This window comes from Trachemys scripta, chromosome 4 (assembly GCF_013100865.1).
Source record: "Trachemys scripta elegans isolate TJP31775 chromosome 4, CAS_Tse_1.0, whole genome shotgun sequence".
Lineage (NCBI taxonomy): Eukaryota > Metazoa > Chordata > Testudines > Emydidae > Trachemys > Trachemys scripta.
In genome coordinates, this window is record NC_048301.1 from 114,945,127 (window position 1) to 114,999,289 (window position 54,163).

At 43.7% G+C, this 54,163-nt stretch overlaps 1 protein-coding gene across 2 annotated transcripts; it reads right to left on the reverse strand.

Annotated features, from left to right (window-relative positions):
- Positions 1-18,761: 18,761 nt before the first annotated feature.
- On the reverse strand, positions 18,762-42,559 carry LOC117877395 (NACHT, LRR and PYD domains-containing protein 3-like). 2 transcript variants are annotated; one of them, XM_034770489.1, is made up of 8 exons: positions 42,280-42,559; positions 39,850-39,950; positions 39,144-39,445; positions 35,250-35,387; positions 32,253-33,990; positions 26,725-26,814; positions 23,828-23,998; positions 18,762-18,969 (listed from the first exon to the last, which is right to left on the reverse strand). In XM_034770489.1, the coding sequence occupies exons 3-8, from the start codon at positions 39,421-39,423 to the stop codon at positions 18,795-18,797; spliced, it is 2,592 nt and encodes an 863-aa protein (XP_034626380.1). In that variant the 5' UTR covers positions 39,424-39,445; positions 39,850-39,950; positions 42,280-42,559; the 3' UTR covers positions 18,762-18,794. The 2 variants fall into 2 exon arrangements, with proteins under 2 accessions (XP_034626380.1, XP_034626381.1); XM_034770490.1 differs by lacking the exons at positions 39,144-39,445; positions 39,850-39,950 and having other exon boundaries at positions 18,765-18,969; positions 42,280-42,556.
- Positions 42,560-54,163: the final 11,604 nt, after the last annotated feature.

Genomic DNA, 54,163 nt, shown 5'->3' on the forward strand with positions numbered 1-54,163 from the left:
TACCAGCCACGCGGTGGGGGGGAGGGGTACAGCGATCATCCCAGAGAATTCATGGCGAGAGGGGGGGGTGGTTAGTTTGTTTTCTGGTGCTGCTGAATGTTAACAGAAAAACCGCAGCACTCTACTTGCCTGAAGGGGCCCAGACAAGCCCCCCCACACTGTCCCCCCCCCCCCAACTGGCTGAGATTGGACACAGCTCGTGTGGAGTGCTGCCACTTCATTTCCCAATTCTGCAGCACTCTACAAGCTATGCTTGGTATGTGGGAAAGGAGGGCGCAGAAGCTTACCATGGCCGCATGCAAGCCGAATTCTGTTGCCCAGACCTGTGATCTCTAGCAGCAAAGCCACAGGCACTCAGCATTAAGAGGCAAAATGCGACCTTGCACAGAAATCACATGTGCTATGTAATGTGAACAGTGTTGGTCACCGTGAAAGAGTATAAGCATTGTTCTGCAAAATGTAGCTTTTAAAACAATTCTCTCTTTTTCCCCTCCCTACAGCAGCTGCAAATTCCTCAAGCCTCCCTCCTCCATCCCGAAGGTTATCACAGATAAGGCGTCGTAAGAAGAGAACGCGAGAGGACATGTTTTCTGAAATTATGGAATCCAGCCGCAGTGACAGAGCTCATGTGAATGAGTGGAAGGAAACAGTTTCAAAGTATAGGAAAGAAGTCAGTGAACGTGAGGAGAGGAGGGACCAACGTGAGGAGAGGAGGGACCAATGTGAGGAGAGGAGAGACGCTCGAGATGAGAGGTGGCGGCAGGAAGACCAGAGGATGAAGGATGCAACGCTGGGGCTGCTCCGGCGTCTGGTGGAGGTTCAGGAACGGCTGCTGGAAAACAGACTGCCGCTTCAGCCCCTGTTCCACCCTCCCCCCTCCCCATGTTCCGTATCCTCCTCACCCGGACGTGTAAGAACTTGGGGGGGGAGGCTCTGTACACCTTCCCATTCCACCCCAGTAGACAGCCCAAGCAAAAGGCTGTCATTTTTTTAACGTTTTCTTTGTGGCTTTTTCCTTCCCAGCAATCCTCCTCCCAAATACCACCCGGGTTCCCTCCCTCTTTTTCTAATCTATTAATAAAGAATAAATGATTTTTAAATGATAGTGACTTTATTTGGTTTGAAAGAAAGCTGGGGGAAGGGGCAGGGTGGGTTCCTTACAGAAAATCAGTCAGTAAAGGGGGAGGGTTTTCATGAAGGAGAAACAAACAGATATTTCACACGGTAGCCTGGCCAGCCATGAAACTGGTTTTCAAAGCTTCTCTGATGCACAGCGCTTCATGGTGTGATCTTCTAATCGCCCTGGTGTCTGGCTGCGCGTAATCAGCAGCCAGGCGATTTGCCTCAGCCTCCCACCCCACCATAAAGGTCTCCCCCTTACTTTCACAGAGATTGTGGAGCACACAGCAAGCAGAAATAACAATGGGGAGATTTCTTTGGCTGAGGTCAGAGCGAGTCAATAATGATCTCCAGCGACCTTTTAAACGGCCAAATGCACATTCTACCACCATTCTGCACTTGCTTAGCCTGTAGTTAAACAGCTCCTGACTCCTGTCCAGGCTGCCTGTGTATGGCTTCATGAGCCATGGCATTAAGGGGTAGGCTGGGTCCCCAAGAATAACTATGGGCATTTCAACATCCCCAACGGTTATTTTCTGGTCCGGAAAGTAAGTCCCTTGCTGCAGCCCTTTAAACAGAGTAGTGTTCCTGAAGACGCGAGCGTCATGAACCCTTCCCGCCCAGCCCGCGTTGATGTTGGTGAAACGTCCCTTGTGATCCACAAGTGCTTGCAGCACCATTGAAAAGTACCCCTTGCGGTTTATGTACTCGGTGGCTTGGTGCTCCGGTGCCAAGATAGGGATATGGGTTCCGTCTATTGCCCCACCACAGTTAGGGAATCCCATTGCAGCAAAACCATCCACTATAGCCTGCACATTTCCCAGAGTCACTAACTTTCGTAGCAGCACCTGAGTGATTGCTTTGGCTACTTGCATCACAGCAGCCCCCACAGTAGATTTGCCCACTCCAAATTGATTCCCGACTGACCGGTAGCTGTCTGGCGTTGCAAGCTTCCACAGGGCTATCGCCACGTGCTTCTCAACTGTGAGGGCTGCTCTCATCTTGGTATTCTGGCGTTTCAGGGCAGGGGACAGCAAGTCACAAAGTTCCATGAAAGTGCCCTTACGCATGCGAAAGTTCCGCAGCCACTGGGAATCGTCCCAGACCTGCAACACTATGCGGTCCCACCAGTCTGTGCTTGTTTCCCTTGCCCAGAATCGGCGTTCCATGGATAGAATCTGCCCCATTAACAACATGATCTCCAAAGCACCGGGGCCTGTGGTTTCACTGAATTCTGTATCCGTGTCTGTGTCCATGTCCTCATCATGCTTGTCGCTGAGCTGCCGCCGCCGCTGCCTCCTCGCCTCGTTTCTCTGGTCCTGGCTGAGCATAAACTCCACGAGAACGCGCGAGGTGTTTACAATATTCATGACTGCTGTCTTGAGCTCAGCGGGCTCCATGCTTGCCATGGTATGGAGTCTGCAGTGTTCACCCACCCAGGAAAAAAGGCGCGAAAATGGTTGTCTGCCGTCCGTTGCTTTCATGCAGGGAGGGAGGGAGGGAGGAGGTGAGGCTGTACCCAGAACCACCTGCGACGATGTTTTTTGTCCCATCAGGCACTGGGATCTTAACCCACAATCCCAATGGGCGCGGGAGACTGCGGGAACTATGGGATAGCTATGGAATTGCTACCCACAGTGCAACGGTGCAGAAATCGACGCTAGCCCCGGTACTTGGACGCACACCACCGAAGTAATGTGCTTAGTGTGGCCGCATCCATTTCGACTTTATACAACCTGTTTTTCAAATCCGAATTATCTAAATTCGGATTAATCCCGTAGTGTAGACATACCCTTAGTTAAGGCTGTAGCAGACTCATTCATCTCTAAGTGATCTTGGTGCCACTCGAGGGGCAAAAACACCATACCCAGGAGGTGTGTGGGTACACAGTCATGAGCACTCAGCACTTCTGCACGTCTGGCCGCAAGTGTCTCACACATCGGGCACCCAGAAAATGAGGAACACTCAATTAGTGGCCAGTTGTGAACACTTTGGTTTAAGTGATTGTCCAGCATCACATGGATATTCTGTGGCAGAGGCAGGGATAGAATCCAGTACTCTGGGGCAGCATTCACCTGTCTTTACTGTGAAACCATCCTTTTCTCTTCCTGCAGTCCCCTGTCTCATCCACTACATACCTTTCAGCTTCTGCCACAAACGAGGCAGGGGTTCTATAGGCAACAGCCTCCTTCACTACACAGACCTGATTTGTTCCCAGAGGAGGTCCATGCTATGCACTGAATGAAGTATGGTCTTGTGACAAAACACAGTATGTAATCATATAATTAACTACAGCATAATAATGCATATTCACAAGGAGGCTGAATTAAGATTGCACAGACAACCTTCATCTTGGCATTTAACTTTTGAGTGCTTGATTTTACAACCTTAATGTTCTTTTAAAATAATTTTTTTTTGGATGAATTATATTTATAGGTGTGACAGTTCAGGACCCCTGGGTCGTCACCACTGAGCCCGGCTTCTCTGCCAGCCTGGGCCCCCTTTTACCGGGTCTTGCTGAGCCAGGCACTAAAGCCTCGTCTAGCAAAGCTTACAGACAGGGCCGCCGCCAGCTGCAGATACAGACACTGAGAACAGCCCTGGGAACACTCAGCTTAAGGGACTTGCTACAGCAGCCAGATGATCACCCGCCACCCCTTGGGGTACAAACCTAAAGTTATATGAAGTTCGCCTCCTTCCGCAATGTGAAGAAAGGTATGCACAGCCTCTTTCCCCACCCCCCATCCCAAGTTAGAAATTACATAAACTGGGTTATATTATAAACCAGAAATAAGTTTATTAACTAGAAAAAAGGTGTAATGTAAGTGGTCAAAGAAGTAGCAAACAGAACAAAGCAGATTACTAAGAAAATAATACAAAACATGCAATCTAAGCGAGATGCACTAAAGAAACTTGTTACATATAAGTTCTCACCCTAAATGTGGTTCTAATAATCTTCTTCCCAGGCCAGATGCCCTTCCAGCCCGGGCCCAGTTCCTTCCCCCAGTTTCGTTGTTTCCAGCAGTCATCTTGGGTGGGGTAGCTGGGGAGAACGGACGACCTGGATTACCTCACTCCCCACCCTTAAATAGGATTTGCATAAGGCAGGAGTCCTTTGTTTCCAGTTTGACACACACACCCCAGCTTCTCGTGGAAAAGTTCAGAATTCAAGATGGGTTCCAGTATCAGGTGGCATGGTCACATGTCTCCGTAGGGCCCCTGTAGCCATTCTTCACAAGCTGACCTACACGTTCACAGGAAGACTAAGTTCCTTTACACCCCATTGTCTCTTGCTGATGGGCCATCAGCACTGTAAGGCTTTTTTCATTGTTTTACCTGAAGGACCAGTAGTAGGCTTCACCCAGCATGAGCACATTGGTAATATAAATCTACAGTCCATATGCCTAACTCTAGATAAAGAAATGATACATGCATACAAATAGGATAATCATATTCAGTAAATCATAACCTTTCCAATGATACCTTACATGAAGCATCTTGTATAAAGTATATCTCAATTATGTCCTATCCATATTATAAGCATATTTCCATAAAGCATATGGAATGCCACATCACAATAGGTTCAGTTCAAATGGGAAGCAATTAACCCCCCAGAAAAGAGTGTATCTACATTTCTGGGAATGAAAGAGTAATAAGCAACTATCTAGACAGCAATGTTAAATGTCTTAGATTTGGATGTCATGATGCACGAGCAGTAAGATTTTTGTCAGACTTGTGTGACTACAACCAAATTGTTGTACACATTCGGGGCCATATTCTGCCATCTCTTCTCATGTTGATTTCAGTGGGATTACTTGTGGGTAAGGTGACTCCAGGTGAGTAAGGAGTCAGGGGACAGGGGTTGTGGACTCCAGTCCTAACAAATTAAACAATGTTTTGGTGAACAATGATTCATCCTCAAACCTCTAAAAACTTCCACTACATGTATAGACAAATGAGAGTAAATAAATTGGACAGGTTCCTGAAAAGCCTCTTACAGAAAATGACAAATGCTCAGCTAAATAAAAAAGATCCCCATGCACCTAATTACATCCATCTACTAGCTACAGACTTAGGGTACAGGGTCAGAAACAGAATCCATTTTTCTACCTGTAATCAGCTGCAGGTGCAATTTTGTGTGGGCAAATCATTGTAGGCACAACAGGTGTCAGGCCTGGAGCCTGCAAAGGGACAGATGGACCCACACTTACTCATGCAGAGAGATTCCTTTGCAGGATTGTGGCCTTAGATGACTGACTAACTGATGGTGCCCCATATCTGAACGACATCTAAATGCCATCACTGGAGCCCAGGATTATTTGCACACCCAAAACTCAGCCCCCTCTGCCTGACATGAAGGGATTTGCACTTGCGTCTCCCACACAGCAGGAGAACACCCTAGTCTATGGGATATTCTGATGTGGGCCTCAGGCTGTGTCTACACTGCCACTTTCAGCGCTAAACTTCAGTCATTCAGGGGTGTGAAAAAACAGCCACTGGAGCAACAAAAGCTTTAACGCTGAAAAGCGCCAGTATAGACAGCGTTCCTGGTGATAAAACTACCATCGCTCATTCGGGGTGAGTTTTTTATCGCTTGGAGAGCTCTCCCCCGGCGATAAAGCGTGACTACACTGCCTGTGGCCATGCTGTAATGTGGGCAGTGTAGACAGACCCTCAGTCTCTCCTGTTGAAGCTGTTCTACTTTGTATAAATAGTCCCTGGGCCAGAGAGTGTAAGTGAGAATGACTTGATAGACTGGTATTTAGGGCACTCACCCGGCAGGACTGGGAAGGGAGAGGATTTATACACAGCACAGAGCAGGCTATGCCCCATGGATGAAAACACATTTGGAGACACTGCACTTAGTTACATGCTGATGTCCATGTATTGATAACACTCTTTGCTTAAACAAAAAGCAGCCAAACCTGAAGAACAGGCCTGTATTTCCTGTAGGAGAGTAAGAAGAGACTATTTAGGCAACACCATTAACTGAATCACAACAGACTTGAGTATCAGGGATATAGACAAACCAGCAGTAAAAATCAGACCACGGCCTAATTCTTCTACACATGAGGGGCCATGTACTGCCTACCCATAATCATGTTGAGTTTAATCAGCTTAAGTGGGACTACTTGCAGACTAAGGAGAACTGACTGACCATGAGTAAAGAATGCAGAATGCAGCCCTGACAAGTTCTGGTGTACAGTGAAATCCCAAAAGACCTGCTGCTACATGTACAGTCAAAGGAAAGGAAAGCACGACTGAGCACTAAATTATGTCCCATGCCTTTCAGAATAAGAATTATCTCCATACACCTGATGACATAAACCAGCTAGATACTCAGGGCCACACTTTTAAAACCAGACCCCAATTTAGTAACTGCAGTCAGTTGCAGATGTAAGTTTGTGACTACACATCACTGCAGGCAAATCTGATGTAATTTGGAGCCCAAGCCTGCACAGGGATCCTTGTGGACCGAACTTTGAGGAATCTGCATAAACAGACAATGTGGGGATGATGCCTCCTAGACCTTTCCCCATTCGGTTTATCCAGAACAGCTTGTCCAGTTCTGGGAGAACACATCATCCAGGTCTCTGGGATCCTGAACATGCAGTTTGACTCTGGATTTTCATCACTCAGGTTCCTTTATTTGGCATGCAACGAGGGCCGGCTCTAGGCACCAGCACGCCAAGCTGGGGCGGCACTTCTCAAGAGGCAGCACTCAGTGCAGCACCTTTGATTCGGCGGTGGCACTCTGGCATTTTTTTGTTTTTGTTTTGCTTTGGCAGCAGCACTCCGGCTCTTTTTTGCTTGGGGCAGCAAAAAAACAAGAGCCGGCCCTGCATGCAACAAAACTACACTGAGTTGATCAGACTCAAGCAGAGGGGGTAGGGATAGGGCATCCCACACATCCAAACTTACACAGACATCCTCTTCCTTACTATACATTTACACATTGCACTGCATTCGCTATACATTACACCACACATTTTGGATTGGATTGGCTACTTTGCAGGAACCAATCCCTATAAGCATGCTCTGTCCATGTGCTATTCATGTGGAACTTGATCTATACATTCCAGGTTTATCTTGTCCATAGTCCCTAGCATCTAGTTGTTGCTTCTTATCTTAGGCGATGTCTACACTTGCAGAGTTTTCGCACTGTCGGTTTCAAGGGTGATAGTGAACCAGTGAAAGCAAAGCGCTGGTTTGTGTATTCACTTACTTCCACAGGCATCAGAGAGTGGTTACATTTGCAGCACTTCCATCGTCGATGAGAGCAGCACACCGAAGGCAGCTATCCCATAGTGCATCTCTCTCCATTTTAACAATAGATCTTGTGGGAAGGGCGGGGAGGGTGATCGTGGGGCATCCTGGGTCCCTGCACAGCCTCCTCTCCCCAAACACTGATCAGCTCCAGTAGCTCAGCATTGCTCCAAGCAGGGGATCCTTTGCTCCATGGACAGGGCCGGCTCTGGCTTTTTTGCCACCCTAGGCAAAAAAGCCACTCGCCGCCCCGCCCCACCGCCAGCGCGGCAGGGGAGGGCGCCGAGCAATCCCCCACCGGCCGGAGCGCCAGGGGGAGGGCGGTGAGCCCGCCGTGGCTCTGCTCTCCCCGGTGGCCAGAGTGCCGGGAGGAGGGCGGGGAGCCCGGCCAGGGATCTCCGCTCTCCCCGGTGGCCAGAGTGCCGGGAGGAGGGCGGGGAGCCCGGCCAGGGATCTCCGCTCTCCCCGGCGGCCAGAGCGCCGGGAGGAGGGCGGGGAGCCCGGCCGGGGCTCTCCGCTCTCCCCGGCGGCCAGAGCGCCGTGAGGAGGGCGGAGAGCCCCCGGCGGCAGGAGCACTGCGGGGAGGGTGGCGAGCCCAGTCGCGGCCCAGCTCTCGGGCCGGAGCGCCCAGCCGCGCCGCCCCCCTCCAGGCGCCGCCCCAAGCACATGCTTGGTGGGCTGGTGCCTGGAGCCGGCCCTGTCCATGGAGCAGGCATTGTCACCTGACCAGATGATAAGTGAGCACTTGCCAAGAAAACAGGAAGGCAGGGTTTCAAAGTTCACGGGGCTTTACAGGGGGAAGGGTGGATGTCTGTTTATCCAGCGTCAGAGCAGCCAAGCTGCTGGTCAGAGTGGTCACCTAGGCACTGTGGGATATCCTGCAGAGGCTAAAAGCTCTGTAAACAGGAAGAATGTTTCACTTTCTAAGTGTAATCCCTGCCCATCTCTCGGCACTGAATTTACCTCATTTCCCCTCCCTTTGTCCAGTTAAAGAAAATACTGACACACACAAGAAAGAAAGTTTTCTTAAACTTAAGAAAAGAAATGCCTAGTAAATGGCCAGGAATACACAGTTTCAGTAGCAATATTGATGAACACACTTTACAGAGATCAACAAGTTCTGTAGTGAGCTATAAAATACTCTGGTCTCGTTTATTTACCATCCTCACATATTTCGACCAAAATGTTCAAACACGGATGCTAAAAAGTTAGGATTTGTCCTATACCCCCTTCTGTAACAAGCCATGAGCACCCAGAGAAAAACAAACACCCTCCTTCAGCTGGCCAACCTGTCATTTTCTCTGCACAAGCTTCTGGAATTGTTGACTAATAGATAAGAAACTGGGAATATGAAAAAATGTCCAGGAAATATCCATCAGGACTCCCCTAGCCCTAGAGAACAGGAAGATTCTTGTGCATTAGCGCAAACCATGGCAAGAAATACAATCTTTAAAATGCAACATTATTTCTTGATTCTGATCTTTATTGGACTCCAGCAAAACTGATGCAAACGTACATCTAGGATAAACAAATCTTGGAAATAGTTACACAAAATGCAAATGTAACAGCTGTGGATTTGTACAAAACCCTTGTAAATATACAAATGATAGCGACAGCTACTGGAACAGAATGAAAATTCTCTTCTGGATCCAAGGATGGCCTCTTGAGTCTCCCTCCTACACTGACAATGAGGTGACCAGGCCCCTCCCTCCAATCCACATCTCTCCCTCCCTTAGGCCCCAGCCCCCTCCCCCGCCCACAAACTAACGACATCCTCCAAAGTCAGAACAAGAATGGAGCAAATCCCCCTCCTGCTCCTGAGTCTCTCACTCAAAGTTCACGTCAGGTTATTGAATTGAATGAGCCCTTCTGTCAGTTCAGGCTCACACTCGTACATGATTTTAGGGCTTTTGTTTCCCAGGCCTCCTGAAACAGGTAAAACCAGTCACTGACCCTTTCCCCAGCGAGAGAAGCTTCAAAGTCTGGGCACCTGCATAACCAGCCTTGAGATTTTGCTTTAGTCACTCCCAGCGACTCCAGATTCCCCAGGAAATCCAGCCAGTGAGCCTGGAACCCACAAATACCCACAAATATAACACGTATTGATACAACAGCCTATGAATAAGCCCATCTCCCCTGGCCCATCTCAGTGTAAATCTTTCAAGTTTTCCAGCTTTCAAGGTCTGGCTCATAAACATGTAGATAATATAAAGTCTCAAAGACATGCCTGTGTTCATCTGTCACAAGGCTCACCAGCCTATAACTCCCAGGATCACCTCAACACTTAGAGATGGATTCAGTGTTTGCTATGTCCCAGGTCTCAGCTACAGGAGCTGATTTCAATGGTTAGCAGCTTTACTTCATTATTAAATTTCTCCAGCACTCTTCGGTGTAACCATCTGGTCCAGGTGACTGGTTGCTATTTTTTTTAACTGGTTTATTCCAGCAATTCTACTTTTGACACATCAATCTTCGACAGTGACTCATTTCCATTACCTGAAAAAGCGTAGGCATCGCTCCAACATCCTCTGTGGTGGTGATGGATACAAATAAATTATTTGTGTCCCAGTCCCGCAAACATTTAGGCTTGGGGCCTTAATCCCTCTGCAGTGTCTCTATATTCTTTAAATTATTTCTTTTTCCCCGGCAAGGTCAGAGGGCTCACCAGTTCCAGTGCGGGCTCCTTGTCTTCAATATACAGAAAGAAAGAATGTGTGTCCTTGGCTAACCCCCTGTCAAGGCTGCTTCCCCACTTTGAACTTTAGGGTACAAATGTGGGGCCCTGCATGAAGAATTCTAAGCTTAACTACCAGCTTAGATCTGGTCCGCTGCCACCATTCCCAAAGCTAATTCCCTTCCCTGGGTAGCCTTGAGAAACTCTTCACCAATTCCCTGGTGAATACAGATCCAAACCCCTTGGATCTTAAAGCAGGGAGAAATGAACCATTCCCCCTCCTTCCTTCCACCAACTCCTGGTGAATACAGATCCAACCCCCTTGGATCTAAAAACAAGGAAAAATCAATCAGGTTCTTAAAAAGAAGGCTTTTAATTACAGAAAAAGGTAAAAATCATCTCTGTAAAATCCAGATGGAAAATAACTTTACAGGGTAATCAAACTTAAAGAGCTCAGAGGACCTCCCTCTAGCCTCAGGTTCAAAGTATAGCAAACAAAGATAAACACTCTAATAAAAGGTACATTTACAAGTTGAGAAAACAAAGGAAAACTAACACTCCTTGCCTGGCTATTTACTTACAAGTTTGAAATAGGAGAGACTTGCTTAGAAAGATGTGGAGAACCTGGATTGATGTCTGGTCCCTCTCAGTCCCAAGAGCGAACAACAACCAAAACAAAGAGCACAAACAAAAGCCCCCTCCCCCCCCCCCCCCCCCGATTTGAAAGTATCTTGTCCCCTTATTGGTCCTTTGGGTCAGGTGCCAGCCAGGTTACCCGAGCTTCTTAACCCTTTACAGGGAAAAGGATTTTGGAGTCTCTGGCCAGGAGGGATTTTATGGTACTGTACACAGGAGAGCTGTTACCCTTCCCTTTATAGTTATGACACCCCCTTCAAAGTCTCACCAAACCCTCCAAATTTCCATTTTTACATGTCACTGCCATATTTTATGCTCTTTCTGTTGCATTCTCTGGGGTTGGAACTTGACCTGTTTGGCTTAAATAACCTCTTGAATCTTTCCATTTAACACTTCCTGCTTTCCTTTTTTCTTTAGGGGAAGGCACACTTTCTAAGACTCAACTGACGTTAGGTTAAGTCATTTCCATGCTAAATCTAAGGATTTTAATAGCCTCACTTTTGACTTTAGGTTTTTACTGTGAGCTTCCCCATTTTTAAAAATCCCCATCTCTGAATTTTAGTGACATCATGATGATTTTTGCTAGAATCTCTCCCATGAAGATGTTGCACTTAAAAAAAAAGTCACTATTACTAGTTATACCAACAACACTGTGTCACTTAGGACTAAGCTGAGAACAGCCTCCCTGCTATGTCTCCTACAACAGGCATTTAAGGTTACAGAAATGTCCAGTCCCCATGTGTTGTTGTTATTACATTACAATAGCACCTAGAGGCCTCAAGCAGACTGAAGACTCGTCATTCTGCCTGGGACTCTTTAGGCAATGACATGCAATAATAAGTGTTGTATTTCTCTGGACATCTTAAATTTTGTTGGGCAAAAGAGAAACTTTCAGCAAGGGTTGCTTTAAATGTACAGAGCAGAGATTCCATTTCAAAATTAATAGATTTACATCAGCATACACCCCCAATGGCTTTGGGGAATTAACCCTTCGTACTCTGTCTCTCATTGACACCTATGGTGTATCTCAAACTTACTCTTTAGAAGGGGCTGAATTTCCTTGTTATATTATGGTCCTTGGGTCAGGAAATAAATGTCAGACTCCACACTCCCCTCCATCCACAGCAGAGCTCCCACTGATGGCAACGGGAGGTTGGCACAGAGCTCCAGGGTAGAACATGGCCTTTAAGTAGCAATGATACCAACCAATCAAAAGTTCTGATGTTGAACCAACTAGGGGCAAAGCTTTTCTTGACCTGCTGCTCACAAACAGGGAAGAACTAGTAGGGGAAGCAAAAGTGGATGGGAACCTGGGAGGCAGTGACCATGAGATGGTCGAGTTCAGGATCCTGACACAAGGAAGAAAGGAGAGCAGCAGAATATGGACCCTGGACTTCAGAAAAGCAGACTTTGACTCCCTCAGGGAACAGATGGGCAGGATCCCCTGGGAGAATAACATGAAGGGCAAAGGGGTCCAGGAGAGCTGGCTGTATTTTAAAGAATCCTTATTGAGGTTGCAGGAACAAACCATCCCGATGAGTAGAAAGAATAGTAAATATGGCAGGCGACCAGCTTGGCTAAACAGTGAAATCCTTGCTGATCTTAAATGCAAAAAAGAGGCTTATAAGAAGTGGAAGATTGGACAAATGACCAGGGAGGAGTATAAAAATATTGCTCAGGCGTGCAGGAGTGAAATCAGGAAGGCCAAATCACACTTGGAGTTGCAGTTAGCAAGAGATGTTAAGAGTAACAAGAAAGGTTTCTTCAGGTATGTTAGCAACAAGAAGAAAATCAAGGAAAGTGTGGGCCCCTTACTGAATGAGGGAGGCAACCTAGTGACCGAGGATGTGGAAAAAGCTAATGTACTCAATGATTTTTTTGCCTCTGTCTTCACGCACAAGGTCAGCTCCCAGATTGCTGCACTGGGCAGTACAGCATGGGGAGAAGGTGACCAGCCCTCTGTGGAGAAAGAAGTGGTTCAGGACTATTTAGAAAAACTGGACGTGCACAAGTCCATGGGGCCGGATGCGCTGCATCCGAGGGTGCTAAAGGAGTTGGCGGGTGAGATTGCAGAGCCATTAGCCATTATTTTTGAAAACTCATGGCGATCGGAGGAGGTCCCAGATGACTGGAAAAAGGCTAATGTAGTGCCCATCTTTAAAAAAGGGAAGAAGGAGGATCCGGGGAACTACAGGCCAGTCAGCCTCACCTCAGTCCCTGGAAAAATTATGGAGCAGGTCCTCAAGGAATCAATTATGAAACATTTAGAGGAGAGGAAAGTGATCAGGAACAGTCAGCATGGATTCACGAAGGGGAAGTCGTGCCTGACTAACCTAATTGCCTTCTATGATGAGATAACTGGCTCTGTGGATGAGGGGAAAGCAGTGGATGTGTTATTTCTTGACTTTAGCAAAGCTTTTGATACGGTCTCCCACAGTATTCTTGCCACCAAGTTAAAGAAGTATGGGCTGGATGAATGGACTGTAAGGTGGATAGAAAGCTGGCTAGATCGTCGGGCTCAACGGGTAGTGATCAATGGCTCCATGTCTAGTTGGCAGCCGGTTTCAAGTGGAGTGCCCCAAGGGTCGGTCCTGGGGCCGGTTTTGTTTAATATCTTTATTAATGATCTGGAGGATGGTGTGGACTGCACTCTCAGCAAGTTTGCAGATGACACTAAACTAGGAGGCGTGGTAGATACACTAGAGGGTAGGGATCGGATACAGAGGGACCTAGACAAATTAGAGGATTGGGCAGAAAAAAACCTGATGAGGTTCAACAAGGACAAGTGCAGAGTCCTGCACTTAGGACGGAAGAATCCCATGCACTGCTACAGACTAGGGACCGAATGGCTAGGTAGCAGTTCTGCTGAAAAGGACCTAGGGGTCACAGTGGACGAGAAGCTGGATATGAGTCAACAGTGTGCTCTTGTTGCCAAGAAGGCTAACGGCATTTTGGGCTGTATAAGTAGGGGCATTGCCAGCAGATCGAGGAACGTGATCGTTCCCCTTTATTCGACATTGGTGAGGCCTCATCTGGAATACTGTGTCCAGTTTTGGGCCCCACACTACAAGAAGGATGTGGAAAAATTGGAAAGAGTCCAGCGGAGGGCAACAAAAATGATTAGGGGTCTGGAGCACATGACTTATGAGGAGAGGCTGAGAGAACTGGGATTGTTTAGTCTCCAGAAGAGAAGAATGAGGGGGGATTTGATAGCAGCCTTCAACTACCTGAAGGGGGGTTCCAAAGAGGATGGAGCTCGGCTGTTCTCAGTGGTGGCAGATGACAGAACAAGGAGCAATGGTCTCAAGTTGCAGTGGGGGAGGTCCAGGTTGGATATCAGGAAAAACTATTTCACTAGGAGGGTGGTGAAACACTGGAATGCGTTACCTAGGGAGGTGGTGGAGTCTCCTTCCTTGGAGGTTTTTAAGGCCCGGCTTGACAAAGCCCTGGCTGGGATGATTTAGCTGGGAATTGGTCCTGCTTTGAGCAGGGGGTTGGACTAGATGACCTCTTGAGGTCCCTTCCAACTCTGATATTCTATGATTCTATGATAATAAGGGGGAGAGGGGCCAGAGAGGAGCGGCGCACATCCCTGGGGTTGAAGGGATGCAAGGGGAGAGGGAGAGAGCAAGGAGGGGCCTTTGAGGAAAGTCTCTTCACCAGGGGGCTGCTGGAGGGACAAGCAACACTGCAGTGAAGTAACTCATATAGCAGCCCCATGGCTTTAACGAGATGATGGAAATTGAGGGAGGGAAGGGGAAGTAGAACACAGGACCTGGGCAGATCAAACAGTGGTTCTAAATCCAGGACCACAAGACGTTGCTGGGGAATGCAGCTGGGAGCACCATGGGGTGCTGTCTCTGGTCCTGTGCCCAGACATGGGCCCTGGAGGGTTGCAGACACTGGGGGCAGACAAAGAAGCAGAGGAGGCCCCTGAAGCATCCCACCATGCTGCCAGAAGTGACAGGAGCAGGACCAGGGGGTTCCAGCAGCAGTAGTATCAGAGATGGAGAGTTGCAGGGGAGAGGTGCAGTGGCAGACACAAGTCAAAGTTTGCTCACAGTAGCAGCAGCAAAGTGGTGCCACATGTTACCAGTGGCTGGGGCAAGCTCACAACATTGCTCTTGAGTGACTTATCTCCAACAGCAGAAGCATGATCTGCTGAGTGTCCATCAGGAGGTCCTGGAAGCCCATCAGCAAGTGGAGGCAGATCGGGAGGTGCTGATCAAGGACTTCCAGAAACGAGCTGAGGGCCAGCACCTATTTCAGGACCATTCCCCATAATCAGTATTATAGATAGAAATGTAATTGTATGTACCACAGAGATAGCCCTGGGCACAAGCCAAAGCCTTCAAATGGCAGCTGGGAACCAACATGCCCTCATGTGTTTCTACACAAAATCATTAAGATATCTGGGAAGCTGAGGAAATTCCTCAGGACTTCAAAGGTGTTATACTTACACTATGCAAAAATGAAGGGAACAAATCTGACAGTGGTAATTATCAGGGTATCTCCCTGCCATCTGTAGGTGGCAAAATCCTAGTCCACGTTTTGCTCAAATGGGTTTTCAGAACAGTGTCAGAGAAGTTTCTACCAGAGACCCAATGTGAAGTTAGACCAGGTCGGAGCACCACAAACATGATTTACTTTTGTGAGACAGATTCCAGAAAAATGCATTCAACAAAACATGGGACTGTATGCTGTCGTCATTGATCTTAAAATAAGTTTGAAACTGATCAGTAATGGACTCTGGAAAATTTAAGAAAAAAGTTTGACTGCCCCACCAAATTAATTATCTTCATACGTCAATTCCATGAAGACATGACTGGTCAAGTACCCTCAGATGGTGGCTTCTCTAAATCACTCCCCATATCTAATGGGGTGAAACAAGGCTGCAAACTGGCACCAGCCCTTTTTAGTCTCTTTTTTGCAGCTATTCTGATTTATGCAACCGACAACCGTCAAGAGGGCGTCTACATAAGGTACAGTCTCCAAAGGCTTACTGCAAAGACAAACGTTCTTGAGAAACTCATACATGAAGCCTTTTTTCCAAATGAATGCTCTATTTAATTACAAGCTCACTGTCCAGTACATGAACTTGGCAAAGTTCCTGCTAGCATTGTTAAAAGTACCAGGCACTAGATATTTATATAAATACATTCCAGAAGGCCAGTATAAATACACCCCAATCTAGCACAAAATAAGATGCTTTGATAGAATAATGAAGAGGGACGTTTTGTCCAAGATATCAGAAATAAGAACATAAGAACAGCCATACTGGGTCAGACCAAAGGTCCATCTAGCCCAGTATCCTGTCTTCCGACAGTGGCCAATGCCAGGTGCCCCAGAGGGAACGAACAGAACAAGTAATCATCAAGTAATCAATCCCCTGTTACCCATTCCCAGCTTCTGGCAAACAGAGGCTAGGGACACCATCCCTGAATAAGGCACAAGAGGAGGTAACAAACAGATGTCATGAAACATATAAGGTGGTATGTAAGTTGTGTATCCCAGTTGTTTGTCTCAGTCTATAAATGTTGGGGTACCTCACCGTAACCCTTTGTGTGGCCAAGGGGACAGCAGAGACTCCCACTCCTGAATGAGCTGCTCCTTGCCGCAGGACACCTATGTGTTAATGTACTTGTGTAAGTTGTCCGAGTTATTAGGACTGTGCCTTGAGGGCAATAAATCTGGCCAAGTGCCTTTGTCATTCAACCATGCCTGTGGTCCTTCTCTCTCAGTAACATTGAGGTCTGCTGAATTAGCAGGCTGCACTCTCTGCTAGTGCTGATAACATCAGAGCTCCAAGGACAGAAGCACTAAGTAGCTGTAACAGCTTAGCAGCCTTGACAGCATCAAAGCAATAACATTTCACCCTTCAGCAATTAAACAATTTAGACTCACCATCATCCTGGAAAAAGCTGAAGTCCTCTTCCACTCAGCTCTGTCAACTACAACTATTGAGCAAAACATCACCATTGATGGTACAGAACTAACAAGCATCAATCACTTTACATGCTTGAGTAGCACCATCTCAAATTATGGTTCCCTGGATGAAGAAATACCAGATAGAATACAAAAGGCAAGCCATGCCCTCAGAAGACTTTGCCATTGGATACTCAACCAGCACACCATCAGACAATGGAACTGATTATGGATAATGCAGCAGTGACAGTGTCCCTTTCATATAGATGTGAAACATGGACAGGTTACCACAGATACATTAAGCAACTTTAAACATTTCACTTGATGTCTCCACTCCATTCAGAAAGTCAACTGGCAAGACAAACACTAATGTCCTTGAAAGAGCAAAAAGCACCAGCACTGAGGCAATGATCATCCAAGCTCAGTTTAGATGGACAGGTCGTGTTATCAGAATGGGCAACAACAGACTCCCAAAGAAAATTCCCTATGGCGGGAGCTGAAACTCAGAAAGCTCCAGAGGGAGAGTCAAAGAAAATGTTTCAAAAACACCCTTAAGCAGAATCTGACCTTATGTGACATAAATATTGATAACTTTGAAGACATAGCCAAGGATAGACATGAAGGGAGAGCTACTGTCAATAAATGTTGTGAACAGTTTGAGGAAGACAGACAAGAAAAACTGATTGAAAAAAAGGGCCAAGCATCATGCAAAGTCTTCCATGGGAGCCTGCATGTTTGTGTGTGACATGTTTGTGGTCTTGCTCCTCATAGGTCAGGCTATACAGTCACATAAGTACACGTGTAATGCTGTGACTTCATCATCAGATATGATGTCTAGCCATGCATGTGTTCCTAAAAGATTTAGCAATGATTGATTGGTTTGGTGTTAGGAAGGAAATAACATTGCTACTATGTGCAGTTCACAATGGGGGACTGGGGGAGGATAACCAAATTGTGCCCTTCTATTATTTGGTGAATAGTTCAAAAATCTGAGGTCTCTTCCAACCCTAATAGTCTATGATTCTATGAAAAAACAGCATTTCCACCTTTTGGGAAATTCCACTATTTTGACATTTTTTTAGATCCTAAATTGTAGAGGTTGAAATATTGAAACTTTTCTCAAACAAAATGCTCAGAAAAAAACTTGGATTGGGAATGTTTAAAAGTTGTGGTCCTACTTTTTCCATCTAAATGAAACATACCAACATTACTGCATCAAAACATTCTGTATCGGCTCAGGTTGACATTACTGAATGTGCCTGCCAGAGCTGCTGCTGAGTCTCTTGGGAACCCTCCTGCCTCCCTTCACCCCACTGGTGTGGGCACCATGGCCTGACTGTCTCCCATGATGCATCACAGTCTCTTCCTGTGACTGAGCTCTGCAGTGCAGGCCCATCATGGGGGACATATACCGGAAGGAGAACCAAGCCAATAAGTGACAATGGGGGGCATATGGGACCCAAACTACAATTCCCACGATGCACTGTGGCAGGTCAGGCAGACACAATGAATAATGTCGACCTGCCCTGAAATGAAATGTTTTAATTTGATTTTCCTATTTAAAAAAAAAAAAAGTCAAAAGAGCTTCACAAAAATCAACATTTTTCCATAGAAAATTTCAGTTGTGAAGAAACTGTAATTTTCTATCTGAAAGTATATCAGTGGGAAATTCCAGACCAGCTCTACTAATCGCTGAACAAACACTTGGGGAGACACTATCCCTGCCCTGAAAATCATGCGCACATGGAGGAGAATTCTCCCTCCTTTTACAGCCCCTGCACACTGCAGCAGCATTCAGGGCAGTAACAGCTCCTTAGCTGGCAGGGGGGAAATTCCCCCAGTACTAGCATTGTGCCGGACAGTCACAGGCTGCTCTGTGCAAGCCCCGGTGTAGGAAATGGGAGGAGGAGGTGGGTTGCCTAAGTTACACTGTTGGCTGTTTCAGACCCTGACCAGCCTGGAGTCAGAATGGCACAAAGGCGGCTTAAAGCTACTTTGGCCCCTGCCCTGTGTGTGCAGCGCCTCCTAGAGACACAGAACACACTCCTGCCCTCATCCCGCACAGATCAGCCCAATTCACCTCATTGGTTCATGCAGGGCACGCCTGTCTCTAGGTGACTGAAGCCCAGCACACACTGTAATGGATTCTTTTGATACAGAAACCAGAAGTCACTTACTCGAGCTTCTGTAACTTGCAGTTTGGATGTTTCAGTCCTTCACACAGAAGCTTCACTCCTGAATAACTCAGGTTATTACTTCTCAGGTTCAACTCTCTCAGGGACTGGTTTGTGCTGAGCAGAGAGGAGAGATCTCCACAGCAAGCATCAGTCAGCTGGCAATCCCAAACCCTGCAGAGATGGAGATGGGCACAGTGAACAGAGAGGAACTGACCACTTTACTCCATTTACTTCATTCATCAGTGTACTGAAGCACTAGCTTCAGAGAGGTAGTCGTGTTAGTCTGTATCAGCAAAAACAACAAGGAATCTTTGTGGCACCTTAGAGACTAACAAATGTATTTGGGCGTAAGCTTTCGTGGATTATAACCCACTTCATCAGATACACGGAGTGAAAAATACAGTAGGCAGGTATAAATATACAGCACATGAAAAGATGGGAGTTGCCTTACCAAGTGGGGGGTCAGTGCTAACAAGGCCAATTCAATCAAGGTGTATGTGGCCTATTCCCAACAGTTGACAAGAAGGGGTGAATATCAACAGAGGAAAAATAACTTTTTGTAGTTACCCAGCCACCCCCAGTCTTTATCAGGCCTAATTTGATGGTGTCAAGTTTGCAAATTAATTTCAGTTCTGCAGTTTCTCATTGAAGTCTATTTTTGATGTTTTTTATTGAAGAATGGCCACTTTTAAGTCTGTTATTGAGGGTCCGGGGAGATTGAAGTGCTCTCCTAATAGTTTTTAAATGTTACAATTCTTGATGTCTGTTTTGTGTCCTTTTATTCTTTTGCGTACTATGGAAGAAAACCCAGTCCTCACTCTGCGTTTATAGCAAGAAGCCAGAGACAGTTTATTTCGAGCCATTGCAAGAGTAGACTGCTTTTAGGCAGGGGGGTTCCCCCCGTTAGGCAGATCTACACTCTACAAGCAGCATAAGACAAGTATTTATACCTTAATGTTACATACATAAACGGCTAGCGGTTATCCTTTGTTTATACAAACTTCCTCCAGACACTACCTTATCTCAAGGTTTCTGCTTAAATCAGCATTCCATCCTTATCAGCTAAAAGCAAGGCAAGTACAGCTAAAAGTGAGGCGAAGCAGCATCTCTTAACTCTCGCATTGTTAGGGTTAGAGGACTCTTTTTCTAATTCTGCTTCCACAGTGGAGACTGTCTGGTTTGGCCAATGTACATGGCAGACGGGCATTGCTGACACATGATGGCATATATCACATTGGTAGATGTGCAGGTAAACAAGTCCCTGATGGTGTGGCTGATGTGGTTAGATCCTATGATGGTATTCCTTGAATAGATATGTTGACAGAGTTGGCAACGGGTTTTGTTGCAGGTATTGGTTGCTGGGTTAATGTTTTTGTTGTGTGTTGTGTAGTTGCTGGTGAGTATTTGCTTCAGGTTGGGGGGCTGTCTGTAAGCGAGGACTGGCCTGTCTCCCAAGGTCTGTGAGAGTGAGGGATCATCTTTCAGGATAGGTTGTAGATCCTTCATGATGCGCTGGAGAGGTTTTAGTTGGGGGCTGTAGGTGATGGCTAGTGGTGTTCTGTTACTTTCTTTGTTGGGCCTGTCCTGTAGTAGGTGACTTCTGGGTACTCTTCTGGCTCTGTCAATCTGTTTCTTCACTTCCCCAGGTAGGTATTGTAGTTTTCAGAATGCTTGATAGAGATCCTGTAGGCGTTTGTCTCTGTCTGAGTGATTGGAACAAATGCGGTGGTATCTTAGGGCTTGGCTGTAGACAATGGATCATGTGATGTGGTCTGGATGAAAGCTGGATGCATGTAGGTAAGTATAGCGGTCAGTAGGTTTCTGGTATAGGGTGGTGTTTATGTGACCATTGCTTATTTCCACTGAACAGTCCAGGAAGTGGATCTCTCATGTGGACTGGTCCAGGCTGAGGTTGATGGTGGGGTGGAAATTGTTGAAATCCTGGTGGAATTCCTCAAGGGCCTCCTTCCCATGGGTCCAGATGATGAAGATGTCATCAATGTAGCGCAAGTAGATTAGGGACACTAGGGGACAAGGGCTGAGGAAGCGTTGTTCTAAGTCAGCCATAAAAATGTTGTCATACTATGGGGCCATGCAGGTACCAATAGCAGTGCCGCTGACTTCAAGGTATAAATCATCCCCAAATCTGAAATAGTTGTGGGTGAGGACAAAGTCACGAAGTTCAGCCACCAGGTTTGCTCTGACATTATCGGGGATACTGTTCCTGATGGCTTGTAGTCCATCTTTGCGTGGAATGTTGGTGTAGAGAGCTTCTACATCCATAGTGGCTGGGATGGTGTTTTCTGGAAGATTATCAGTGGATTGTAGTTTCCTCAGGAAGTCATTGGTGTCTCAAAGAAAGCTGGGAGTGCTGGTAGCGTAGGGCTTGAGGAGAGAGTCCACATAGCCATTCAATCCTGCTGTCAGGGTGCCAATGCTTGAGATGATGGGGCATCCAGGATTCCCAGGTTTATGGATCTTGGGTAGCAGATAGAAAACCCCTGGTCAGGGCTCTATGGGTGTGTCTGTGTAGATTTGTTCCTGTGCTTCTTCAGGGAGTTTCTTGAGCAGATGGTGCAGTTTCTTTTTGTAAACCTCAGTGGGATCAGAGAGTACTGACCTGTAGAATGTGGTGTCAGAGAGTTGCCTAGCAGCCTCTCGTTCATACTCCAACGTATTCATGATGACAACAGCACTTCCTTTGTCAACCTTTTTGATTATAATGTCAGAGTTGTTTCTGAAGGTGTGGATGGCATTGTGTTCTCCATGGCTGAGGTTATGAGGCAAGTGATGCTGTTTTTCCACAATTTCAGCCCGTGCACATTGGCGGAAGCACTCTATGTAAAAGTCCAGTCTGTTGTTTCAATCTTTAGGAGGAATCCATGCAGAATCCTTCTTCTTGTAGCATTGGTAGGAAGGTCTCTGTGGGTTAGTATGCTGTTCAGTGGTGTGGTGGAAACATTCCTTGAGTCGGAGATGGCGAAAGAAGGATTCCAGGTCACCGCAGAACTATATCATGTTTGTGGGGGTGGTGGGGCAGAAGGAGAGGTCACGAGATAGGACAGACTCTTCTGCCGGGCTAAGAGTATAGCTGGATAGATTAACAATATTGTTGAGTGAGTTAAGGGTACCACTGTTGTGGCCCCTTGTGGCATGTGTTCAGGCTGCTTCAGCATTTCCCCTTTGGTACCATGATTTAGTCACTCAGGACTTTCTAAAACTTACCTTTGGGTGAAACATTCCAGTTCTGCTCACTATTGCCCAAATGTGAATGTCTTCTGGAAGTTTGGGATAAAACAAACGAACAGTCCCGCTATTTTTGTGAATGAGGCAAGTCAGGGGGGAGGGGGAACACACTTTTCTTCATTATCAAAATAAAGTTAACATTTTAAAAGAAAACCAACAACTCCTGCTCCGGTGCTTGTGAGTATGTGTGCGCTATTTCTTTACATTTGTAGAAGGAAGCCAGGCATGAGGGATGAGAGAAGGCTCCGGGCAGAAACTTGAGAGTGAAAGGGAGAGAATAACTTTAGGGATAACGGTCTTTTCTTTATTCTAATAAGGTTCCTTGGTTCACTGTCAGAGGAAAGCGACTCTTTCTGTGACTTTTGACTATTGTCACACAAGAGCACAGAAGTACTTGAGGAGATAAAGTTAATACTTGTGGGAGAAATGGCCCTTAGGCTGGGGAAGAGCTGTACTGTGTTGTGCAGAAAATGGATTTTCTCTTAGCTGTTATGAATGTTTGTGTACAATCATGAGACTGAATGTACAAAACCCACATTTACCTGCCCAAATGTCTGTGCACACAGTTTAGTAATTGCATATCCAGTTGCTCCTGCAAATGCAGGTGATTTCATAAGTGAAAATAGGACCTCAAAATATTCTCAGTACAAAATTAGCACTTTTGAAAAGGCTGGTCTAACAAGGAAAGTACAGTAACTCCTCACTTAAAGTCATCTTGCTTAATGTTGTTTCCTTGTTATGTTGCTGATCAATTAGGGAACATGCTCATTTAAAGTTGTGCAATGCTCCCTTATAATGTTGTTTGGCAGCCACCTGCTTTGCCCACTGCTTGCAGAAAGAGCAGCCCATTGGAGCTAGCTGGTGGGGGCTTGGAACCATGGTGGACCAGCAGGCCCCCTATCAGCACCCCGCTTCCCTAAGTTCCCTGTGCAGTTCAGCTGTCCCTCCCCCCACTGCCATGCTCCTGCCCTCTGCCTTGGATCTGCTCCCGGGAGCCTCCTGCTTGCTTTCTGGGGGGGAGGGAAACAGGGGCTAATATCAGGGTGCCCCCCTGCTCCTGCCACCCACTTACCCTATCTCCATAGAGCGGGGGGTGGGGGAGACCTCAGGACAGAGGGAGCTTGCAGGTGCTACTGCTGTCTCAACAGGGGCAGCTCTACGTTTTTTGCCGCCCTAAGCACGGACGGTCCGCTGGTGCCGCGGTTTCAGCTTGGCGTGCTAGTGCCTGGAGCTGCCCCTGTGTCTCAACTTCCAGATCTAAAAAGGCAGTGTACTTAGAGAGGGGTCAGCGTACTTAAAGGGGCAATGCACATCTCTCTCTCTCACACACACACACAGGGTGTGTGTCTCTGTCTGCCATGCTGTCTTCTCTCCCTCTATTTGTGCTCCCTTGTAGAGTATGAGGCTTATTAACAACAATGTGTTAACCCTTGATGGCTCAGCTGAGTTCTAGTTCCTCATTTAGCAGTAAGCCATCCCCTGGGAAATATCCCACCCTCTTCCACCCTCTGATTCCACCACCTCAGCCAAGCTTCACAATCATCATTGCTGTGTACAGTATTAAATTGTTTGTTTAAAACTTATACTGTGTATACATATATATAATATAGTCTTTTGTCTGGTGAAAAAATTTCCCTGGAACCTAAGCCCCCCTATTTACATTAATTCTCATGGGGAAATTGGATTCGCTTAACATCGTTTCCCTTAAAGTCGCATTTTTCAGGAACATAACTACAATGTTAAGTGAGGAGTTACCCTGTCAAGGAACCCAGCAATGACTTACACTAATTTCTGCAGTTTACAGCTGGGATGTTTCAGTCCTTGACACAGAAGTTTAATTCCTGAATCTCCCAGTTTATTCCCACTCAGCTCCAGTTCAGTCAGGGACTGGTTTGTAGTGAGGGCAGCAGAGAGATCCACACAGCAAGCAGCTGTGAGACTGCACTGCCGCAACCTGCAAAGTGAACAGAGAGAACAATAACCATCTCCTTCCATAAAGGGGTAAGTATTTGTTTTACTTAGTTCAGTGACACTTTCTTCATTCTGGTAACTTGGTAGTTTCAGTGTCTATAAAGCCTGTATACATGTCACCCAATGTATTTTAATTATTAAAATTCAGTATGTGATGAGTTATTGATTCAGATTGTATTTGTACACAGTGCAAGAATAGTTTCAGAATATTTCACATAGCATCCCACAAAAATACAGAAATTGGATAATCGTCTGATATGATATGCACATTCTGTGCACATATTCTCACCTGCCAAGCCCTGGGTTTAACAAGCTAAGTTCCTGTAGAGGATGAGAGCTTTGGTCATCTCATTAGACTAGTGGAGTGCACTACCAGTTCCCCGCAAGCTTTCTTGCCTGCACCATGATCCCTGATTCACTCTCTTATTTTTAAATGAAAATATTTTCAATTATTTTTTTTAAATTGACAAGCACAACACCATCACATTTCAGAAACTAGCAAAGTTTAAATGATTCTGAAATTTTCACAATGTTTCTTTCAGGTTTTTCAACCAGTTCCACTGCCAGCCCTGCACCTGCCGCCTGGGTCAAAGAGGGAAGTGGGCTCTACCCTGCTTAGCAGCATCATTAGCAACCCTGAACCAGCTGAGGGCTATGACAAGGTTAGGTAAGATATAAGTGTAGACCTCAGCTGTAAAACACCTCAGCTGAGTCAAAGTTACTACAGATGATGAGTAAACAGAAGAGAACAGATAATAAAAACCTGTCAGTCCTCTTCTTTCTCCACTAACAAATCTCGTTGTCACGTAGAATCCCTCACACAACAGGCCAAAAATTAGCACCATTTTCATGCTATATAAAATTGGATGTGAATTTTTAGTAAAACTTTTCCCCAAATGGTATCTCCCTCTGCGACATTCTATACCTTGGGAGAGTGTACTGTAACCCCCATATTCTTCATTTTCATATAATAGTGATCTTACATATAAAGCATGCCTTGTAAGGTATCAGGGAAAGATTATGATCTGCTGAAAGTCATTTCTCTATCTATATATGGTGCATCATTAATGCATAGGAAGTTATGAGAATTGTGTTGTATGGTGGTCACCAAAATATGCTGTAAGTTGGGGAATCAGCCAGACATTAGCCCCCCAGAGGCAACAGCAAGGACAGTAACCAACACCGGGGCGGGGTGTCAAACAACCCATCAACAACCATTATCCAGTGAGGGAGCTACAATGCCATGATTCACCTGCATGAGGCCACATCAGGGGAATTGCTCAACCTTGCTTAGAGAAACTCAGCAATGCCCCCCCATTCAAGCCTGGACTTGTGCTCCCCAAGCACATCGACTGAGGGTATAAAACAGACAGAGTGGACACATACTGGGTCCTTCTCCTGCCCCCTCACCCATGCTGCAAGAAACCAAGACACTGAGAAGAAGACAAGACTCCAGGAGATTGGACCAGGTTTAAGGAACAAACCTGTATATTAAGGACTGCAATATCCAGTGGGGTGAGAAAAACTGCTTAATCTACTTGTTGCCCAGTCTAATAGGGTTAAGAGTTTAGACTGTGTGCTTATATTTTATTTTATTTTGGTAACCACTCTGACTTTTTGCCTATCACTTATAATCACTTAAAATCTATCTTTCATAGTTAATAAATGTTTGTTTATTTTACCTGAAGCAGAGTGTTTGGTTTGAAGAGTGTCAGAGACTCCCCTTGGGATAACAAGCCTGGTACATATCAATTTCTTTGTTAAACTGATGAACTCATGTAAGCTTGCAGCATCCAGCGGGCATAACTGGACACTGCAAGATGGAAGTTCCTAGGGCTGTGTCTGGGACTGGAGATATTGTCTAATCTCATTTGGTTGCACAATCCAAGGAGCAGCTTAAATGCCAGAGGCTGTGCGTGAACAGCCCATGAGTGGGGGTTCTCACAGCAGAGCAGGGTAAAGCTGGCTCCCAGAGTCAAGGATTGGAGTGACCTAGCAGCCTCACACAAATGGTCCTTATTACTAAATAATTAATTAGTAAGTAAAGCAGTGTCGCCTTCACTTCCCTGAAACTAATCACATGGATAAGGTTTTACAGGATCAGGCTCTAGTAGCATTCTCACACCAAAACACATAAATGAATACGCTTGAGGATTTACAGTTTTTTGCCTAGAAAACAATATATCCTTCCTACAAAACACGTAACCTCTCCCTTACCTTCAGAAACATGAAAGACATGGAAATGATTTATTCAGATAATTGTGACTGTAATTTCTACTTGTCCTCTGCTCAACCCCCTACCCATGCCCGCTTGTAGTGCCTGGTATTCACCTAGGCTGGATGTGTGAAGATGCTGTGCAGAGGGTGGGTCTCTCTCACACCATTAGCATTAGGCTGGATTAGTCTCTGTGAAGAAACTCCACAGCCGCTTCATGCCCTGGGTGAGGATGAGTCCTCCACCTTGTGCATCAGCCCAGCACCTGGCCTACCTACTGGGTGGGGGCAGAGAAGAGGGTTTGCCACACAGTTAGTTTAGTGGTTTCATGTCAAATGGAATTTGATTCTTAAGGGGTTTACTATGATTTCCAGCTCAGAGATACATTTCAAATGGAATACAGAGTAATACCTGACAATGGGCAGAAATGCATTGCTGCCGAACTCCTGGCATAGCAGCAGTAACAAAAGAGCTAAAGAAAGGAGTTTGCTTACACTATTGTTTTTAATTTACAGTTTGGATCCTTCAGTCCTTGACACAATGAGTCTGCAGTTGAAGTTCTCAGATCTTTAATCCCTGGGTTCCTAGAAGAGAGAACGGAAGTTGAAAATATCATTTCCTAAAGGCAGATTTCCCATCTCCTTTTCTGATGATGGTGGGGTAGGTTTTATTCCACAGAAGACATTTATTATCCTCTTTAAAAAGAAAACAAAGTGAAGCCTCTGAAGACACCACAGTCCATTCTTCTGATGTCACGTTAGCTATTCATTCCTAAAAGCAGTGTAACCTACAAAAACCCTGTGCAGTATTTGTCCCCCTCTAGTGGCTGGGCCATGTAAAAGAGGATTATGGGTGAGTTGCTGCTTTCAGCGAAAATCCTGCTTTGCCTTTTCAATTTGGTATAGGAGAAGAAATATATCTCAGAAGAATGGAAATGAGGATACTTAATCAAAATCCCTTAAAAATATGATTTGAGTGATTGTGACAACTGGCACAAGATTACACTGCTTTCAGGCCCAGGGAAAGTTTTCTGTGCAATCATCATAAATCATAATTAACTAAAGTATGAATCTGAAGTGGATTAGTTAAACTGCATTAAATCCCTGTGTGGACGCCGTTATTCAGAATTAAAATGGCCTTTGCAAAACTAATTAAACTAAACCTAATTAAGGCCACTTTAATTCTGAATAACAGCATCCACACAGAGATTTAATATAGTTTAACAAATCTACTTCAAATTTATATGCTTAGTTAATTATGATTAACTTTCCTGCATGTCTCCATGTAGGCAAGCCTTTAAAGGCCATAGATAGCAGACAACAAGCTGTTTTTTGGCCACGTAGAACTTGTGTAAACAGCAGAACAAAGTAATGGCTGCTGCCAGTAGTCTTGAATTTTGTGGGTTTCCAAAGGCATTTGACAACGTAGATCGGAAATCATGGTGCCAAAGAAAATCATTCAAATTACTAAAAAGCAACAGAGGGTCCTGTGGCACCTTTGAGACTAAGGCCTGGTCTATACTACCCGCCTGAATCGGCGGGTAGAAATCGACCTCTCGGGGATCGATTTATCGCGTCCCGTTGGGACGCGACAATCGATCCCCGAATCGGCGCTCTAACTCCACCAGCGGAGGTGGTAGTAAGCGCCGCCGACAAAAAGCGGCAGAAGTCGATTTTGCCGCCGTCCTCACAACGGGGTAAGTCGGCTGTAATACGTCGAATTCAGCTACGCTATTCACGTAGCTGAATTTGCGTATCTTAAATCGACTCCCCGCTGTAGTGTAGATGTACCCTAACAGAAGTATTGGGAACCTCCAGTTCATTTGCAAATTTGACACCATCAGATCAGGATTAAACAAAGACTGTGAATGGCTATCGAACTACAGAAGCAGTTTCTCCTCCCTTGGTGTTCACACCTCAACTGCTAGCAGAGCACCTCACCCTCCCTGATTGAACTAACCTCGTTATCTCCACACTGATTTATACCTGCCTCTGGAGATTTCCATTACTTGCATCTGAAGAAGTGAGGTTCTTACCCACGAAAGCTTATGCTCCCAATACTTCTGTTAGTCTCAAAGGTGCCACAGGACCCTCTGTTGCTTTTTACAGATTCAGACTAACACGGCTACCCCTCTGATATTCAAATTACTGTAAAGTTGTATCAGAAAGCTCTGTGTGACATAAGGATAAACGAAGAGTTAGCAGACTGGTGTAATGTTAATGCTGGTATCAGGCCAGGTTGTATCTTGTCCCTCACAATGTTTGGATTTGCTACTGATTTTGACAGACTCTCAGTATGGAGATAGGTATTGTGTGGATAGATGGGGAAGTTGGAGACGTAGACTTTGCAGATGACATTTGTTTTATAAATAAACGAGCTAAAGATATGCAGCAAATGACAGATGGTCTTGCAAATACCTCCAAGGAAGTAGATCGTATTATTAATAAATTAAAGACAGAAGTTATCAAAATTAATTTATGTAGCAATTCTTTTATCTATTTGAGAGATGAAGTCTTGAAAAAATCTTAATAAATTAACTTCTCTGGGCAGCCTCATTCATGATACTGGTGATTGCATTTGATATAAAGCCCAGAATAGGTGAAGCGAGTGCTGTATTTCAAAAACTCAGTACAACGTAGAAGTCAAATAGGATTAGCAAAATCATCAAAACTTAGGATCTATATGGAGCAGAGTCCTGGAAAAAAATAAGTCAATTTAATGCAAATTGAACAGAGTTCATTGCTGGTGTCTCCATAGGCCAGTGGTTCTCAACCTGTGGCTTGTGAGCTGCTTGTGACATAATCAGCACAGAGCTGTGGCCCATGTGACTCAGGGCCATACAGGTAGTATTGGATGCTACCCAAAATGGTAAATAGGTTTGAGAACCACTGGCAATAGACTATTCAAAGTAGAATGGGTGGACATTTAGTTGGTGAGGTCTCTTCCAACCCTAATATTCTATGATTCTATGACAGAATAAGTAGTGAAGAGGTGTTACAATGAGCACAAATATCTGCTACAATACAAGTGGTATGGAAGAAGACATGGACATGCTTCGGACATCTTTTAAGAATGTTCATAAGAGGCTACCCAAACAGGCCTCTTTGTCTACTCTAGGGCAAGAAACAGAGAGACTGACCTAAAGGCACAGTCTGTAGCTCCATAAAGGCTGAAGTGGCACTATTACAGCTGAATATAAAAGACCTGGAAAACAAGCCCAGCACAGGAATGACTGGCACTGTTTGATATCTGCCTTCTGCCCAGTTAGCGTGAGAAGAATGATGAAGATGATGCTGATGCCTTCAGTCTAATGGGCCTGATCCTTTAATTTGAAGTCAAGGGGGCTAATCTCTAGGGGCACAGAGATTTTACAATCCCCTTCCACTCACACACAGCTGTTACCAATAGCATTACTACCCAGAAGAGAAGAAATTAAGGATACTGCCCAGCAGAGCATACACACAGATCAATATCTCTCCTCTCCAGGAGGGCGAATGCAGTGGCACTGCCTCCATCAGCAGCCAGGTGGAGCTATATTTTAGATGTTGACTAATGGCTGTGAAACACCTGTAACATGGCCTGTTACTGGGCAGTGCAGGAAACAGCATGTCTTGGATGGTAGCCTTTGGGATGTTACTAAGGCTAGTGGAGAGGGAACAAGAGGTGATTGCTTGAGGGCTTCAGGCAGCTGGCTGGGTGCCAGTGCAGAGTCCAGGAGCAGCAGGAGTTGAGCTACAGTCAGCTTCCATTTGGGAGTCTTCTGAATTGTCTGTTGCTAATCCTGCTGTGAGGGACTGGGGCATACTTGGTCTGGCCTAGTGGTCACAGATGGCCTGAGATCTGCTCAGTAGGGATGGGAGTCGCCAGGCAGGAGTTGGAGGAATTGAAAGAGCCACATTCCGTAGGCAAGGGTCAGGGTCAGGCCTGAGTCAGGGGCGGTACCAAATTAGACTCAAGAGGCAGAAATCAGAATCAGGGGTAGAATCAAACTGGAGTCACAGACCAAGAGATCAAATAAAGTCTGGCCCTGCAGCAGGCCAAAGTCTGTGTGGTTCCCCAGACAACTTCCTAGGGCAACCCCTGGGGTTAAATAGGGCACTTGGCCAATCAGAGGGCCACACGGTACCTCACTCTGAGACTCTTGGGCAGTACTTCCTGCAGCACCTATTCTCCATAGAGCTCCCTGGCTGAGCCTCTGCATGGCCTCCTGGTGGCACTCTGGAAATATCAGCTGTCCCAGGTGCTACAGACCGAGCGTCTCATCCCCAGGTCCTTATACCTGCTCCTTTTGATGTTCATCTGCTGGTGGAGCTGGGCAGGTCTACCCCCTTTGGTACTGTGACGAGGCTGTAGAAGAAGACAGGTCACTTATACAGAGCACTCTGTATCTCTTGGTAAACTGGTCCACACGAACAACATGCCTTTTGATAGGATCAAATGCAAGGAGCAAGGAATGTTGTCCATACCTATAATATGGAACTGTATTTTGGAAAGCAGCGACTCTGAAAAGTACTTGGAGTTATGACAGGGAACCAACTGACCAGGATCTCCCAGTGCAATGCTGAAAGGGCCAATGGAATCCTTGGATGTATGAACAGGAGTTTATTGAACAGGAACAGGGAGGTTACATTTCTCCTCTATACAGCACCGTGAAACTGGTGAAGCTAAAATGTTTGCTCCAGATCTGGTGTCCAGCTTCAGAAAGGATTTTGAAAAATTGGAAAGGGTTCAGAGAAGACCTGCAACCATTATTTGAGGACTGGAAAACCCGTGTTACAATGAAAGTGTTAAAGGGGCTTTGTCACACTTATAAAGAGAAGGCTGAGAGGTGATTTGAGCATGATCTATAGGCACCAACCTGGGGAGAAGATAGGTGATAACAGAAGGGTCTAATCTAGCAGACAGAGGCAGCACAAGATCAATGGGTGCAAGTTGAAGCTTGATACATTCAAACTGGAGCTAAAGTCACATTCTTCATTCATTAGCTATTGGAATAACCTTCCCAGGGACATAGGGGATCCTCCATCACTTGAAATCTGTTTATCTGTTTATCTTAAGTCTGTTTATCTTTCTAGAAACTATGCTCAACATCACTGGGTGAAAATCTATGGCCTGCATTATGAAGGAGGTCAAATGGGATGATCACAATGGTCCCTTCTGGCCACAAAATCTATTAATGAGAACCAGTTATTACTGGGGTGGGGATGGAGAAGGGAGTTGCTGTTGTGATGTTAGTGAATGAGGCCACTGTTCTATTTTATTTTATTCTCACTGTTCAGTGTGAGGCTTCCTGTCTCAATCACTGTAGCTGAATTTTGAAATGATAAATGTCACTAAATTGTTAAACAATGTAGCACTAGAAACTCAAACTTCAGGTGGTGCAACCTGAGTTTCAGTTCTGGGATGTGTGCACTTAGAACAGAAGTATTGTTTAACTGAACAAACATATGATTATGCCATTGTGTGGCAAGTGGTTCCTTGCTGGGCTGAGATACACCAAATGTGTCCAAGAGTCTATTGCGTTCAGGATCAAGCAATACGTTTCTGGTTACTTCTCCCTTAGGACAGAAAGATCAGAGCTCTCAAATAGACTTTTAAATTCAACAAAGCAAACTAACAATGGTCTTAGAAATCTCTCTTTAAAAAGGAAGCTGAATTTCTTCATTTGAGATAGTACTTAGCTATGCAATGACTCCCAGCCCATAGCAGCTTGCTTCCTCATCCTTCTATCTCATACAAGCTAGTTTCCCATGAAGATAATTTGTTCCAGATCTTTCTGGATCTTTCTGGTTAACCCTCGCTTCCCTACTCCTGCCTTCCCTGAAATCATGAGGTTTTCTGACCCAGCTACCTCGACCCTACCAGGCCCGGAGGGATAGTGTAACCTCATCTCACTGGGAAAGACAAGGACAAATCTGCAAATATCTTATAAAACTCTGAAAAAAAGGCATTATAATGGTAACATCACTAGATGCCACTCTAAGGATTTATGGATTTATATTAAATAAACTGTGATACTTACAGAGGAAATAACCATTTCCGTAGCTTTGCTATCCATCCTTCTTCTCGTTCTCCAATCCCAAGCATACATTTAAATAGGTAAAGTGACTGCTTACTACAACAGTTCTTTACACAGAATGAAAGAGCAATTTCATCCATTGTTGTAAGCCTGATGTGTTCCAGTCTAATTTCTTGGAAATTAGCCATGGCGCGTTTCCCAAACTCTTCTTCCTGATTCTCATACAAACAGTGAAACAACTCAAGCTGGTCACACACTTCCTCATAGGTCTTATAGGGCAGAGAGGAGATGTTTTTAGCTTCTGCTTCAAACCACTTCAATAAATCCAGCTTTATTGCAGATGATGTTTTACAATGTAACTTTTTCTCCATATCATTTAGTCTCTTTTTATTTAAGAAACCAAACAAGAAACGTACTGTTAACATCAAATAATTATTTTTAGATTTCCCATACGTTTTTAGCAAGTGGTTCACATTTTTCTTAGAAGTCAATGATTTTTTCTTTGTCTCTTCATCTTTCTCTAGCACATAGAACAGAGCTGCAAAAAACTCTTGGAAACTCAAGTGAATGAAGCTGTAGACACTCTCACATTCTGTATCTTTTTGAAAAATACTTTTACCCAGAAAGAGAGACTGAATGTTAGACAAGGATAAATTGTGCTTCTTCAGATCACCTTCTTCAAACAGTATTTTCCGTTCTAAAATTCCATCTGAAGCCAATGAGCAAAGCTTCCACAGGGTAGTTTTATATGTTTGCATATGTATTGAGTCAGTGAAATGATCAGTTAGCAGAGTGGACAGAAAGAGCAAATATACTGAGGTGGTTGTTTTTGAAGTTTGTGCAAGATCTTCCCTTTTTTCCATCTGTTGCTTCATAGCCGTGCAGATGATCCAACACACAATGGGGACAAAGCACATGGTGAAGAGCATTTCATTTTCTTTGACAATATTAAAGGCTTGTGTTGCTTTCTTTTCATCACAAAAGAATTTATGAAAATATTCTTTCCTCTCTTCTCCAGAAAATCCCATTATCTCTGCATAACATGGAAATTTCAAATTCTGCTTTAGTTTCTCCAGAGCAGTTGGTCTTGTAGTGATCAATAAGAAGGATTTTTGAAGAACTTTCTTTCTCAGTAAACTGCACAGGATGGTTTCCACTGGCTTCTTCTCAAATGAGTCTCTGCACAGACTAACTTCATCAATATCTAGCAAGGAGTTCAATTCATCAAAACCATCTATTATGAACAGGAGTTTTTCTGGCTTCTCAAAGATTTCTTTAATTGGTCCTTTTCCATTAGGACAATTGTCTAAAACCAAATCAGCAACACTTTTCTGTGCAGTAACAAGATTTATTTTTCTGCAATTTATATAGAAAACATAATCAAACTTTTTCTGATAGAGTTTTCCAGCTGCCCAGTCCAACATAATCTTTCTTGATGTTGTTGTTTTCCCAATTCCAGCTGCTCCCTGCAGCACAACAGTTCTTGGGCTTTGTTGATTTCTACCAGAATCAAATAAAGCACTAATCTTAGTGAAATTGGTTTGTTGAGCCATCAACTCTGCATCTCTCCTTCCTTTGGTGATTATTTCATGTTCTTTCTCCTCTCGTCCCTGATGTTCCTTTACAATAAGCAGTTTTGTATATCTTTTGTCTAGACTCACACGTTCACCCAGGCGAGAATTCCTGTCTTCTATTATTTGGTATTCTCCTTGTATATGTTCTCTATACTTCTTCCGGTAATCTAATTCAATGACAATGGCATGAAGCATTAGACATACTGAGTACAGGTATTCAAACAAAGGTCATGTGAACTGCCATTCATTGGTTATATCCTGAAGTTGGACAGATCAAAATATTGGTGGCATTCTACTCTTTCCGTTTTCCCCCCCTTTCAGCCAGCATTCCCACCGTCATGTGACTTGTACAATTCTAGCAAAATGTCATGTTAAAAATAGTTTCTTGTCTTTTATAGTTTAATTATTTTGTCCTTGATCATCTCTCACCTTGATTCTGATTTAGCAAAGCCCTTATGCGCAAACTGAAGTTCCATTACAATAAATGAAATTTGAGCATGTGCCTAAAGTTAAGAATTTGCTCAAGTGCTTTTCTGAATAAGGATAATTTGCCTCATTCCTTTTTTCTTTCTTCAGATTTTTTCTTCTAGTTTCTGTCTTATTTCTTTATTCCCCCCTTTCCCCACTGCCCCAGGTACTGTGAGTCTTCTTTTGTCATTTTTAACTACTTCTCTTCTTGCTCCCTGGTTGTGTTTTTTCTCCTCTCCTGTTGCTAGCTCTTTTAATCCCTTTCTGTTTTTCTCACCTCTAGATGCTCGTCTCTGCTTCACCCTCCATCCCCATTCCCTGCTACTGCCACTCCAACCACTGGAGGATAGGATTAGACACCGATGATTAGTCTGGGCCCATCTCTAGTCCTGTACAGTGCAGTGTGGGAAGTGGAGTGCCAGTGTTTCAGTGGACAGCTGACTTGCTTATGAAGGCCCTGTCTAAACTATGTTAGATGTGTTAGAAAGACAGCCGTTAAAATGTTTCAAACCATGGGCACCACTAAACCAGTCTGCAGGCTGTCTGCATAGGGCCAAACCATCTGAGCACATTTTAAAAACAACAAAAACCATGTTCTAGCCTGAGTAGGAGCACACAGACCAACCAAAATGCATTCAATGATTTAGCAGTATTCACGTGTGAACTATTTCTACAAATGGTCATCAGACATAATTCCTAATACAGTGTAAATTGATCCAATACGTGCACAGCAAATGGCTTCTTCATAGGAAGCAGCCCTGCCTGTGTCAGTGTGGAATTTGTTCCTTTATAATATTTTGGCCATAACAGTTTTGTGTATTTGTTCTTTCTTCATAGGTCAATAGTATAGTCCTTTAATTATATTTATTGTTGTTCTCTCAGTTCCTCTCATTTGAGATGCATCTTTCTGGCATAATTGGACTAAGAAGTGGATGTGGTATTCTAAGTACAGTCTTACCAGAGCCTTTCAGAGAGGGATGATCTTCTCCCTGCTCCTTGGTATGATGTATCTCTGCACATGGTTCCAGACCACATTGTCTGTCGTTCCCTCTTGTTTCTTCAACTTTTGCTTTTTTCTCCTTTTCCTTTGAAAAAACTAACAAGGGAGATTAATTGCAATAATACCATAGCGTTTAAGGCCCAGAGGAGACTAGACTATTAAGTGCCAGAGGCAGAGAATAGGAGGGATAGAGGTGCACCAGTGTCTGAAGCCCACGCAATGGCAGGGAATTGATTAAATGAGATACAATCCTGGCAAATTAACCACACCCACACACTGCACAGGGAGCTGGAAAAAATCTCAAAGTCACTGCCAATCTGACCTGCTGGTTTACAAGCACAAATTAGAAAATCCTGTCCAGCATTTTATCATGGAATTGCCACCTCATCCAAAACTATAGTGTCACTTATGCTATTTCTATAATAGGGCTAGATTGTACCTGGTGTTTATGCAGATGTGGACTGAGAGGCATGGTCCTAATTCCCTCACAAAACCCAGGGATAATTGTAGTACTTACTCTCAGGGGAGCAGAGGAACTGTATCCATGGGAGAATCAACACCCCGAAAAGTCAATGAAAAGCAGAGAGGAGGTAGAGCCCTGACCCTGTTCTACTCCACATCTGACTGCTGAGCAGGAGCAGCACACATGGGAGAATATTAGAGCTGGTTAGAAATTCTTTTTTCCCCACTACGGAAAATTTTAAGTTTTTGGTCAAAACAAAACAAAAAACAAAAACAACAAAAACAAAACAAACAAAATCTTCGTTTTCAGCCAAAACTTTTTGGCTTTTGAGGGTTTTTTAAATAAAAAATGTTGCTGTGATGCCTTATCGGAATTGTAGTTTGGCTGCCTTATGCTCCCCTTCTCCTTTATGGGTCAAGCTTCCCAGTTTGACTTCATCTTCCATGATGCACCACAATTCTCTGGATTGCTGAGCCACCCTGGTGCATTGTGGGAGATGTACTCCAGAGAGGGAGCCTGGCCCAAACAGAAGAAATGGGTCATGAGGACCTGAGTTATGACTCCTATACTGCACTCCAGCAGCATTTCAGAATCAAAATGTTTCTGTTTTCATGAGAAAAGCTTTTGGTTTTTTCCCATGGAAAGCTGACAATTTCCCCCCCCCCCCCAAAAAAAAATTGTTTTGACAAAACCCCAATTTTCTATTGACAATATGCTGTACTTTGTTAGTCATACTTCCCATGCATGCCAGGGAGCTCATGGAGATTGTAGGTGCTGAAATAAGGGACTGAATGTCTCTTTGATCATTACTGGCCACGAGCAAGGCTTACAAAAGTTTCCTGAGCCTGAAAGTATTTGCACTGGTCTTTCCAAAGCATTTCTCTGATCCAAAAATTCACAAAACATTGGAACTTCAAATATGGGTGTCACCTAATTTATTTATTATGTTTTTTTTCAATCTTTTTGTTGTGAAAATTATGTAAAATGTCAAAGTTTCACAAATGTAAAAATAGTTAATATTTGTCCCTTAGCTGTTTCCCTCTTCCAGCAAAATCAGAGTTCCCTGCTGCTAGGAATTTTTTTTTTTGTATCTTATAGAACTGGAAGGGACCCTGACAGGTCATTGAGTCCAGCCTGCTGCCTTCACTAGGCAGGACCAAGTGGTCCCTTCAAGGATTAGAACTCACACCCCTAGGCTTAGTAAACCATGCTTAAACCACTGAGCTATCCCAACCCCCAAGTCCTATAGTGCCATTCAAGAGGAGTCACACTAGCCCAGGGAGGCTCAATGATGATGATGATGCAAAAATCTCTGAGATGTGCAGCCATGCCCTGTGCCCTCTGACACTGTCCTGCTCCCCCATTCCCTGGCAGCACAGCTCCAATGGAGCCACATTGTCCCAGGGTTCCACTTGCATGGATGGAGCTCTGATAAACAGACCATGCAGCCCCAGGCCACTTAATGACCTGTCCAATGGGACATGGGAGAGAATATGTTTTTCCCCCACCCCCCTCCCTGGCCTTGCTCTGGCCTTAGTCCTATTCTTCAGCTTTCTGCCCTAGCTCACCTTCCCCTCTCTATGGATCCCATGCCCACCACAATTGCACCAGCCTGCACAGAGCTGACCTCCGGGCTCTGAGAAGGGTTAACCCTTAGTTACATCTCATATAGATCTATGTAATTTTGTCTGTAAAGTGTCTTGGGTGTATTTTTAGGTCCCTTCAGCTTCCTGCTACAGAAGTGCAGACAGCTGCTTGATCCTTTCAACCCCAGTGATCGGTTTCAGGTTTAAAGGCTGTCCTCACAGGGAAAAGGTTTAGAAACTTCAACTAACAAAACCAAGAAGACCCAAAAGCTCCCCTTAGGGGCCAGATGCTCTGCTGTGTGCCATATCTGCAGCCACAACAGGGTATGATTGTCTCCCTTCCCTTCCCTCCCCACCAAGATTGCATCTTCCTGATTTTGGGGCTGGGGCTAGTTCTAAAATGATCTGAGCTTGAGGGTTGTTCTCAATTACATCAACCAGATGTGATCCCAAGGGGCCAGTGCACCTGCAGGAATTGCTGGAGCACAACAGTACTCATTCCACACCTGCTGTGCTAGGGACTGCACAAGATGGTGGCACAGGCGCCGCCTGAGCCAGTTCACTGCTAGTTGGGGATTCTCCATGCACAGGGAAGCCTCAGCTGAGGTGGCTTTCTGCTACATTCCTTGTGCTATCAAACCAGGGCAAAGGAGTAGAACGCAGAGGAGTCTGGGCCTATACTGACAGTTCCCCCAAATCGCTTACTCTAGCCCCCATTTCTCACCCTCAGTTACTCCACTAAGATCCAATCTGAGAAGGGAACAGGAACGCCATGCCATTTATCACAGCTTTCCTCTGATGTCGCCTGCCTGTACAGTATCCATATAGCAACTTGTGTTCCGTCTCATGTTGGAACGTCCAATTTCACATGCACACTAGGAAAATCCTGCATCCCTGCTTTTAATCACGCTGGCTCCCACTGGCTTTCCCTTGTATCTTGGAACCTACTCAATATTATTAACCGATTACAGCTGTTCCTGTTTCTGCTGTATCTTTTTAGGGGTTTGGTGGGAGGGGGAATATTGAAGAAGAGTTGCCCAGGAGTCGCAGCAGCTTCAGACTGTGCATCAACCGTCACTGGAACCCTGAGGAGGGCCCCCTCAGGAGTCTGTCACATGTCACTGGAACCTTGCAGAGGGCCCCCTGTTGCTGCTGTCACCTGTCGCTGAAACCCTGCCAGGTCCCCACTGGCTGCCAGGTCCAGAGTCCCGCAACCCCTGGAGATGAAGCAGAGAATGTCACTGAGGTCTCTGGAAGTCATGAATTCTGTGACTTCCATTACCTCCGTGACATAAACGTGGCCTTGGTGATAATATACTGGGACAGATTCTCTGCTGTGATTAGTTTCCAATTACAGAGCCTCAATTCTATGTCCCAGCTGCAGCACAGGTTACAGCAGCCTGGGGGCTGTTCTAACTTGCGCCAGCTACCAAGGTCCCCAAGGAACAGTCCCCCAGCTGGAGATGCACTGCAATTACTCCTCCTCCCCACCTCTCTCTGCGACACTCCCTCTGCATCGCTATGTTGGCTGTACATCCACTGGGGACTCCCCCATAATGGGGATGTACTCAGATGGAGAATTACAGGCTGTCTATGCTCCCCTTGTGCCAGCTGAGTTATGAAAAGGGAGTGGAGCAGGTGAGAGAATCTGGTCTGCTGTAGGCATCTCTGCTTTAAGTCCCCCTGGCTTCCTGTTGGGATTTAGAATTAGTCATTCCTGCCATCAGCCTGTTTCTCCTTCTGCTCTCGTTGCTGCTGCCCTGGGGGAGACTCCCAGTTTTACAGTAACTTTGGATTTCTTACCTTTCTCTCTGTCTTTTCTGAGGTTAGCAGCAGACTCTCTGACATTGATCTGAACTAAAATTTCTATGGTTACATCAACTGCAGCATCTCCACCATAGAATGCCATCAGGATGTTCTTAGTATCTATCCTGTCAGCATTCTCCAGCCGACCTCGGGGGATGGTACCTTTTCCCTTAAAGCCAGAATGCGATAGTTTGTCTTTAAATCTTTTGAAGTCTTCCTGAGGAAGGTTGTCAAGGGCATGCACGAGCAGGTCACTGATTCTGCTTTGGTTTTCCATCACCAGGTATCAGAAAGCAAAACTAAAAAACAATGTAAAGTCCCATTACTAATAGTTAATAACAACTCTTATTCCTATGTAGAGGGAAGAAGTGTAGCCTTGTGGTGACAGCCGGTCACTGGGGCTTGTAAGCTCCTCAGTGCATTTCTTCACAAATGACTCACTTGACAGCTCATTTTTAAGATTTAGAAAATATCCTGGAACAGTCTGGAATCTGAGCATCAGAATCCTGGAGTATCAGGACCTGTGTCCTCAGAACCAGTGCTAGCTTGGAAAGCCTCAGGAATATTTTGAACATCAGTGTAGCAAGTGATGGGTAATTTGTGACATAGCGATCAGCCCCCATAAATCAAATGGATAAACTGTAACTACTGAAGATTAAAATGATCTCATCCCAAGGCAAATTGCAGAGAATGATGAACTTACCAATAGCCAGAAAGCTACAGACTAGATCTGGTGGCCTTGTTTGATTTGTTTTTCTCAGTTTTCTCGGTGCTCAAACACAGATGCACACAAAAAAAAAAAATCTAGGAAGAGGAACAGAAAAACTTTGAGCAAATGGCTATTGCCTCAATAAAGAAACTTAATCATCTCCAATTAAAGCTGATCTTCAATGCTTTCTTGATTTTTATAACAGGCCTCCTATGACAACATGTTGCCCAGTCACTGCTTGAGGACGTTAGTCAGTGACTTCCCTCCGCTCACCGTGGGATATTAGGAAGGATCTCAAATGGAAACTAGAGGATTTAAACTAAGATGGTTATAATTTATTTTATTATTTATTAGGGCTATGAAACGATTAAAAAATTAATTGTGATTAATCGCTAGATTAAAAAATAGTCACGATTAATTGCTGTTTTAATCTCACTGTTAAACAGTAGAATGCCATTTATATAAATATTTTTGGATGTTTTTCTACATTTTCAAATTTATTGATTTCAATTACAACACAGAATACAAACTGTACAGTGCTCACTTTATATTATTTTTATTAAAGATATTTGCACCGTAAAAAAGATAAAAGAAATACTATTTTTCAATGCACCTCATACAAGCTCTGTAGTCCAGTCTCTTTATTGTTAAAGTGCAACTTACAAATGTAGATTTTTTTTTTACTTATCTGCGCTCAAAAATAAAACAATGTCAATCTTTAGAGCCTACAAGTCTTCTCAGTCCTATTTCTTGTTCAGCCAATCAGAAGTACCCAGTCACCGCTGAGCTGGGGTCGGGGATCAGGGGGAGACTGGCTGCTGCTGCTGCTGGCTCAGGAGTGAGTGCTGCCTACAGCAGCTACTGCTTAAAGAGACAGTGCTCCCCCAAAACATAGACACACACACTTCCCCCCAACACACAAACACTCTCTCACAGCAAACCAAAATCTGAAATGGCCAGAGGGATGCAGGATGGCCATGGACTCCGGCAAGATGCAGCCCCCGTGCAACAGACTGCCTTGAGCTGCAGGCTGAATGCCAAGCACCACGAGCTGCAGCAGCAGCGCAAAAGTAAGGGGGGCAAAACACAATGTACCATGCAACCTTTAGTTCTGATTGGCTGAACAAGAAGTAGGACTGAGTGGACTTGTAGGCTCTAAAGTCTGACATTCTTTTATTTTTGAGTGCAGTTATGTAAAAAAAATTCTACATTTGTAAATTGCACGTTCACGATAAAGAAATTGCACTACAGTACTTGTGGGAGGTGAATTGAAAAATACCATTTCTTGTGTTTATCTCTTTTACAGTGCAAATATTTGTTTAAAAAATAATATAAAGTGAGCACTGTAAACTTTGCATTCTGTGTTGTAATTGAAATCAATATATTTGAAAAATGTAGAAAAAGATCCCAAATACTTATAATGAATTTAAATTGGTTTTCTATTATTGTTTAACAATGCAATTAAAACTGTGATTAATTGCAACTATCTTTTAATCTACTTAATTTGTTTTGCATTAAGATAGTTAATAGTTTCTTGAGTTAACTGCAAGTAAATGACAGCTCTATTATTTATTCTTTTTTGAAAAATTAATGACATGCAGCCCTGTAGGGCAGAGAGAGCAATACACAGCCACAGCCCCATGCATGTACTGGTATCATAAAGTTGCAGGAACAGCTATAAGGAAACATCCAGCAGTTGAGTTGGCACAAACCCTGTATCCCAGAAGGGCTGCTGGTGAGAGTTTATTCACCAGACTTTGCTGGAACATAAAGTTTCAGTTATGATCAACAATGGGAAATAACTTTAAAATTCCATTTTTAAAAATTCAAAAGTAGCCCATGACTGAGAGATTCGTGTCAATGAGTGTGAAAAAGCTGGGAATTTGTGGCATCTGCAATTCTTTAGCCAGAGAGATAAAACAAAAGTGATGCCATTGGATCAAAACTTCCAAAAGGAGCTTTTTAAAATGTTTCCCCTGAACACATTGCTAAATAGTTTAGGAGGGAAAATTATAGAAAATTCCAATTGCTTAGGGAGAGGCATTGAGTTTTGAAGATGGAATTCAGACAAAGTGCACAGCAAAGGGACTGAAATGCTGTTTTAAGTGTTTTTCTGAATCCAAACTTCCTCCATACATTTACATTAGGACTACAGTTTTATTTTTCCCATATGTAGATCTGCAAAGATGTTTGCAAACTAGAGCAATATTCACAACAATTTTTCTTCCTTAAGGATTAAATACAAAACATGTACCTGGAGATTAAATAAAGATACAATTATGAGATTACAGCCACTCTATTTCTAGGTGGAAACAAATAATTCAGTCATCCCTCTTCTCTCCTAATAAGAGATTTAGAATCTCTTCATAAAGCTGTATCTAATATGATTTAGTTCAATTGAAATATAATGCAGTCTGTGCTTACCTTGCATCGCTGAAGAGAGCTGGTTTAGGTTGAATTAGTCATTTAAAATTCACCTCCAAAAGGAAGTTTGTGGCTCATAATCATCACAATGGAAAAAATGTTCATATTTACAAGCAGCCCTTGTTTCCTGTCTGCCCACTCATCCCCCCCCCTTTAACTGTCTTATTCTTATCTAAAACCACCGAGCTATCACTCCCCGCATATTTCCTGCCATGTAGCCATTTTACATAGGGGTTTTTATAAAAGTTAAAATCATGAGCTTTTAGTAACACACAATTTTAAAAGTTTTTTCGTAGGTTTTAGACTAATGTGTTATTTTTTAGTAAGCACAATATGAAACAACAGGCTTTTGCAGCAAAACTCCTGTTAGCAAAGCAGCCTCTGTGAGTTAGTAGATCACAGAGGAGTTTGCTTCTTTACCTGCTTTTTAACAAACACATGTTAAAGTTACATTAAGTTTTGCAAAGGAATAAAGCTTTGCTTTATAATGACTTGAAAAGACACAGCCCTTTTGTATGTGTTGTAATAAAAAAAAAAGCATGCAAAAGCACCCCAGGGTTAAACCCTGAATAAGAAAAAGTTTTCCTCCAAGGTTTTTAGTGAGAAAAACTTGAAACAGCCTTGTTTTTCAAAGGGGTTTTCTTCTTTTCTAATTCACTACCTTCAAAAGGCTATCTGAAGACACATTCCTTTATTTAACCTCCTTGGTGTAGGTGTTTCAATAACATGTGACCTTCAAAAACAACCCAGGGTTATAAAAGTAATGTATACTGATAAAAATGTTTCCCCTTAGGTTTTAAACTAGCACTGGGCATTTTTTAGTAAGCACAATTTGAAACAATAGGCTTCCACAGCAAAGCCATTGTTAGCAAAAACAGCCTAGGTGATCAGAGATAAGAAGGCCAGAACATAACAAGAAAGCCCTAGGCCTGCTTTTAAAACAAAATGATACCAAACACTTGTATTAGAAAAAATAATAACTTTAACTGTAAATATGCTTGCTATATAAAATAAAAACTTTTACAATGAAAGTTTAAAAAAGCTAAAGTATGTAGTCAGAGACCCTCCTGCCTTTTTCCCCAGAAAAAAACAAGTAAGGGCCCCCCTGCTCTGCTCTTATCTAAACAACCAGGACCTTCTCGGTCTTTTTCTACTCTGTAACAAAAGCTGGCCAACACATAATATAAACCATTTTAATATGTGTTTTTAAAGTAATAACAATGTAAAATAATAAAAAGATAACCAAAAACAACCCTCATGGCCTGTAAATTGTGCAAAAAGCTTTAAAAGCCAGGGTTCCGTTACAATCCATGCCAACTGTGACTTTTTAAAAAAGGGTTAGAGCATAATATGAAAAAAACAGTTAAAACCCACAGTAAAACACAAAACACAGCAACTTTTTTAACAATGTAAAAGACTTGTAGGGGTTTTTAGTAATAAGTTTAACAGGGATTATTTTTAAATGAGCAAACTTGTTTTAAAAAGCCAATGACATAAAATGAATTAAAGAATACAGGTTGCAGATTTTAAAGACTTCTGGTTACAGAGATGTTATTGGGTATATTACCATTTACAGTGTCTTTTTATTAACTGTTTAAACACATTCACTATAGAATATAAGAACTTTTACAAAATTAAAGTTTAAAGAAGCTAAAGTATATAGCCACATGCCTCCCCTCCCCCAACACACACACCTACCCACCTTTTTTCCTAGAAAAAATGACCTTTACACACCCTGGTTTTTCAAAGAAACTCCTTTTTAAATATTAATTTTTAGGGGGGCCCGAGACCTTTTTTTCCAACAGGTTTAAACCTATAACAAGGGACAGAAAACTGGACAATGCTGTCAAAGAAATATTGCTGATACAAGACTTCTACCATTATGGGGAGCAATGACATGGTAAGAAAAGTTACTTTGGTGTGTATCTGTCTCTATGTGTGCCACCATGGTGTTATACCTGCATTGTACTTAGTTAAAAGGTAATATTTTTTCTTTTAAATAGGATGAGGCCTTTTTTCTTGACATACCAGATTCTGCACTAGAATGTTTAAATTTTGGTAAGCTAATTAATATGCTACACAATTATGGTTTATTTTTAAAATAAACGGTTTTAAGGATTTAATTTTTTTAATTTAGAACAAGGCAGAAGTCAAAACCAGCAGATAGGTTTTCTTGAGATTACAGAAGATGGTATGAACTGTTTTTTAAATACGTGTTTGAAATAATTGTTATTGGAAATAGTGTACATTTTTTAGGGGTTGTGAATTAACACGGGTATTGGGGTTTATATTTGTTGTTGTTAATAAAAAAAAGAGGCTGCCTTTGCCCCACAGGTTTTATTGTAAAAAAAAAAAAAAAGTTTTACTGGCAGTTGTTGAAAATTTGGTGCTGTAATGCCCCCGTGTGGCGTAAGCGAGAAAAGCGCTTTGTTTTTTTACATTGTATTTAAACACAGTTTTTTAGACCCCCTTACAATAAGAACATAAGAACAGCAGTACCGGGTCAGACCAAAGGTCCATCTAGCCCAGTATCCTGTCTACCGACAGTGGCCAATGTCAGGTGCCCCAGAGGGAGTGAACCTAACAGGCAATGATCAAGTGATCTCTCTCCTGCCATCCATCTCCACCCTCTGACAAACAGAGGCTAGGGACACCATTCCTTACCCATCCTGGCTAACAGCCATTAATGGACTTAACCACCATGAATTTATCCAGTTCTCTTTTAAATGCTGTTATAGTCCTAGCCTTCACAACCTCCTCAGGTAAGGAGTTCCACAAGTTGACTGTGCGCTGCGTGAAGAACTTCCTTTTATTTGTTTTAAACCTGCTGCCTATTAAAGAAAGAAATGTTTTTGCGGGGTTACATGTAAATGTTTTTTAAATATATATATGGGGGACATGGTTGTTGTTGTTAGTAAAAAAGAAGCTGTCTTTGCATCAAAGGTTTTATTGTAAAAAAAAAAGTTTTGCTGGCAGTTGTTAAAAATTTTGGAGCCGTACTGCCCCCTGTGTAGCATAAGCGAAAATAGCACTTTATTTTTTTACATTGTATTTAAACACCGTTTTTTAGACACTCCCCCCTCCCTCCCCTTACAATAAAGAAATGTTTTAGCGGGGTTATGTGTAAATGTTTTTAAAATATATATATGGGGGATATTGTTGTTGTTGTTAGTAAAAAAGAACATACAGGCTTATGTGCTAAAAACATTTTATGTGTATTGGCAGACTTATCAAGTGTTATCCCTCAAGAAGAAATGTTGAAGGAGAGCTCGCTTAAAGGGGCCAAAAAAATTTCCCTCTGAATCAGCTACAGTTGGAAACAAGGGAATCAAACCCCCCAATTTTGAACAACCCTGCACAACCAAATCCCTTATTACACAGAGCCAGCTACCTTTAAAGAAGGGCAAAAAATTTCCCTCTGAGGCAGCTGCAGTTGGAAACAAGGGTGTTAGACCCACTGATTTCGAACAGCCCTGCACATCCAAATCCCTCATTACACAGAGCCAGCTGGTCTTAAAAAGGGACAAAAAATCTACCTCTGAAACAGCAACAGTTTCCCAGGGTGGTGAAAAGGGGATCAGACCCCCCGAATTTGAACTGTCCTGCACCTCCAAAGCTAAGAAATCTACCTCTACAGCTTCCAGGAACATTGGTAAGCGATGCAAAGGGGTCAAAGCCCCTAGTTCTCAACAACCCTATGCCTTCCCAGCCCAGAAGGAATTAGCTTTTAAAAAGTTAAAGGCAAACAACCCTATAGCAGCAACCGTGTCCATGGGTGGGTTTGAGCAAGGTGAAGGGGTCAGCCCCCCTGCTTCTGGGCCCCGCAGAACCCTTGCTACAAATAACAATCTCTCCGTATGGCTTGCTGCATCAGTTGATGTTTGTAATGAGATGTTTAGTGTTTGTACATCTCTTAAGCATTTAATAAATACAAAGTTTTCGAAGCTAATTCTTGAGGTATTTCAAAAGCAAAATTTTCCAGAAGAAAGGGTGGTTTTAGACCAAAAAAATAACAGAGACTCAGGCACTGTGTGAAAAGGTGGAAAGCATGTTGAAGGGGGAAGGGAGGGTGTGACTAAACATGAAACCTAAAAATGTAAAGAGGGGTTGGGGGAAAAATGGAAAAAAGCTAAAAAATTGAGAAGGCTTTTGGCCAAAAAAATTAAAAAGCCAGAGCTATTTAAAAAAAAAACAATCCCCCAACCAAGAAAGGGAAATAGACATAGACCCTCCAACCTCCTCTTTGGAAGGTTCAGATTCTCCCGCTCCTAATACACCTCAGGTGTATTTGAAATATTTGAGACACTGGATAAGACCCCAAAGAGAGTTTAATGCTTATGAATATTTTCAAGAATTTTGGTTAACTAATTTGGACAGAGTAACGGGGTTCACAGAGGCCATGGCGGCCATTGACACCACTATTCAAAATTTGCTGGATGATATTAATAACCAGGTGGGCCCTGAAGATTTTGTACAGCTACGCTTAGATGCCCCGGGGCTAAAATCACCAGGTCTTTTCTTTACGGAGGCCTTGGGAAGATTTAAACACTAGATTTTTTAAATAACATCATCACGGTGTTGCAAAGTAACGCAGAGATCGTGGGGTCCGGAACTCTAAGACTGGTTGTTACGATTATTAGAAACAGGGCTGGTGGAGGTGGGTCTGTAAGACCCTTAAAGACTATCACATACGGTAGAGTCATTGAAAAAAAAGAAAACATTTAATTGATTTAAATAACCAGGGTAACAATCTTTGTTTTGCTGGTAGTGTGCTGGGTCTCTTATGAGATGAAAAACTTACAGATGCCCAACTGTTAGAGGGGGCCAGACATCTCCATCAGGAGTTGGGGCTTTCAGACCAAAACATGATTAGCTTTACAGATGTGAAAAGCAACAGAGGGTCCTGTGGCACCTTTGAGACTAACAAAAGTATTGGGAGCATAAGCTTTCGTGGGTAAAAACCTCACTTCTTCAGATGCAAGTAATAGAAATCTCCAGAGGCAGGTATAAATCAATATGGAGATAACGAGGTTAGTGCAATCAGGGAGGGTGAGGTGTTCTGCTAGTAGTTGAGGTGTGAACACCAAGGGAGGAGAAACTGCTTCTGTAGTTGGATAGCCATTCACAGTCTTTGTTTAATCCTGATCTGATGGTGTCAAATTTGCAAATGAACTGGAGCTCAGCAGTTTCTCTTTGGAGTCTGGTCCTGAAGTTTTTTTGCTGTAAGATGGCTACCTTTACATCTGCTATTGTGTGGCCAGGGAGGTTGAAGTGTTCTCCTACAGGTTTTTGTATATTGCCATTCCTGATATCTGACTTGTGTCCATTTATCCTCTTGCGTAGTGACTGTCCAGTTTGGCCAATGTACATAGCAGAGGGGCATTGCTGGCATATGATGGCATATATAACATTGGTGGACGTGCAGGTGAATGAGCCGGTGATGTTGTAGCTGATCTGGTTAGGTCCTGTGATGGTGTTGCTGGTGTAGATATGTGGGCAGAGTTGGCATCGAGGTTTGTTGCATGGGTTGGTTCCTGAGTTAGAGTTGTTATGGTGCGGTGCGTGGTTGCTGGTGAGAATATGCTTAAGGTTGGCAGGTTGTCTGTGGGCGAGGACTGGCCTGCCTCCCAAGGTCTGTGAAAGTGAGGGATCATTGTCCAGGATGGGTTGTAGATCACTGATGATGCGTTGGAGAGGTTTAAGCTGAGGACTGTAGGTGATGGCCAGTGGAGTTCTGTTGGTTTCTCTTCTGGGCCTGTCTTGTAGCAGGAGGCTTCTGGGTACACGTCTGGCTCTGTTGATTTGTTTCTTTATTTCCTTGTGTGGGTATCGTAGTTTTGAGAATGCTTGGTGAAGATCTTGTAGGTGTTGGTCTCTGTCTGAGGGGTTGGAGCAGATGCGATTGTGCCTCAGTGCTTGGCTGTAGATGATGGATCGTGTGGTGTGACCGGGGTGGAAGCTGGAGGCATGAAGGTAGGCGTAGCGGTCAGTGGGTTTTCGGTATAGGGTGGTGTTAATGTGGCCATCGCTTATTTGTACGGTGGTGTCTAGGAAGTGGACCTCCCGGGTAGATTGGTCCAGGTGCTTTTTACAACGGATGGTGTACACCGCCCCAAAACTATTTTTGTTCTGTTACATGACAAACATTATTATGGCATCCTAAATATTAAAGCCTTTATAGGAGCACCGTATTTGTGCAACTACTGTTACACCACGTACAGCCACAAACACCAGCATGCCTGTAAAAACCACTGCCGTACGTCTAATAGCGCTGAGTGCCTTGAAGTGGTCAATGAAAAAAAGAGATGCCCCAGCTGTAAGCTATTTTGCAGGTCCGAGGCCTGTTTAGAAAGGCATAGCGCCCTGGCAAAAGATGGTAAAGTTTAGTGTAAAAACAGAAGTCTTTGCGATAAGTGCGGCTTTTACGAAGTTAAAAATCACATGGATAAAAGCAAAAAATGTCCCCAGTGTTATCAGAAAACCGACAACATAGACGGTCATCAGTGTTATATGTGTAATATCTGGTCTCCAGACGAGGGGAAGGATTATGTGTTTTATGATTTTGAATGTATGCAAGAAACAGGGGTACACGTGCCAAATTATGTTTATGCCTTACATTTAGATAAAGAAACTAGCTGGGAATTTAAGGGGGACGAATGCGTTAGCGAATTTGTTCGAACCTTTGTAGACAAGTGCTTTAAGGGATACACTTTTATTGCTCATAACGCTAAAGGTTACAACTGTTATTTTATCCTTAAACAGTTGATTAAAGAAAAAATGGCTGTTAGCCCCATAACGCAAGGTGGAAAACGTATGTGTATAATGGTGGTGGACTTAGACATCAGATTTATAGATTCTTTAAATTTTCTTCCCATGTAATTCAGCAAGTTACCCAAAGCTATGGGGTTTGAGGAAATTAAGGGATACTTTCCACACTTTATTAACACCATTGAAAATCAGAACTATGTGGGGCCTATGCCCGGGATAAAGTACTTTGGAGTAGAATACATGATGCCTGAAGAAAAAAAGGAATTTCTGAACTGGTACCAACACAATCGCCAAAGCGAATTTGATCTCCAGAAAGAACTGCGCTATTATTGTCAAAAAGATGTTGAAATTTTGCGAGAGGCTTGCAACCGGTTCAGAAATGAAGTCATAAAAATGACAGAGAAGCAGATTGTTAAAAACCCAGGACAGGATAACGAGGAAGTGGTTACTAAATGTATAGACCCCTTTCAGTACCTTACATTAGCCTCGATTTGCATGGCCATGTACTGGATTAATTTTTTAAAACCGCGAACCATAGCCCTTCTTCCCTTAGACAATTACCACAAGCAGCAGAAGAGATATTCCACCCCAGCCATTCAATGGACGATGTACGTAGCCCACACTGAGAACATTTACATCCAATACGCTTTGCAGGGTGGGGAGTTTAAAGCAGGGTCCTATTTTTTGGATAGTTACGCCGTCATAGCAGGTAAACCTACAGCCTTTGAATTTAATGGCTGTTTTTTTCATGGCTGCCCCATCTGCTATTGTGAAAATGATTTCAATCCGTTGCTTAATGCGCCCTTGGGCAACTGTACAACCGAACCATGATTAAGGCTGAATTTCTAAAAAGACAGGGGGTTGAGGTAAGGACCATGTGGGAACACGAGTGGCAGGCTATGGTAGCTAACGATAACCGGGTGGGGGATTTTTTACGAGAAAAAAAACTGCCACAGCCTTTGGTTCCTAGAGACGCCCTTTACGGCGGTAGAACAAACACCATCTGCCTTCATTACAAACCGCAGCCCGGGGAGCAGGTTCATTATTATGATTTTACCAGCCTCTACCCTTTTGTTAACAAAACTATACAATACCCTGTGGGGCACCCCGTTATTGTGTATGAGGGTTTTGAGAATATCAAACAGTACTTTGGCATCGCCAAGGTTAAAGTGTACCCTCAGAGAGGTCTGTATTTCCCAGTATTACCATACAGGGTCAATGGTAAACTAATGTTCCCCCTGTGCGCCCTTTGTGCACAAACAAGACAAAAGGATCCCTGCATACACAGTCAGGAGGAGAGGGCTTTAACAGGGACTTGGTGCACAATAGAGTTGGTGGAGGCTTTAAACAAAGGGTACAGGATCGCTGAAATTTATGAAGTCTGGCATTTTAACCGCTCTTCAGATGCCCTGTTTTCAGACTACATTAAAAAACACCTGAGACAAACAAGAGGCCTCGGGGTTCCCTCACTGGTGTATGGACAAGTTAAAAAAAACCACAGTACATTAAAGAGTACTATGAAAGAGAAGGCGTGTGTCTGTAACTAAACAAGATAAAGATAAACCCCGCAAAAAGGCAATGCCCGGACATGTTTCAATATGTCCAGACGTGTTTGTCTTGTCATGAGTTTAAGGAGGTGCATCAATAAAGCACATGTTGAATTTTGTTTACGTCTTTTATTTTACACAGTTAACCATTCGATTTTTCGTTTTTCAACAGGGACATTTTTAAAAGGATAATGCTACTTATGGCCTTGACAGGCTCTAGCCCTGTTTTTAGACATTCTAAAAACTGTTTATTGGTAACGTCCTACAATGGACATAGGCACGTTCAGCTCTGCCAAGGCTTTCATAAAAACATTCCACCCTTTAGGAGTCCTCTTGTTAGCGAAAGAATAAGAGCTGGTTACCCACCTGACTAAATCGAGCTTGTGAGACCCCTCAACCGCTTCCTCCTGGTACACAAAACTGCCATTATTGGCCCAAGAAGAAACATCTTTATGTTTATTTAACAATATTTCAGCTTTTTTTTACAGCGAGGATTTACCCCCTCCAACACCTCCCGAATGACAAAGTCTACTGGGTACTTAGGTGGTCATTAGAGCTTCAGTGTACCCAAACGGACCCCCAGGGACCGTTTTACAAACAGGGACGCTGAAATAATGTGAACTTTATCATTCTGGTTGGCATTCCCGCTCATAAGGCAAAAAACATCTTTGCTATGCGTCAGTTTAATTTTCAAGTCCACGCTGTTCAGCAACAGTTTTTCTTGAAAAAACAAATCGCTGTGTAGAGGCCCCAACACATCCAGCTTCCTGCTGCCGGCTGTTGGTCTGGCCCTGTGTATAAACCCCTCATTAGCCGTGCCGACCAAAAGGGTGTTTTCATGGGCCCCCGCATGTCTTTATGAAACCCTCCTGTCGAAAACTGCGTAGCAAGGGTATCATGGCTGTAGTTCAAAATTAACTCTATCAAGGCTCTGTAAGGGTAACAATTGTTGCTCTGGCTGATAAGACGGTTGCCTAAAATGACATCCAGCTGGTTTAAAAGGGTGGTGATGGGGTAGTTTGTTAGAGCCACCCTGGCGTCATCATCAAGGTCTGACCCATCTTCTTTTACCACCTTGCAGCACACATATAGCAGCATGTTGTTAAGGTCTAAGTAAAGATCCCCGTGTCCCGAAATACAAAATTCGGGGGGGCATTCACCGTTAAAGCGGCCAAAGGCAGCACCGCTACATAAAAGCCATTCTCAATACTGGTTTGTGTGGGGGCTATGTGGTGCTATTTACCACGGGTGACGCGTCACTTCCTCTTCTTAGGGCGCCTTTTAGGTTTATGGCTAAGGCGTCTTCTGACAGCTTTTTTTTTTTAAAGGCCTAGGAGGGCCCTTTAAACGGCTGGCGCAACGCTGCTCTTTTTCTCCTCATCACCACTAAACCGGAACCTTCCTGTGGTGTGCGTGCTCCTATTTTGTTTATAACGGCGCTAGACACATGGTATACTACATCTCTGGTTATATTTTTTGCAGCTGTTTTCATATGGGGTTTCATAATTTCAAAACCCCTTCTCAAAAGCGGCATGACTTTTCTAAAAAGACTGCGAAATATCCCTCCTAAACCAGCCCTGTACATAACGTATGAACGTATCCTTTAAAGGTATACTTGATAAACCCTGTAAGCCGTAACCAGCCTGGGCCTTGTAGTAGTTCCTATTCAAAAAGGGGTCCCCGTAGTTTTTCATAGTTACCATTCTTCAACTTTTCTGGGACACAAATGTAGTTTAACAATCACCTTCCCAAAACTAAATGAAAATGTTCATTCTTATCCGTCTTTATTTCAACAGTAATGTTCCCGATATGCTGCTTACTCACGGGGACATAATGCGGTTCATCATACGTGATGGTAATAAATTCGTTGTTGCTACCGCAGATGGGAACGCAGCGCAACAGTGGCACGTAGTAGTCCCCCACTAACTGATGTTCCACTATGTCTGTGTACACATATAAAGAGTTAAATCCGCCCGTAATGTCTGCAGGGTACGGCGCTATCCTACACGGATAATCCGGAAGCATTCCCAATATTGTTGCCAATTTTCCCCATTTGGAAAAAGGTAATTTTCATCGTTTGCTTTTAACCGAACACTTCTAGTCACTGTGCTGTAACTGACGCTGACCTTTGGTTTTTCGGTATCTTTGTCGGTATTCTTGTTGATGTTCTCTATTTAATGGTGAATGCTTGAATAATAGCTGGCGTCTATGTTGTAGGTTCGGATTTCTTTTTTCGACGCTAACGTAAATGGTATATCGTAAAAGAGTGTGTTCCACAAGTGACAATAATGAATTTCCGATAAAGCGACATCCCACTGACCTATCAACTTTAAAGGCTTGGCTAGTTGTATTGTAAAATTGGAACTAGTATTTTGAGGAAAAGTCCCCACAGAGGAGTTGCTTGGTAAGCTAATGTAAAAACTCTGTTCAGTCATTTTTTCTCCGCTTTATTAAAGGTCTTGCACTTGAGACACTTTAATCCAACTGTTAAATTTTTTAGGCCAACCTTTCCATTTCACAAAAAAATATTCGTTCCTTCCCCAGCCTTTTTTCGCTAAAATCTTTTCTACCCTGTAAACGCGGCCCTGATTAGGGTTTACTTTTTGTAATTCTTCAGGGTAAAAAGAGCCCGCGACTTCCTCCTCTCCGTAATCTTGTAATGCGTACACAGGCCTCTGTCCTCGTAATAAAACCCCTGACACGATAAATATTTCATCAGTAAAGCTTTGCTGATATCTCTTTCCAAAAGTACCCTTCATTTTAGATACCCTTATGTGATCCCCTTTCTTAAAAATCACATGCGGCACCTTAGTTTTAAAATAATCTCCGTAGACGGTTTTCCACATGCTCAGCGCATTAACATGTGTCACATCAATCGAGCGTCCTCTAATAGTTCTGTGATAACTTCTGTTGTAACCATCTATGAAGGCCTGCAGCACATCGATGTAGCGAAAGGTGCTATGGGCAGTAAAATACCTCCACATCTTTGATTTTAAAGTTCTGTTAAACCTCTCCACAACCCCGGCTTTGACTTCATTATTGGTAACAAAATGGTGTACCCCATGTTGCTTAAACAAAGTCTTTAAAGCTTTGTTTAAAAACTCTTTTCCTTGGTCTGTTTGTAATTTCTGAGGCACACGGCCTTGTGTAAAAATAGCTTCAAACGCCTTTGCCACCTCTTCTCTGGTCTTATTCTTTAGGGTTACCGCCCAGGCGTATTTAGACAAAATATCTATCATCGTCAAAATATATTTACGACCATCTTTGTGGTTAGAACAGGAGGCCATGTCAACCAAATCCGCCTGTCATTGCACGTCCACATCAGACAGAACTGTTTTATTTCTTTTAAATTTAGGCCTTGCCAGTTTATGTAAAGTGTAAACATCTTGATCCGCAAGCCAAGCGGCAACCTGCTTTCTGTTTAAAGTTTTACAGTGTCTTTTAGTGGCCTGAAATAAGGGTGTTACACCCCCAAAACTCCCAACTTCTCTGGGAGAGTAATAAATTTTCTTTAGCAACCTCGCCATGTCTAACCCGTCTTGCTTTAAAAAACATGTATACACAAGATC

What these genes read in the sequence shown, in the direction of transcription:
- LOC117877395 (XM_034770489.1), bottom strand. Translation starts at nt 39,423, where the DNA reads ATGGAAAACCAAAGCAGAATCAGTGACCTGCTCGTGCATGCCCTTGAC. An exon ending in CAGAAAAGACAGAGAGAAAG is followed by an intron (nt 35,388 to 39,143) that starts GTAAGAAATCCA and finishes CTCCCTTGTTAG; the next exon opens with TTTTTTCAAAGGAAAAGGAG. An exon ending in TGTAAACTGCAGAAATTAGT is followed by an intron (nt 18,970 to 23,827) that starts GTAAGTCATTGC and finishes CCATCTCTGCAG; the next exon opens with GGTTTGGGATTGCCAGCTGA.